This window comes from Acartia tonsa, chromosome 9 (genome assembly GCF_053477335.1).
Source record: "Acartia tonsa isolate MP-2025a chromosome 9, ASM5347733v1, whole genome shotgun sequence".
Classification (NCBI taxonomy): Eukaryota; Metazoa; Arthropoda; class Copepoda; order Calanoida; family Acartiidae; genus Acartia; species Acartia tonsa.
In genome coordinates, this window is record NC_137268.1 from 3898306 (window position 1) to 3952357 (window position 54052).

Below are 54052 nucleotides of genomic sequence, written 5' to 3' on the forward strand. Positions count from 1 at the left end.
TAACGGGACCTATGAGAAGCTGCCCTTTAAAGAAGAACCCGATCGGTTCAGTGGTTAGCGAGGTTTTTCGGTACAAACAGACACACACACACAAACATCTTTTTACTTTGTTATAAGGATATATCAAAAAAGAAAATGTATTACTAATGTAATTGATGTATTGCTGACAGTATTCTGCATCTTATAACATGTTAGTAGTGTTCCTATTTTTCTAAATAGAAAACTTGACCCTTTACCTATCCCCTTTTAAAGCAGCTGTTTCTAGATCCTAAAGAAAACTGCAGGGTCTAATTTTGCAAAAGATAAGCCCAAATGTTCTCAAAAGGACACCCAACCTTAAGGGACGTCCAAGCTTATTATTTTCAGGGGAGGTAAAATGAATGGTTTCAAAGGTTTGAGGAGGGAAAAGAAGAGTTTTCAAAGTTTAATGGGCGTAAACACCCCTTTACCCCCACACTTAAAACTAAAATTAAACAGTCATAGCAAATATTTCATTTTCTTGTAATAATAAAAATCAAGGGGTTTAAGGCTTTGCTGAAAAATAAGGAATTTTGCGATAAAAAACATTGTTCTTTTTTACCTTACTAAAATAGGAATATTACTTTTAGAAACACGGTACCAAAATAAGCCAGCAAATCGAAAGTGTCGCATTAAAAATGAAATAAAAATTCAACAAGGATGACAACATCTATAAAAACAAATCAGGCGGATAAAGCACTACACAACACTTAAAAATATAACAACATGTTTAAAAATTAATAAAAGCGAAGCTTTTCTATAATTAGGGTCGGTCCGTCCGTCCGTCCGTCTGTCCGTAACGGATAGCTTTTTTCGTTAATTTAGGCATGTTAGAATTGTCCTATCGATTTCAAATTTTGCATGGTGATTCCTTTAGCAGTTAGGTACGATTTAGAAAGCGTATCAACTCTATAATCATTACCAAAATGTCCGTAAGTCCATTTTAAACATGTTGATTTTTCTACTTTTTTAACATCAAATTTTTATGTGATCTAATTATCCGATTGATCTGATTTTTGGTATATTGATTCCTGGGACAACAAAGTATAATGTAATAAGCGAAGCAACTCTATAATCAAGTCCTAAAAATGTAAGTATGTCCATAAACATTATCCTGTATCAAGCAGTTTTTTAACAAATTTACTCACAATTTTGCTTTGACTCTTATACATTTATATTAGGATTATTCAGTTCTGAAACTATACAAGTGTTAACGTCGGTTTGTCCTACCGTTTCAGTGCTTCGCTTTTATGGATGTTGTCATCCTTGTTAAAGATTAAAGAGTTGCTTTCAAATTTTTTTTCTGGAAATATAAAGTTTCAAAACGATAGGACGATTTTAATATGCCTAAATATGAAAGCTTTGCGGGTCGCACCGTCCATAAACAAAACAAAACTAAACAAGGATGACAACATCCATAAAAGCGAAGCACTGAAACGGTAAGACAAACGGACATTTACACTTGAATATTGTCAGAACTGAATAATCATAATATAAATTCTTAATGGTCAAAGCGAAATTGTAAGTAAATTTGTTAAAAAACTGCTTGATTCAGGATAATGTTTATGGACACACTTACATTTTTAGGACTTAATTATAAAGTTGCTTCGCTTATTACATTATACTTTGTTGTCCCAGGAATCAATATACCAAAAATCAGATCAATCAGATGATTAGTTCACATAAAAATTTGTTGTTAAAAAAGTAAAAAAAAACAACATGTTTAAAATGGACTTACGGACATTTTTGATAATGATTATAGAGTTGCTACGCTTTCTAAATCGTACCTAACTACTAATGGAATCACCATGCAAAATTTGAAATCGATAGGACAATTCTAACATGCCTAAATTAATGAAAAAACCTATCCGTTACGGACGGACGTACGGACGGACGGACGGACGGACGGACCGACCCTAATTATAGAAAAGCTTCGCTTTTTTAAAAATGTGTACTTTCTACACATTTGCGTTGTTATGTGTACTGTACATAGAAAATAAAATGAAAATGTTAAACAATTTTAGAATAAAGGATAATGAAACATTAAAATTTCTTGAATCCCTGGACAGATAAGATTAAAACACACAGATCACAAGGACTCTGGCAGGAAATTGACAACTTATTCATACGTACTGTACTAAATCAATCTTTACGTGGACTAATTTAACCAAATTAGGTTTTTTTTAGGTTTTTTATAATTCATACAACCCCCTTAAGTTATTCATTACAATAGAATACAATTTTAAGATTTATTTACTGTGTAAATATGCATAAATATGACGTTTTTACTGACAATTAGGTTGATTTTTACTCAAAGCATTTTTCTTGTAGACAATAAAATGATTATAACTTTCGTTCTATTTAAGATAAATTGATGAAATAAAAAGTATTTTCAATTTTATTATGCTGAGAAGTCACTTATTGGTTTTAAGAAATAATAAACCCCTTTGAGTTGGGGAGGGGGGGGGGGGGCGTTGAGTATCGAAATAATGAAACTAATGTAAATTTCTTTTTATGGTTGGTTTTAATGATTCATATAGCAGCCAAACTGTTTTTAGGCAATACCCCTTTGTCTGTCTGTCCCTCTGTCTGTCTGTTTTTTTTGTCTGTCTGTCACTCCACTTGTCAGTCTATCTGTCTAACTGCCTCTTTTTCGGATTTCAATGAATCATCTAGCATAGCCTAATTCTAATTTGTTAATGCCTCAAAAACTGTCTGTCTGTCCGTCTGTCTGTCTATCCCTCCGTCTGTCTGATCATTCACAGGTTCTCTATTGGATTTTATTTAATGAATTGTCTATTATGGTCAAACTGTAATTTGATCATTCTTCTTGCCTGTCTGTCTGTCTCGTCTATCTGCTGAGTTTCTACCATTGGTCTAACAGACTTATTCACTTAATTAACCCCTTACGGTCGGGCCCCTTACCGCACCTTAATCAGTCGGGGGGGGGGGGGGTCACCCCTCTGCAACCAACCCCTAGCCCTCCGGGGCTTAAAAAAATCCTATAAATGAACCTAACCTTATTTTTCTCAGACACCATTTGACCAATAGGGATGATTTCTTAAACTTAAGCTTTTATGATTATAAACTAACTCCTAGATTATAAGTCACCCCCTGCCGCCAACCCCTAGCCCTCCAGGGCTCCAAAAACCCTAAAAATGAACCTACCTTTATTTTTCTCAGAAACCATTTGACCAATAGGGATGATTTCTTAAACTTAAACTTTTATGGTTATAAACTAACTTTTAGATTTTAAGTCGCCCCCCTGCCGCCAACCCCTAGCCCTCCGGAGCTCCAAAAAATCCTAAAAATGAACCTAACCTTAATTTTCTCAGAAAACATTTGACTAATAGGGATGATTTCTTAAACTTAAGCTTTTATGATTATAAACTAACTCCTAGATTATAAGTCACCCCCTTGAAAATAAAGGTTAGGTTCATTTTTATGGGTTTTTTTGATCCCCGGAGGACTAGGGGTTAGCAGCAGGGGGGTGACTTCTATACCAAAAGCTAGTTTATAACCATAAAGGCTTAAGTTTAAGAATTCATCTCTATTGGTCAAATGGTTTCTGAGAAAATTAAGGTTAGGTTCATTTTTAGGGTTTTTTTGAGCCCCGGAGGGCTAGGAGTATGCGGCAGGGGGGTGACTTCTAAACTAGAAGTTAGTTTATAACCATAAAAGCTTAAGTTTAAGAAATCATCCCTATTGGTCAAATGGTTTCTGAGAAAATTAAGGTTATGTTCATTTTTAGGGGGGTTTTGAGCCCAAGGGGGCTATGGGATGGGGGTAGGGGGTTGACTTTGAAACCATAAGATGTTCATACCCCTAAAAGCTTAAAGGACGCCTGCAAGAAATAACACGCTTTAACTGCTAAAAGACTGCCACAAGAAGACCCAATACCCCAAATTATAAGCCTTCAGCTTCAATAACAAAAAAGTTCTAGGCATTTCAAAATAGCATTTTATGTACAATAGAATTTTTGAAAGATTTCCAATGCTCATAAAAGAAAAAACAATATTAAATGTTGCCTAGACATAAAATTATAACCTTATCTTTGTCAGAAACTTAGATTGCCTGTAACTGATTACATTTTTACAATAAAAACACCACATTTCATAGTCAAAATCTATGAAAAAAATTCGATTTAAATTGCATTTTTAAACGAAAATCATAGCGGAAACAAAGGGGTAAACTAATACAAGCTTAGCTGTGATTGGTTGTTAATCTGATTCAGCCTTCTGATTGGCTACAGTACATTCGGTACAACGCAAGTAAAACTTAATTTTTTTTAATGATTTTGACTATAAAAATGGGTATTTTTATTGTAAAAATATAATTAGTTACTGGAAACCTAAATTTTTGACAAAAATAAGCTTATAATTTTGTTTCTAGGCCACGTAGTTTAATTTTAAAGTTTTCAACATGAGCATTGCAATTCTTTCAAAATTTCCATTGTACATAAAATGTCATTTTAAAATGCCTAGAACTTTTTTGTTATAGAAGCTGGAGGCTTCAAATTTGGGGTATTTGGTCTACTTGTGGCAGTCTTTCAGCAGTTAAAGCGTGGTATTTTTTGCAGGGTTCCTTTAAGTCCAAAAAATTTGCATGGTTCATCAAGTGGTTCCGGAGAACCCCCCCCCCCCCAGCATCAAAAAAGCTTCAGCTACGTCCCCCTTTTAAACGTAAGCTTTTCTTATATGTCAACATAACATATCTAAATTTCATAGAGATCCGCAGCCGTTTTCCCTGCTGACCGCCTGCTGCGGCCGCTGAAATTAATATTTGATATTTCTAATATAAAATTTACTTAAAGATAAACATTTTCTATAAAAAAATTGTTCTTCTAGCTTCAAGAATAAGAAAATTACAGCCGTTTAAAATTTTTAAGTAAAAAAGGTTGTTAAATAAAAAGGTGAACTAAGCAAAAATTGACTTTGACTTATAAAAGGTCGGAAATTTATTATCAAACAGGGGACTTGCACAAAAAAGATTTAGCCCTCTAGGTCTAATAGGAACTGAGATAATAGGGGGGGAGCGTTGAATGCCCACCCCATCACCAACCGATTAAGGTGCGGCAAGGGGCCCGACTGTTAAGGGTTAATAATACATATTTAATAATTCATATTAAAATCGATAATACTGTAAAAATGGTTGAATGCTTGTTTCAATAGAAAATTAGATTTAACTAATAATAATGTTGAATCTTGTACCAGGAGATAAACAAATAACCTTGTGTTGCAATAAAAAATAAAAAAAATATCCAATTTACTTATGAAAAAAAGTGTAATACTGTATCTATAATCTTTTTGTACATAAATGATAATGATATCAGGTTATATTCCATTAATTTATAACCACCTAAATTTTTTGACACTTACAACTTTTAACAGCTCCCTTTAACCAAAATCAAGGATAGTTTATTTAAGTATGTCACCAAAACTTCATTACATAAGTAATACATTTTTACAAACTTTAAAAAGAGGATTGGGAAATATCTCCCTCCCCAACATTAACTTTAATCACTATTGTAAACAATATTAAAAGTTATAAATATATATCAATCAAGATCTTTAGAGGTATTAACTGTGGTTTAATTACAAATGTATGAGAGCTCCTTCTTGTGTCAATCACTTTTATTTACTGATTAAAATTTGTACAGTACAGTTGTACAGAATATTGCAAGATTTTTTTTAGTTAAGTCTGGAAATTAATGATTAATTTATCTAAAAATAGATAGCATAGAATTATCTTAATCAGTGGCTTAATTTTATACACCCGCCTTAAACACCTCCCCCCCCCCCACTCTTTATTTTAAGGGGTGTAAATTTATTTCCTTTACACCCCCTTGGAATTTATAGAGGGGTGTATCTGAGGGTGTAGGCTCTTGTCAAGAGGGTGGACATGGGTGGACACCTAGGGAGGTGTATCCATCCCCCTTAATTTTACAAGGGTGGTGTAAACAACCCCTACACCAACCTTTTGCACGCCTTTGATCTTAACTATACTTTTAGTGTACACAAAGTTGTAAATTCAGTAACTATTCTACAAAAATTACCTTCCTAAATTGATATATGATTTTCAGGGTAATCTCCGGTGGACTAAACATTAAAATTTTATGGAAAAAAAGATATCTTTGGAACATGCATGACTTGAAATTATCCCCCCTTTGTACTCAATACGCATTTTTTATTCTAAGTGCGTCAATTTTGCGTTTAAAGATACCCTTAGTTTAAGCATTAATTTCTCCAAAAAATGATGAAAAAAGATAAAATTATTTTTGATAAAATGATAAAAGTATATGTAAAATGAAATAACCAGCAAAAAAAATTACAAAATTACGTTAAATAGAACGAAAATTAGAGCGTTTTGTATGCCTTATAAAATGCGTATTTCTCATGAAAATTGTAACGATTTAGTGTCTTGAGTAAAATATTTACAAACTTCCCGCTTTTATAAGAAGCTAGAGCCTTTGTGAGATAGGGCATAAGCAGCAATTAACCCACTAAAAAAATATTTTGACTCTGGCACATTGAACAAGAAAATATTTTCTACATTTGAGAAATAAAAGTAATTCAACGTTCAAGCATTAACTATATGCATATCTATAATTTTTTTTGAATTGCTATTGTTGATGTTGACAACCTTGTCCCCCCATCCCTTTTTTAAAAGAAATTTATTACCTGTTTATTCCTGAGTTTAATAAAATGCAAAAGCCTTTATAAAATGAACGTAAGAGCATTTAATGAAATTCTTTTTCATCTTAAACAAATACGTACATATTATATATACATTAAAAGAGGGAAAAAAACCTTTTTATCCAAGGAATATTTTTATATGAATAAGCATTAAGATATATAAGTTATCCGGAATTTTAATGTTAGGGGAAAATTTGAAATCTGCATCAAATTTTAAGGATTTTTTTTATAAAATTCGTTTTTTGTATAATTCTTTATCTAAAAGCGGAAATGCATTTTAAGTTAATTAATTTTGACTAATAGGATAGGTGGATTTTAAACTACCTGCGCTCTAATTGGTTGAATGATGTACGCCATCCAATCAGAGCGCAGATTTTTTAAATCCACCAATCACAGATGCCAAAATTATTTAACTTAAATTGCATTTCCGCTTTTAGATAAAGAATTATAGAAAAAACGAATTTTATAAAAAAATCCTCAAAATTTGGTGCAGATTTCAAAACTCCCCCTAACTTTAAAATTCCAGAAAACTTATATACCCTAATAAGCATATAAAATACTAAACATTAAAGCTTTCTGTTTATTTTGAAGAGTCATAGAATTGTCTACGAAAATGTGTTCAATCTCTTGTTATTTCTACAAATGTATCCTTTATCAGGTCAGCTGAATTTGAGTTGCCGATTGTGTACACAGTTTCCTCGGTGTTTCCTTATCCTATCTCAAAATTTACTACTAGCTCAAACAGCTCCAAACTTCCAACAAAATCAAAATTTTAAAAATTATAATTTTGTATGTATAAGCGATTTATACATTTTAGCTTTTTTTAGCTAGTAGTAAATATTGAGATAGGATGAGGAAACTATGTACACAATCGGCAACTCAAATTCAGTTGACCCTTTATTGTACTATCAGTAAATCCCTGAAAATTTATATAGTCCTCAACATTATTTATAAAAATCTCTTAAATGCTATTTAAACTTTCGAATTTGAATGTACTTTCTTTTTAAAAGCGAAGCTTTTCTATAATTAGGGTCGGTCCGTCCGTCCGTCCGTCCGTACGTCCGTCCGTCCGTCCGTACGTCCGTCCGAGATAGATAGCTTTTATTCGTTAATTTAGGCATGTTAGAATTGTTCTATCGATTTCAAACTTTGCATGATGATTCCTGTAGTAGTTGGGTACGATTTAGAAAGCGTAGCAACTCTATAATCATTACCAGAATGTCCGTACGTCCATTTTAAACATGTTGATTTTTCTACTTTTTTAACAACAAATTTTCAAGTGTTTTAATTATCCGTTTGATCTGATTTTTGGTATATTGATTCCTGGGACAACAAAGAACAATATTATAAGCGAAGCAACTCTATAATCAAGTCCAAAAATGTAAGTATGTCCATAAACATTATCCTGTTTTTAAGCAGTTTTTCAACAAATTTACCTACAATTTTGATTCGACATTTATACATTATGTTCCGATTTTTCAGTTCAGATACTATGTGTTAATGTCCGTTTGTCCTACCGTTTCAGTGCTTTGCTTTTATGGATGTTGTCATCCTTGTTCTACAACGATTATGATGAAAAAACTTAAGTGTGATCTTAATAGCAAAGTATTTCTACATCCTATTATATAAAGTAGTAAGCATTTTTTGTCTCTCCTGAAGGATCTCGCTAACCACTCAACCGATATTGTTCTCCTTCTGACTAAAAACCTTTACTACTTTTCATATATTATAGGATAATGATTAAACAGTTGATGTAAACCAAAAATCAACCAGTTTTGCAGTGTTTTTAGAAAAAGGAAATTTTATTACTAAATAGCATGACTCAAAACTCACGAAGATGAAAAAGCAAAGTGTATGTTTATCAAATCAAAATAAAAAATGATTTTAAGGTAAAATCTGTTTTGAGAGAAACAGATTAAAAACTTTTTAATAATTGAATATTGATAGTAATTTTACCTATATTTATACAGTAAGTATAAAAGTAAGATTTGCAACAAAAATTTGTTTCTTTGTATGAACGTTATTTATCTTTTAAGCTTATAAAGATTTTCAAGACAGTCAATTGTATTTTGATACCACCATCTTAGCAGGATTTTAAGACTTGAAAATTATTGTAATTACACTAAAATGTAGTTCTATATGACTAGTATTTAGCAGGGAGGGAGAGGACATTGGGCTGTTAATTACACCAGTTCCCAAAGTCTTTTAACTTTTTAAAGTTGGGTTAACAACGGGTTGATTTGTTGGTTCATTTAGTTGAGTGTCCAATCGTGTTAGTTACTAATTGTAATCTGCAGAAATGTTATTTTTTGTATCAACATTAAAGATGTAGACCATTATATCGGTCATTGGCTTATCCCTATAGATCCATGAGTTTTTTAGTCATATGAAAAGTATCAGAAAAATCTCCGCTATTTTTAAACCAGTACAGTGTTATCTCAGTGTGTAGAGTGAAAACAAGTATTTTTCATTATTTTGTTGGTGGTGATACATATATAAAATTAAGTTTATAGTTTTTATTGAAGAAAATACTCTATAACAAACGCCTGGCCGAATTAACCATAGTAAAATTAGATGAACTGAATTTTAGTTTCCGAAAGTGTGCGTAGCTTCCGCGTCCTATCTCAATATTTGCTACTAGCTAAAAAAGCTTCAAACTTAAAAAAAAAATCAAAATTTGAAAAATTTAAATTTTTGAATGTGTAATGTATAAATCGTTTATACATTAAATCGCTTTTCCATTTGACCGGAGTCGCTGAAAATAGGGTCTGCAATAATTGGGTTATCTGCTGTACACTTTAGGAAACTAGTGCTCGAATAGGGAATCCATTTTCAGCTGATCTAAAATTAATCAGAGGTGGATTTTTAAAATAATTATGGTTACTTAGTGGGGCAAATGTAGAAGAGGGGCAACATTATTTTTGTAAAAAATCCTCCAAAATCACACAAAAAATATTACGTTAATAACACTTTTATGATTTTATTTAATTTTTGTAGATTTTTTTTGCGATTTTGGAAGATTTTTCACAAACATATTTTTGCCTCACTAAGTGACACTATTTTTTTGTGAAGAATTTACCTTAGTTTAATTTTTCAGTAATAGGTATAGAACAAGTGGATATATTGACAGGGAAAATTTGTCGTCAATTTATGTTGCTAATATTGACCTCATTTATTGGTCAGTTCGTTTAGTTATTAGAAGGGGAGAGAGAAAAGGGGGTTGAGTGGGGATATCGTTATTCTAACCAGCTCTAAGTTTTATTTTATTACAGCATATTAAACTCTGGTGCAACATCCAAGTAATTATTTATCGATTGGTTTAGTCCTTTGTAAGGTTGGGTGTTAGTTTGAAGGTCGATGGAGCGAACTCAATTTTCTGAATAAATAAGTCTTTCAAGTTTCGCTACTGAGGGTTGCAATTGTCCTAGTTAATGTAAGGAAATAATCAAGAATTATCAGGATTTGTATAGTATTTTATGAATAATTCAGGATTAAGGTACAGCCAACAAGCGAAATAGATCTAAAATAATATTTGGGGGACAGATAAAAAAGTCGTCAATTTTGCTATGTTTTGCCCCCCAACGACAGCTAATAATCACGTTTAGGTTTCGTGTTTTTTTACGAATTAATTTAGTTGTTGGTATATGCTGGACATTATTATATATCTATCAAGGATTAAGGATAGGTATGACTAAAAGTGCCTAGTCGAACAAATACCTCACCTTTCCCCTTATTTTAAAATAAATAATGGTAGTTTTTCGTGTGTTTGTGATTTACTTTAGGTCAGTTTATATTGGTTACAGGGTAAGCCAGCAAGGTTGGGCTCTCCGCAGGAGTTTGACATAAAGAAAAAAACACCCTCTTATAATTTAAATTTCTTTGATTTCTTGGCACTTTTGGCATCAAACAACTCTAATGTAAAGAATAGGTGGAATCACAAAGAGTTAGACGTCTTAATTCTATAGAATTTCATTTTCTATGGCTAGTCTATGGAGGAGGGGGGGGGGGGCTAAAGGGCGTTTTTTCTCGGGTTCTAATAGTACGGAGTGGGGACAAAACACCTAATTAAAAAATACCTAATTTAAAAATGCCTAATTTTATAAATGTCTAATGTGACAAAACACCTAATTTATAAATACCTAATTTAAAAATGTCTAATTTAAAAATGCCTAATTTTAAAAATGCCTAATGTGACAAAACACCTAATTTTAAAAATGCCTAATTTTATAAATACCTAACTATAAATACCTAAGTTTAAAAATACCTAATTTTAAAATACCTAATTTAAAAAAACCTAATTTTAGCATATCTTAAAACTGTTGTTAAATGATGTTAAATTTATGATTAGTTTGTGGCACCTCCAGGTATAAGGTATAACTAACAAGCGAAATAAATATAAAATAATATTTGGGGGGCAAATGGAGAGGTCGTCAATTTTACGATGTGTTGCCCCCCAATGACAGCTGAAAAACATGTATAGGTTTCGTGATTTTTTTCCGAATTAATTTCATTGTTGGTATAAGCTGTGGCACCTCAAGTGAGAAATAAATTAATTAGTAAAATCAAAGGTTGAAGGACAAAGAAAACAAATGATTTTTTTTGGGGGGGTTTCTTCCCTAACCTAAGTAGCCGTAGCGTCGCTTTACAAACTCCTCAAGGGGATGGTCAGTCAGGGGTAATAGAGGTAAAGGTAAAAGTAGGTTGATTTTTTGGGGGGGTGGTAGTTGACAATCCCCCATTTTAATTCTAGTTTTATAAAGAATGATTGAAGAGATATAAAAAAATGGGGGGGAGGATTTTTTCAAAGGGCGATTTCTCATTGGAAGGTGTTGGTAACCTCCCCAAAAGCGTTATAATCATTCCCATGACCTATGGGAAGCTTCATTGTAAAGATGAATCATATTGTTTCATCGATTATTGAGCTCCTTCAGCAAGAGTCATTAGCCAATTGTATTAATGTTATCAAAATTTTAGGTATTTTAGTGAAAAAATTATATATTCCAGAATTAGGCATTTCTAAATTAGGCGTTTAGATAGTTTAGAATTAGGTATTTTTAAATTAGGCATTTTTAAAATTAGACATTTTTAAAATTAGGTATTTTTAGTTAGGCATTTTTAGTTAGGCGTTTTTAAATTAGACATTTATAAATTAGGTGTTTTTAAATTAGGTGTTTTTAACGTAGGTGTTTTTAACATTAGGTATTTTTAAACTTAGGTGTTTTTAGTTAGGCATTTTTAGTTAGGCATTTTTAAATTAGGTGTTTTGTCCCCACTCCTAATAGTACAGTGGTTATCGATATCTTTCGGTGTAAAACTAGACAGACGCACATCAAGTTACTTTTATAATATACTAGAGTTGGCTCGATATAACTATCTCCCTATTGGCTAGTTTTCTATATGCATATATATTTCTCAATAAATCTATTTTCCTCACCCGGCATTACTATTTAAATGGAAGTAAATATTTAATAATTTAAATGATCTTAAAAAGATCTTTTAAATTATATTTTTTTCTTTACATTGCCATCACCAAAGGGTTTATTATATGATTACAATTTTAGTTCAATATTTGAACACACAAAGTGTCGCCACAATCGAATTCTTTTAAAACAGAGTTTTCTTAAATTTATTATATCATAAATTTAAATTTTCTTTTTTATGATTAGAAATTAAATACTTCATTATAATGTAAATAGCAACATGAAATGAAAAAAATGAATTTGTTTTTAATAAAGTAAAATAATGGGTCTTATTGTTCTGGGCAATGAGAGTTTATTATGGATTATTGGAGCACAATGAGTTTTCAACGAATAGTCCTTGGAAAACTTGAGCTCGTTTATAGACATTTATTTCCTATATAGATCTGACATGGATCTTGAATCAATTAAGCAGGCCGTTTTGTACAGGTTAAAAATTGGAAGATTTCATTAAATAAAAGTTATCACAAATATACTTAGTAAATAAGGATACTCTACCTTAAAAGCGGCTTATGATAAGGATAATTGCTCGCTAGGAGTAAAAAAGAAAGCTCCGAGTTTTTGATCATATGTTTTACAGGGTAGGAATTTATCTATACTCAAGTTGTGTTCATACGTTACAGTCAATGTTCCACAGTAGCAAACTTTAATTGTTTGTTTTGAATAAAGTTATAGAAAGTTTTTTTTATGCTGATAAAATTATATGTCCATTACTTTGATCGCATATGTAAACGAACAAAATTTATCTGAAAGTGATTTTCTTTTAATATCATCCTTAAATAAAAAATAACAGGATGTTTGTCTGTGTATACAGAAGTATCTCTCTAACCGCTAAATCGTTGTGATAATTCTTTACATTGAAGCTTCTCATAGGCATTGGGAAGGTTTGAACTATTTTGGGTGAGGGTACCGCCATCCTACCAAGATAAATTGGCCCTCAAAGGATAATTACTCCCCTTCCCCCCTCCCAAACAAAACGTTACTTTTTCTTTTCAAAACTAAACTTTAGAGTGCCCCCCTCCCTTCTCTCCTTCCTTAGATGCCTCTATATACATAAGTAATCATATGAAAATGAAATCCTTGGGGACATACAACACACTACATTTTGTTTTATCAACAGAGCAAAAATATGTTTGGGACTCTAATAAAGCATTTAACCAAACCTCGTTACTGAACAAAAATTAGCAGTTTTCGTTCACTTTGTTCATAATCAAAAGTTCTTAATAAAACATGAACTCTTTATCAATAACTAGCGGATTCGCCCAAAGCGTCTAGGGGCTTTGCCCCAATAGGTATAATTACATCTTTTATTACCTGTAGATGCACCCACTCCACCACTATTTTAAATATTTTTTTTAAAAAATGGTGGAGGGATTTTTTTTGTTTTTTGGGTTGTTGGGGGTGTCCCACCCCCCAAGAAAATAGCCTAAAACCACCACAGGACCAGTAGGTATATTCCCTCAAGAGTAGAATCCGATCGGTTCAGTGGTTGGCGAGATCTTAAGGGACAGACGGACAGACAGACAGACAGACAGACGGACAGACGGACAGACATCATTCTACTTTGTATTTAAAGGCCCGAATAGATCTTAAGGGTTAGTTTCTGAAATTAAGTTAGAAAATTAACATTATACAGGCTGAATAAGTAATTATTTGTAATTTAGCTATTTTAAGATAAATCATTTTTTGATCTGTTGTGTTTTAACTCGGTCCCGAGTTTATTGAATACACACTCATGGCGTTTTAAAATTAATCAGCTTTTCTATAATCACCTTTGAACAACAGCCTGTTAGATCAGAAAATTTACTGTGTTTGTGTGTATGAAAATATTATTGAAACCGCATAACTCTATAGAGAGCGAAATAGTCTACTCAACTTTAACTTAGTGCGTGATCTGTACTTAGGCATGAATTGAAAATTATATTCTAATGATTTTAACAGTAATTAGGCGAATTAGTGATTTTTTTTGTGATTTGAATCAATTAAACGTGGATATTTTAACTGAAAAAAGTGTTTCGCCTTTTTCTATAGGTATTATATATCTTTTTAAAAACCGTTATGTCACTTCTTTCTTAATTATTTATGCTTTTCATTTTGATCTGTATAATTGTTATTTTTACAATTTTGTTTTTGTATCGAAGTTACAATATACATAATAAGAAACTTTAATTAATTTTTAGAAAACAGTTATTTTTTTCAATTTCTCAGCTGTTATTTACGATAATTTTCTCAAAGTTTGACATGATTTTTACATTTCTTTGTTAGATAAGCCGTTTACTTTTTATTTATATTTAGTTGATATCTATTGTGTTTTTGTTGCACTTATGAATGTAATCATCCTTGTTAGAGGTGAAGCTTTTCTATAATTAGGGTCAGTCCGTCCGTCCGTACGTCTGAGATGGATAGCTTTTTTCGTTAATTTAGGCATGTTAGAATTTTCTATCGATTTCAAACTTTGCATGGTGATTCCTTAAGTAGTTAGGTACGATTTAGAAAGCGTAGCAACTCTATAATCATTACCAGAATGTCCATACGTCCATTTAAAACATGTTGATTATCTCCTTTTTTAACAACAAATTTTTATGTGATACAATTATCCGATTGATCTGATTTTTGGTATATTGATTTCTGAGACAACAAAGTACAATATTATAAGCGAAGCAACTCTATAATCAAGTCCTAAAAATGTAAGTATGTCCACAAACATTATCCTGTATTAGGCAGTTTTTCAACAAATTTACTTACAAAGTTTGCTTCGACTCTTATATTTTTATATTCTGATTATTCAGTTCTTACACTATAAAAGTGTTCATGTCCGTTTGTCATACCGTTTCAGTGCTTCGCTTTTATGGATGTTGTCATCCTTGTTTAGTTATATCTGATAATTCGTATTTGTATTTTCAATGAATATATAATATCCTATTATATATAGTAGTAAGCGTTTTTTTGTCAGTCCCAATATATAGAACTCGCTAACTGCTGAACCGATATTGTTCTCCTTTACAGTGAAGCTTTTTATAGATCCTGGGAAGGTTTTAAACTACTTTTAGGGAGGGTATCTTCACCCCCTCCCCCCCAAAAAAAATATTTTTTACCTACTCTTTTGAAACTCAAATTTAAAATTGGATGAGGTCGACTTTTCTTCCTCCTTCCTTAAGTTCCCTAGAGGCTTCTAGGGGCGTAGCCGCTTGTACAATATAAGGAGGGGATGGGATAAATGAGGTGGATGAGGGGTATTGTAAATTTAGCCCAATGCATGTTTCACTCTATTAGAGAACAAGAAAATAAGATCCAAGTATTAATAAATCCATTGTATTTAAAGAAGTAAAAATGTACCATTTATTAAGTGGTCGCACGGCTGGTAGTAAACTAAGCTTGGTCAATAATATCAAAAGAATAAATAATAATACTCTTAGCCATGAGATTATTCTGCGAGGAAGCTCTACCGCTACTCCAGATAAGGTAATTTCTTGTTAGTAGTGCAGCTTATAATAAAATAAAAGGATCTGTGTGTATGTATGTATGTACCGAAGGATCTCACTAACCGCAGAGCCGATATAGTTCACCTTTACAATGAGATTCCCAAAGATCCTGGGAAATACAAAAGAAGTACCGATAGCGGCGCCCCTGTACAATCTTCGGTCAAGGGTGCCGAAACTTTTTCTTTTTATAATTACAATTTAAATGAAGATTGCTCCCCCCTCCACCTCAAGGGTCTCCAGAGGCCTCTAGAGGCGTAGCCGCTGGTTTTTAATAATGTAGTATGCACGGCTGTTACAAGCTACCCTACAGACATTGACTAAGAATTTTTAAAAAGTTTATTGAATAAATTTTTATTGTAAATCAATTTAAAACAAAATGCATATATTAATACATATATTAATCCAGGTAGAAAAGAAGGGATGGTTTGACCGTCTGTTTGGAGTAGAATCAAATATTGCTGCGCCTTCTACAAACAGGAAATTTTTGGTACTAAAATTTAAAGAATAAATACACGTAGCTGATATTCAATGATTAATATTGATATACGTTTGGAAGATCACATGGGTCTCCAAAGAAAATTAAATAGCAAGGATGACAACATCCATAAAACAAGCACTGAAACGGTAGGACAAACGGACATTAACACTTGTATAGTGTCAGAACTGAATAATAATAATATAAATGTATAGGAGTCAAAGCAAAATTGTAAGTAAATTTGTTGAAAAACTGCTTAATTCAGGATATTGTTTATAGACATACTTACATTTTTAGGACTTGATTATAAAGTTGCTTCGCTTATTACATTATACTTTGTTGTCCCAGGAATCAATATACCAAAAATCAGATCGGATGATTAGATCACATAAAAATTTGTTGTCAAAAAAGTAAAAAATCAACATGTTTAAAATGGACGTACGGACATTTTTGTGATGATTATAGAGTTGCTACGCTATCTAAATCGTAGCCAACTATTAAAGGAATCACCATGCAAAATTTGAAATCGATAGGACAATTCTAACATGCCTAAATTAACGAAAAGAGCTATCCATTACGGACGGACGTACGGACGGACGTACGGACGGACCGACCCTAATTATAGAAAAGCTTCGCTTTTAATAATAACTTTGAGAACGATAAAAAAATTACCATGAAATAAATTTTTTATTCTCCCTAATGATAATTAAACCTGTTATAATCCCAAACCTTATTTAAAAGAAATAGGTATCAGGACGTCATCTGTATATAACTTTTTTATTATAACCCTCCCAAATTAAACCTTTGGATGGTTTTAGGATATTTTTCTGTCCTCTTCCAACCTTTATGAATACAGAGCTCCTATAGAGCTAGGGGGCTTAACTGCTAATAATTTACATAGCAATGCATGATTTTATTTTTATAATTTTTATGAGAATGCCATAAATCGAATGCCTCCAGATGGACGATGTTTGTTCCAGCTATCCTTACACACATCAGGTAAACTTATTCCATAGTTTAGGAATCACCAAGCAAACTTTGAGATCGAAATGACATTAACAAATTAATAAATCTATAATTATTGATGTATAACCAGACAACTACCTCTATCCCCGTTTTGGGGACCTTTTAGGTCTGCTAGCAACTTGCTTTCTGCTCTTTAATAGAGACTTGCCTGTGTTAATATTCCCGACACTATTGGTTGATTTTCAAAGTCCCACTTGAAAGTCGGCACAAGGTCTTTGGGGTGGGGACATTTAACCCCTTCCCCCTCTAATGTTTTACTCTAATATTAACATATCTAAAGTTCCACGTAGGGTTATCCAGTAAGGTCGTTTTGACGGGCTATCTATGCAGAAAAGCTTCGTTTCTGTTAATACATACTAACATTCTTTTATAAGCGAAGCTTTTCCCTAATCAAAACTTTGCATGGTGATAACTGTAGTAGTTAGGTGCGATTTGAAAAGCGTAGCAACTCATGTTATCTTTACCAGAATGTCCGTACGTCCCTTTTTAACGTGTTGATTTTTAATTTTTAAATACAATATTTTATAATCATCCGATTGTACTTATTTTTGAAATACTGATTCCTAGGACAAACATGAACAATGTTATAAGCGAAGCATCTCTATAATCAAGCCATAAAATGTAAGTATGTCCTTAAACATTATCCTGCTTGTAAGCAGTTTCCCTAAAAATTGACTTACAATTTTGTTTCGAATTTTATAGATTTATATAATGATTATTTAGTTCTCAAACTCTACAAGTGTTAATGTTCGTTTGTCCTACTGTTTCAGAGCTTCGCTTTTATGGATGTTGTCATCCTTGTTCTGTTTATAGCTAACGATATTTTTATTCAGTAAAGGATTTTGATTATGTAAAAATGGCTGATGATTTCTTAGAATAAGTATTTGTTATCCCAAGAATATAGGGACAGGATTGTAGACAAATTAAAGTGTAATAATTAAGGAAACATGAGCTGTATGAAACTTTGCCCACCGGGCGGGAACCCTGTACAGATTTTGTATTTTGGGTCTTTTAAATCAGCTACTAGCGTCGGAAATATAAAAACACATAATTCCATAAAAAAGAACAGAAACTAGCAAATTGCTATTTTTTTTCTTTTGTAGGTACTCGCCTGTGTATATATTTTCCTGGGACTAGGACTAGTGTATGTGATTCAGACAAGCAATTTTAAATGCAAATTTCCCACTAAACTCTTTCCTTATATCTCCTCTTCTTACCTACTTCCCTTCAGCTACATAAAAAAAAAAGAAGTTTTACGCCAATTCTACGCCAACAAAACAACAAAGCTTTGGCAATTTCAAACGGAATCAATTGACTGAATCACAGCCCCTGATATTTCCGAGGCTATTTTCAAAGACCCAATACAAAATGGAGACTGGGTCCCTGCCTCCTCTATTCTTAATTAACTTTAAGCTTTAAAGGAATTTAAAAGACAATTATTATACTAGTCACCTAAGATTTATAATACTGTTTTCTTATTCGTTGACCTGACAACTTTCGTAACTTTTGATTGGCTGGTTCATTAAGTTGAGTATCCACACCCCTGATTGCAATCTAAAGAAGGGGCAATTTTGTGTAGAATCATTGGGGATGTCATTGTACAACAAGTTATCGGCTATTCTCTTATCCCTTTAGATGCCTGTATTAGTATAGTCCTTATTATTGGTTTCATGTTATTGTTTCTAATAATCCTTGTTATATAATAGATAAGTAAAATAATATTTTTCTTAATTATAAGTCAGTCCTGTATAAAAAGTACTAGCGGCTTCGCCCCTAGCCTCTAGGGGCTTTGCCCCAAGAGGTTTGATCAAACCAATTTTTCGTATTTTAGATTGAAAGGAAAATTTTAAAAAAAATTGGGGGGGGGGGGAGTCAACCCCACTATTTTAATTTTAGTTTTAAAAAGAAAAAATTTATATTTTTTTGGGAGGGTTTTTTTAATGGGGGGGGGGGATGTTGGGGGTGTCCTACCCCCCCAAGAAGATAGTTATAAACCTTCCTGGGACCGATGAGAAGCTACCCTGTAAAGGAGTATTTTAGATAAGTATTATTTTGTATTATAGATAAGTTTTGTAAGATTTTGTGATGACAGGCCAATTCAGGTTCTGATTTTGTATATTATCAATATTTTTAAATTTATATCTTTATTTTAAAAGGTTTATTTAAAGAAGATACAACTTTTAAAATTTTTATATCCCAACGTATTATAGACAGCTTTCAGCGGATATCATAAAAAATATAAGATTGTAACTAGTTTTGTTAGCCTCAAGGGCCGAAGTCTTTGGTAACAAAACTGGCATTAAATTATGATTTATATTTCAATACTTGAGGAAAATTGTCTGTAATACGATGTTATACATGATTTTTTAATCCACTAGATATAAATCGAAACCATGTTGTAAAATAACTATTTTTTTTCTGTTAATTTAAACGTTTAGTGTCATTTTATCTGTGTATTTTCTTTCATTCTCGGCCTATTGGTTATGTTGTCACTGTGTTTCTTAATTATAGTGATTAAATATTTTAGCTTGGGATCTCCTTATGGATGGTCGGCTATATCAGCAGCTTTGGCCAGGGACCATGGGTAAGTAAATATAGTGATTTACACACATTACCTGCCAATTAAAGGTTACACTTTTTAATAACCTCTAACTAAAGAGTGAGCAAAAAATGCGTACTTTTTAAAAATTGAAATTGCGCGGCTTGTGTTAATAGTAGAAAAATGTTACGCATACCGTTAGAATCGCTATGAACTGTATTTTTTGGAAATATAAGAACGGTTCCTGTGCTACAAATAATCTAGGAGCCAGATGGAAAAATGTCCCAAAATTTACTTGCAAGTTAAGTTTTAAGTCAGTTGGGACATTTTAACACGTAGCTCCCTAACTATACGTAGCACAGAATCCGTTCTTATATTTCCAAAAAATTCAGTTCATAGCGGTTCTAACGAAAGGAGTAACATTTTTCTACTATTAACACAAGCCGCGCAATTTAAAATTAAAAAAATGTAGGCATCTCTTTTTGCAAAATATCTTCTCTAATTTTTAGTTATATTTTAAAATTTACTCGCAAGTCAAGTTTTACATCAGTTGGGACATTTTAACACGTAGCTCCGTAACTATAAGTAGCAGAGGAATCTTATATTTCCAAAAAATAGACTTCTTAGCGGTTCTAACGATATGCATAACATTTTTCTACTGTTAACACAAGCCGCGCAATTTCAATTTTAAAAAAAGTACGCATTTTTTTGCTCACCCTTTAAAAAAAGAGATCCAATGCCTTTATCTGAAAAAATACCTTATCAGAGGCATATATGAGTGAAGGGGAGGGGGGGAAATTGACCCTCCAGTTTCAATTTTAGTTGAAAAAGATAATAAAAAAATTTGAAGGGGGGAGTAGGGTAATTTTTTTAAGTTTTAATATCTCCTATGAGGATAGTGGTACTCTCCCTCATAAAGTTATAAATCTCACCTGGACATATGAGAAGCTTCACTGTAAAAGAGAACCATATCGTTGAGAAGTTTTACAAACACACACAAACAGAAATCCTGTTACTTTTATATAAGGGTTATATTTGGTATTTGAATTGAAAACAAATATAGTTAACCTACCCTTAATTTATATATGGAATTATTTTCAGTATGGTTGTTTCAGCAGCTACTGACTGGTCTCTGGAAACAGCTACCTATCCAATGTCAGGTATAAATATGTTGGCAAAATTAAACTCTGGATAAAAGCTTCTCCAAAATTTAACATTTTTGTAATTCGTAAAAAATGGGGAGGGGGTAATTTTTTGTTTGTATTTTTTCTTTTTGGGAAGGTTGGGTGTATCCCCCTCCAAACGAAATGAAACCACTGAAGGACTACTGAATAGTAGAGTCCAATCGGTTCAGCGGTTACCGAGATCTTAAACTTCAGAAGGTCAGACTGACAGACACACGTCATTCTTCTTTGTGTTATAGATAATCAACAAAGTTTTATAACAAAAATAGTTTAGAATTGATAGAAAAAATTATGAATTGATATTTATTAAAGATTTTCGTATAACATTATTTTTTCGGGAATAGTCCCTTTCGTGACATCGCACCTTAAGGGGCGATTTGTCTTATTTTTAAAATGGCTTTTTATAGGTTATTTAAGGTTAGGTTAGATAAGGTTGGGTTAGGTGATTGCCCCATAGGGTTGGCTAATTGGCCCCGCAGGGTTAGAGCCCCCTAGAATTAGGAGAAAACCTACTGTGAAAATACGAAGAATCGCCCCTTAAGATGCGATGTCACGAAAGGGACTATACCCATTTTTGCTACTTTTAGTTATAATGGCTGTTGGTGGTATTTCAGCAGCTTTAGTTGGAAAATGGACTCTCAAGGTCAGAAATTAAAAGTAAAATAAAGTAATAGGATCTGTGTTTGTCTGTCTATGTGTGTACCGAAGGATCTCGCTAACCCATACGGTTACCCTTTACAGGGTAGCTTCTTTTAGGTCCTGGGAAGGTTTATTACTATTTTTGGGGGAGGTTTGCACCACTCTCCCCAAAAAAATTAGAAAGTAAAACAGACAAAATAAAAAAAAATTGAAGTAAAGGTTTTCCCTAATATTTGGTAATAAAGGTTATAAATATAATAGAGGTTCAATCAGAATTTTATTACAAGTTTTTAAATCATCAACTTTATAGAGTCAAATTATAATTCTAAACACCTTTTCTATATATATTATAGAATAAGCTAGATAGAATAATATGTACTTTTGAAGCAAAAATTAATTTTTTCTAAGTACAGTAATGCAAAATACACAACAGAGCATACACTTTGGAATTCAAATGGTGCCCAGTTTGGTTTATATTGCAATATTGTATAATACCAACACATCCCTTAATCCCAGGCTCCTCTGTGGAGAGTGACATTCATTACGGTGACTTAATCTGGGACACCTGCCATACTCAAAATCGACGAGGGTGAAGTAATAACGAGGAGCTCTCATGAGGCAGCGTGTCAAGTCATACTTGAACATGGAGCTTAAGCTGGCCCTTACGGCTATACAAAAGTGTCTCAACATACTCCAGGAGTCTTGGGTTCAAACCCTAACAAACTATGGCTAATCAAACAAATAGATATGCAATGAAAATGAAGCTACTGAAATTATTTTTTTCTTCAGGTTGGAGTGCGTAAAGCTATGCTGTCAGGTGGAGCCCTATTTGGTTCTGGTCTTGCCATTGCTGGCGCTGGTGCACATATTCATAATGCAGGTTTATAAAATATTTTGTTTATTTTAATTTTACAGGACAATTCCAGAGAAATTATTGATTAATGATTTTTCTCGTATTCATTTGAATCCGGTGGATAGGAACCGGTTCTCATGAATACGAAAAAACTATGTCTAGCATCGTATTATATCCAGTTTTCTACGAATATAGAAGTGTACATTATCCATACTCCTATATTAAGCCATGACTAGTCACTCACAATGAAAACAAATCATCAAGAAACTGTGGATAATCAATCAATCAACTGAAAATGATTGCACAATCTTAATGAACAAATGTTTTTCTTTAAGGATTACTGTATGCTGGTGCCATGATTTCTGGACTTGGTTATGGTTGTGCTTATACGCCTCCAATTCAGGTAAAAATATACCTGGTACAAGTTGGAGCAAACACAAATAAGTCATAAGGGATATTGTGACTGGAAACTTTTTTTTGTCAACTTGAGTTGCTAATATAGACCTCAGATATTGGCCCATATCCTCCTTCATATTTAGGGGATGGGATCTGGTAAAGTAATAATTAGGGAGTATTGTGATATCATCCAAATGGTAGAATAATTTTATCAACTCACAAATCCATGTATTTTATATCCACTGTTATTATATTCAAGATAATTATAAGCAACATAATTATGATTTATTGTTCTTTATTTTTTCTGAAATTAGACCAAAAACGGTGAAAAAATGTATTTGTAATGTTTTTGATTGCTTTTGCTCCAGTTGTTCAATTAGATTGAATTTTGCATCATATCTATAATATTTTCTTTGATTCTCTACTACTTTTATCTGAGCTGGATCTTTAAATCATTTTAATGGTGATTTGGCGCACCCCGATCTGGTTTACCACTAAAATGATTTTAAGATCCAGCTCTGTATTGTAAACAAATATTCTGACTTACCATACATTGAAAATCATCCAAATTAATTTCGAGAAAATCAATGAAAGTAGTTATCAATAAGGAATAATATTTATGCTGAAGGTAAAAATATGTTGCAAAACGGGTCTTTGAGTACATATACAAGATTATAATTGTCAGTTTTAATCTAAAGTAATAATATATTTTAAAGAGACTTTAACGGCAATTTAATAGCAAAAACCTCGCCTTATTATCCGCTTCTATTTGCAAAATAAAGTAATATAAAGAAAAAATATAGTTAAAATAGAATGAACTTTAAAAGTAATACAGAGCTGGACCTTTAAATCATTTCAATGGTGCGCACCCCGATTTAGCGCACCATTGAAATGATATAAAGATCCAGCTCAGAAGTAAATGATTTATTTACAGTGACAACCGATGTATTTTATTTGATTCTAACATTATATTTATATCTTTTGTCCCTGTAACTTTTTATCTTTTTCATAAAGATAGAAATGAAAACTTTGACTTTCTTATATGTCGTCCTATATTCACTTTTTATCAAAAGACTCTTCTATTGTAATCTTCATGATAGATTGTATTTTTTAGGCTTTGATCAATTGGTTTCCGGATAAACGTGGCCTTGCTAGTGGCTTAGGTAAATTTTATTTGCAGGCGCTTGTAGGCAGAAGTTTACAGAAGGGGAGTTTATCAAACTAATTAGTTAAATTAAGGGGGAGGAACCAACTTTCTTATGGTTCCATCCCTCTTGATAGGGTTCTTCACCTCCTTGAAAAACTCCCTTAATAGAGTCAAGAGTTGTATCAGTTAAAAACATCACTGAAAATCAAGCTTCAATTTTTTTAAATTGCATATTAGCCTGAATACACCAAGCTCCCCTAAAAAAAGATTATATTAACATATAAGCTTATATCGTAATGCTCATTGCTAACACTCTTATTTGCCAAACAGTCAAAGTGAGTTACATAGCAGATGTCAAGTGATCATTAAATAGAAAAAGGGAGGGGAAATATAAATAAGTATACGATGCATATTAGAAAATCACAAAACCTTTCATAGCATGACCCACAGACAGACGGACCAAGTGAATCTCTGAAAAGAAGGGGATCTTTCTAAAATAAAATCAGCAGTCTATATTAAGTAACAGCTGAGAAAATCACATTTCCCCTATAGCATTGTGGACTGACGGACATACATACAAATTTAACTACAAAATGTTTATTTTATTTTAGTTATTGGTGGATTTGGATCCGGAGCGTTGTTCTTTACCCCAGCCATTAATATGCTGGCAGACAAATTCTCGCAGATGCCTACTTATCTGGGAAACACGTAAGTATATCTTGTAGCAAAGCTACTCTATAGGTCATAGCTTTTATTATTCGCAGCTTAACCTAACATGCTAGCTGATAAATTCTTTAAATTGTCAAATTATTTTATAAACATGTTTTGAAATTCTCTTGTAGCAAAGCTACTCTACAATTCATAGGTTTTGTTATTAGCTGGGTAACCTAAGCTAATAGTATGGTGGTTGGAAAAATTCTCAAAAATGCTTATTTGCAGCGAATAGGAGTTTTGTCAGAAGGGGTAAAGACCCTGTTAGAAGGCGTATAGAGAAGTACAGGGGAATGGATAAACCCTCCCTTCCCCCTCTGCTCGCTTATGATTACCATGATCTATCTATATTATAAGTTATCCGAGGTGTATTTAAAAATTAGCAACAAAATTAACTTTTTCCCATTGTCAAAGTAACAAAGTATCTGATTTAATAATACTTCTTTTGTTTGATTTTTTCAGAGCTGATGTTATTATGCAGGAAAACTAACCTAGAAAATATTTTGTAATGCTTATATAAAAAAAATGACAACGTCCATAAAAGTAAATCTTAACAAATTAAGCAATCGAACATTAAACAAATAAAAGTAGAATAACAACGCATTTAAAAAATATTTAGAAGCTCAAAAAAGCCAAAACAGTATTATACATGGTAGACATAGTACCGAAAGATTTGATTTTTACACCTAGATTATTTTGGCTCTTACAGATCCCGGAAAAGTTCCTTTTCTGGTCTAGGGAGTTTAGGAGAGGGTACCTCCAAATTCACAAAAAATATAACTCCTATAAAAGAAAAAGTAATACTCCACTTCCCCCTTACCAATGTTAAAATATTGAAATTCATTTACACCAATGTTTTGTTAAATTCAAACTTACTCTCCAAATAATTACAATTTTTTTTTATACATTTTGATGATTAATAATACTGGTTGGTTTAGTAGGAAGGTAGACAATTTGTTGAGCTTGGAGGCCAATTACAGGTACTATAATCCTTATGTAAGAGTAAATGTAACAGTTTGTCTGTAATGAAGGATCTTGCAACATAAAGCTTCTCATAGATCCTGGAAAGTCTTATAACTATTGTTCAAGAGGGTACCAGCAACCCCTAAAAAGAAATCGCCCATAATAAAAATGACTCCTAGCCAAAAAAATCATTTTCTTTAAAAAACTAGTCTTAAAAATGACTCACCCCCCCCCCCACCACCTAGAGCGCCTTATAGGCTTCTAGGGGCGTAGCTGCTAGTCATCATTTAGTCCAAAAATTTAGAATTTATATTTTTGAAGTCAACATTAATTTCGTCTTTAAGTCAACATTAATTTCGTCTTTAAGCATATGACCATTTTTGTTTTTGACATGTGTACAAATGTACAAAGTCTAGAATTATTAATTGAAAATTAAAATTTTTCCAGGAAGTTGTATACGCTACTGCCGCAGATCTGGCCAAACTGCCTTATCAGGTATTTTGAATCTTAATAATTCTTTTTGGTACTTACACTCGTAGAGTCTAGCAAGCACAGACACCCCCAAGCTCCCCTATTTTTGAACTCAATTGAAGGTAATGGAAGTAAGGGATGAATTTTATTATGCCTAATCTGCCGGTATACCTTGTACCAAAAAAATTAATAAGATCGGGATTTTTATGCTCATTGAGGTATTTTGAGGGAAACCACGAATTTATTTTATGCAAAATACAATACAATACCAAATAGAACAAACATAAAAGTATATTCTTCAATATCAGCCATCAATAATATTTTATGATTATCATTTTTAACCTGCCCTAAAAACGTATGTATTATAATCGTATTCCACCTTTCAGTTGGAACAAAACCAAAAAGGGTATTAGATAAATTTTGTATTAATAAACCGAAATAGTAAGAACCTTGCTATCAAAATAATAGAAATTAAGGATAGATGTAGACTCTTGCACAATAAAGTCATTAAAATTTTTAAATAAACAAACTTATATTTAAGAATCTATTGAAAAATAAATTTAGGATTTGGCTGAAGGTTTCTATGTGGTTGGTTCGGGTAATACTGGAATAGCTACAAGTCTGGCTGTTATGGGTGAGCATTTCTTTTCTATACTAAATAAATCATTTTCAAAAGCAATGCTTTTCTATAATTAGAGTCGATCCGTCCGACCGTACGTCCGTCCGTAACGGATAGCTTTTTTCGTTAATTTAGGCATTTTAGAATTATCGATTTCAATTTGCATGGTGATTCCTGTAGTAGTTATGATTTTGAAAGCAACTCTGTGTAGCAACTCTATAATCATTACCAGAATGTCCGTTCTTCCCTTTCAAACAACAAATTTTTATGTCATCTAATTATCCGATTAATCTGATTTTTGGTTTACTGATTCCTGGGAAATACAAAGTACAATATCAAAAGTGAAACAACTCTGTAATCAAGTCCTAAAATTGAAAAGAAATTCTAAGAGGATAATACCTACTAATTTTTTTTTTAGGTGCTATTTATTCAACTGCCATAATATCCTCATCCTTGATGATCAGAAGACCTGCGGACGGGTATCTGCCTGCAGGGTTTACACCTCCAGCCAGCGCAGGTATATACCAGAAAAAAAACAATGATAATGATAATACACAAAAAAAAACTATAAAAACTTTTGGACACCAAACTTAATAAACAAATCAATCAAATTTCAATAAATGTCCTTAGAGTAATTAAACCAACAAATAGGAAATCGTTATTTTAAAACTTTGTTGACTAGTGTAATAAACAGACCATTGTCCCCTACTTTCCTGGTTATATACACAGTTACAGGAATAGATCAATAGCTGGATATGATATATAGAATATAGATGGATATATAGATGCATAAATAAGTGGATAGATGGTTCAAATATGCAAAAAGATAGAATGTTTATTGGATGTACAGAATATTTAAATGTAATAGAATATATAGACAAACGCTAAAAAATAAGTGAAATTAATTTAAAAGTAAATAATCATTGATATTCTTCAGGTGTATATTAGACAACAATCTGAAGTTATGCATTATTTTGTCAAATTTGCAGTTGTTAACAAATTTTGCCAAAAACACAGTGACTATATTTTAGATAGTTGTAAAAGTGACATGTACCTGTAATAGCCAATATAAACAGAATCAATATTCTATTACTTGGAAGTTGCACCAGATTTTCATTTACTTTAAAAAGTAATACTTGCAGCTGACTAAAATAATGGTACCCCAATCCCCTCCCCACCTACTAGATTAATGAACTAACAAATGCATGAGCTCCACATTGGCAACAAAAACTTCATGAAAAATTTTTCCTGTCAATATATCTAGATATTATATATCTATTATATACAATGTGTAATTGAACAAAATTAACTTTCATAATTTTATAGGTTCTGGTCTGAATGTGCCAGTTGACAACCTGCTGAAAACTCCTCAATTCTGGCTCCTATTCTCTACTGCTTCTTTGTTAGCTACAGGTATTTTTGATTTTCATAAATTGATTTTGTTAAGGAAATGCTAGTTGTCTGTAGGACAATACCTCTCTAATGACATATCCCTTTAATATTTATCTATTGCATCGTATTATAGACCGCTTTCCGCGGATATTGAAATGAAAAATTATATTATCAAATCTAACTTTGTTAGACCCGAGTTGCTGAAGGCCCGGACTTAAAAAAAATCTTGTATTATCTTTATGATTTTACTTCAATATTGTCTATAATACGATGCTATAGGTGATTTTTCGTTATGGCGGTTCTATTGCAGTGGTTATTAATCTGTTGCGAAGCAATTTCATTCAATAATTGTTCATTGTTATTCTAAATAGATTGTTTAAAAACACAAACAAATTTTTAGGTGGTATGGGTTTGATGTCCGTTGCCAAGCCTATGATCCAGAATGTGTTTACAGGTAAATCTCAGGGATCTTAAGGGATAAAACAATGGCCGATAAATAGATGTACATCCCAAATGATAATACACAAAATATCCATTCCTTTAAATTACAATTAGTGATCAAAACTTCAAACTTTAAACCTTCTATAAAAAATCTTCCAGTTTGTATATAAATATAGCACTTATTTAATTTTTTAACTATCAATATGCCAAGAATTAAGCTTTGTCAGATGGTTTTAAAACATATGGATATTCAGCTAATATTAAGTGTGGAAACATTAAACTATTATAACAAATCCTTATACTAAAGTAACAGGATGTTTGTCTGTGTATCTGTGTGTATGTACCGAAGGATCTCGCTAACCGCTGAACCGATCGGGTTCTCCTTTACAGGGCAGCTTCTCATAGGTCCCGGGAAGGTTTATAACTATTTTCTTGGGGGGTGGGACACGTCCAACCCCCCCCCAAAAAAAAAAATTTGCCCCCCCCCCAAATTTTTTTTAACTTTTTCTTTAAAATCTAAAATAAGAAATTGGGTTATTAAATTGACTCTCTCCTCCTCAAGTGCCCCTAGAGACCTCTAGGGGCGTAGCCGCTAGTTATGTATATAATATCAAGACATGAATTTAGAGATTATGTAAAGAACCAACCTTCCCTACATCTTGATAAAAAAGCTGGAAGTATTCTTAAATTACCTTATTGCAGGTTCAATGCCAGATTTAGTGACCCCAACTTTTGCTTCCGCCTATTTGATGGCGTTGGCAGCTGGAAATCTAGGTGGAAGGTGAAACAATTTTTGTATATGAAAAATTTTGATTCTATGAACATAAAACCAGAGTGGTGAAGTACGAGTTGGCTAAATAGACTTAAACCTGCCCAGAGCGAATACTTATAATACCTAAAAATTGTTAAACGATCGGTACATCCCTTCACAAGATAATATTGGACATGCATACAAACAATCGACAATTCATTTTGACTTTTGATTTTGATATTGTTTTTTTTTTGGGGGGGGGGGGTGTTGGAAGGTATATTTTTTTCTGTGGCCGATAAGTATAATCTTTCCCTGGAACAACAAGAAGCTTCACTGTAAAAGAGAACCTATCGGTTTAGGGTTTAGAAAGTTCCTTTTCTTCACACAGCACATACAACCATCCTGTTACTTTTATATAAAAATATTAAAAGGATGAATAAGTAATTTTTATTAATTAAATTTTAGGATTGTTTGGGCAACAGTATCAGATAAGGTTGGACGCTTCAACACATTCCAGGTTATTCAGTATTTTTAATTTAGGCATTTTAGAATTCTCCTATATATTTAAACTTTGAATGGTGATTCCTGTAATGATTAGGTACGATTTAGAAAGCGTAGCAGCTAGATAATTGTTTCCAAACAAGTCCGTACGTCCATTTAATCTTTTAAACTTTTGAAAACATTTTAAAAATATAAAACTAACCTACTGATTTGTTTTTTAGTACAATTATTTATGGAACAATATTTTAAGAAAGGCATCTCTACAATCAAGTTTAAATATGTAAGTGTGTCCTTAAACTGAAACCTGCATTTGCGCAACTTTGCTACAATTTTATATATGAGTTTGAATAAATATTCTGCTTATTGACACTCTACAAGTGTTTATATCCGTTTGTTATACCGTTTAATTTCAGAGCTTACCTTTTATGGATGTAGCATCCTTGTTAGATTATAATTTTTAAAAGTTTGTATGTGAATCAAGAGTTAATCATTTTCCGATACCCAGGCTTATACCAATCTGATCTAACAAATGAACAACGTGTAATTCATATATTAGAGTAATTTTCAAAATATTGGGTTTTACTGGAAGGGATATTGTATTGGACTGTATATTGTACTGATACTCAATGTTTTATATAAACACGTTCATTTGGTAGATTTCTTAGATTAATTTTGATTGGTTGGTACAAAAAAACGGTGTTTAAACTTTTGCACAAAAAATTCTAATTTGCAAACATTGTTTTTTACGATTTTGTCCTTTATTAAAATTCTATCTTTAGGGCTTCACATTTTTAGCAGCTCCAATTTTTGCTGTTTCTCCATTCCTAATTAACAGCTGTGTCATGGATCCACAAGGTAATCCTTATACAAAAGTGGATCTACTTCAGTTCACGGTAAAATATTGCTGGTAACGAATATTGCCAAAAATCTATGAATTTTAAAGGCTGCTAGCTGCCAAACGGCTGAACGTACAGATCATGCCCGCACACTGTTTTAAGCGGCATAGGAAGGCCTACAAATAATATGGAATAGCCATAAATCAATAATGCATAATTATCTCGCAGTGCAGAGAAATGCGCGAAAAAGGCCTATTTTACGCGTTTTTTCTTCAGTGAAGCTTTCCCTGTGCATCATTGAATCTTTGCTATTCCAGATTATTTGAAGGCCTTCTTATACCGCTTAAAATGGTGTGCGGGTATGATCTGTACGTTCAGCCGTTTGGCAGCTAGCAGCCTTTAAAATTCATAGATTTTTGGCAATATTCGTTACCAGCAATATTATACCGTGAACTGCAGTAGATCCAAAAAAGTAATTGGATGTTAGTATGGTATATGGTTAGTAAAGGATCTGATATGGTTCTCCTATACAGTGAAGCTTCTTATACGTCCAGGGAACTATTTTGTGGTAGGGTATCGTCACCCTCTCAAGAGAATTTTCCCCTAAAAAGGCCTTTAGGTAATTATCCGCTAGAAGATAGGTAAATCTCAATAGATGAATGGATTAGATGGAGAAGTTGATATACAGATATTGAATATTTTATAAGATGCATGTAAAGGTTTTTGTAGCTATAAGAAAATGTAGTACTCTAGGGGCCTCTAGGGGCACGTAAAATGTTTTTCTCTTGAATTTATGTTACCAAAAAATATTTTTTCACTGCTAAATGGAGTTAGTTAGTTTTGTTTTGTGTTTTCTCTTGGAAAGTTGGTGGTACCCTATCCCAAAATAACTTCAAACCTTTCCAGTTAGCGAGATCCTTCGGTACAGGTAGACAGACAAATATCCTGTTACTATATTATAGCTACACTAGCAGCTTCGTCCTAGCCTCTAGGGGCTTCGCCCTATGAAGTAATGGGAAGTCAACCCTCCTAAATAGAAATAGCTTAAACCCACCAGAGGACCAGTATGTATATTCCCAAAAGGGTAGAGCCCAATTTGTTCAGCAGTTACTGAGATTTTACAAAAAATGAAAATAATTATTTTTTGGGGGGGTTGTTCTTTTTAGTTTTTTAGGTGGTTCGGGATGTCCCACCCCCCAAGAAAATAGTTTAAAATCACCACAGGACCAATAGGTATATACCCTGAAAAGTAGAATCCGATCCGTTTAGTGGTTACCGAGATCTTAAGGAATGGACAGACAGACATCAAGCTACTTTGTATTATAGATAATTAAAGATATAAAGCTGACTAAAACGGAATAATTTCTATTGTAAGGACCGATGGCCCCTTACTACCTGGCTGCCTTCTGTGGAAGTACAGTGCTAGCTGTGTCGGTCATGGGCGGAGTTTTCTCAGTTCTACCTGCCTATGAAGCTGATCTTTATGGTTCTAAGGTGACAATTTTTTGTTAACTTTGGTTTAATGAGTATAAAATACGTGGATATTACGATTCCCCCATCCATTAAAGATTTATCCTATCCTCTCTCCTGACCATAAAGGAACGTGCTGACCAATAGTTCAGGAATGTATTAGCAACTAGATTGACGACAACATTCCCCTGTCGCAAAATCGAATAATTCTATATCCATAAATGGTTTATTTCTAAGTTGTAAGTTTATGTTAAAAAAGGCTTATTTAAAAAAATAGCTTCTAATGTCTTAACCATTTTAAAGTAAACCTATATTTAGTCTTTCAATAAGACCATATACACTAAACAGTCTATCTCAACTTTTGATTCATTAATTCTAAAATTAAATAATAATTGAAATACTGAAATAGCTGCAGAAGAAATCAAGTATAGATGTGATTTTAATAAGTTCTGTATTTAGTACATTGGAGCTATTCATGGCAGATTTCTGATTTTCGCGGCTGTAGCCACCGTTCTCGGCCCTAGCCTTCTGCTAAATTTGAGGAGAGGAGCTGAATCTACAGCTATGCAAGGTAATGGGTATATAAATACTTGGATCTTACGTCCGATTTTCTTGTTCTTTAAGGAAGTGAAACTCGCAGCAGGATAAAATAATAATTCCCCGTTTCAACTATCTTTATTCTTTACCCCATCACCTATCCGCCTACTGGAAAAACGAAAATGAAATTTAAATTATATACCCCCCTACTAAACAAAGATTTTGGGGCAATTTTCCACACTTCATGAAGATAATTTTATGGGGTTATTGGGGAAACTACTAAAGCTTAAAAGAAAAAATCTGTAAATGTTGAAGAAACTTAATTAATTAGGAATTTATATTACACGTATTACAGTTTGTTATTGATAATTTTAACTTTTTATTTACAAACTAAATTAATTTTAAATACATCCTACTAACAAATAAAATGTTAATTTTCAGAACTGTTATCAAAAGTGGACCCTACAAAATTTACAAACACATTTGGAGTTGACGTCTCAAATGCACAGGTTACATTTTAAAAATTTGCATCTACTCCAGAGTCCAGAGGCGTGCTTAAGGGGTGTGTATCCACCCCCTGCACATCTACACAACTCATGACAATGGTTCCCCCCCCTATCCACTGATTATTGATACAACCCTTCATAGGAGGTATGACTATGCAATATGAGGAGAGCTTCGCATGTTTATTTACCACTCAAATATCACTTTTTACTTTTGAGAATGTTGATTAAAACTAGGGGTTATATCCACCCACTAAATCTTAAACAACACTCTTCCTCTTGTTGTCTATAAAACACACCCTCTTAGATTTTGGTCCAAGCTGGGTGTTGAAGTTTATGGGTTCCCTATTGCAAAATCCTATGCACGCCACTGATCTACTCTATAAATAAAGTTTATCTGTATGTATGTCTAATCTATTAAATGTATGATACATTTTGAGTGATTTTCATTTGTCTGAGTTTGTGAACACAATGTGATTTGTAAACTTGCGGAAGTGGATAAAAGGCATACCCCCCCCTAAAAAAAATCTACCCCGCGGGTATAACATTTACATGGTAGGGGTTTTAATCAACACTCTATTATATTGTTGGAGGGGGATTTAAACCTACATTTTATATGTGAAATGTCAAATATAAAGGGTATTAACCTTTGGGCTTAGCCACAAAATAAGTTTTGGTGGGGTTTCGGAGAGGTACACCACCCCCCCTAACACACTTTCTGTGTACCTGTCTCTCTGTTTCAGAGCTTGGTGGAAGCCAAAACCCTGACAATCTCCAAGCTGATGACCATAATGCCACCAGGAACAATGGATCCTAGCCCATTCCTATACAACAGGAGTGTTGCTCACTTAATTAACACTAGCGGCTAATCCCCTAGAGGCCTCTAGGGACACTTGAGAATTGGAGAGTTTAATTCGATAACCAATTTTTTTATATTTTAGATTTAAAAGGAAAAGTAAAATTTATTGCGGGAGAATTTTATGAGAGCGACCATTAGGTACAGACAAACAGACACACAGCCTGTTACTTTTTTAATGAATGATTTTAATATCGTCTTTTGCTTATATATTATTATATTTAAATTTATAAGAAAGAATATATACCATATGAACGAAGCTACAGTAACAGTTCTAATAACCATCAAGAAACTTAAAATTATTAAAAAATCAACAAAAATTCGATGCACAATATATCTTTCACTAAATTGGACTAAATTTGGACGTCCTTACATCTTCAAGTTATTATAAAGTCGCTTCGCTCATAATCCAAATCATAGAGTTTGGATAATCTACACTTGCTTTATTGTTATATAGGAATCCTCGCTAAAATACCAAAAATTGCTAAAAACAAGCACGATATTCGTGTACATAACACAAACAGACGGAACAAACCTAAATAAAGAATAGTTATTTCTCGTATCGTATTATAAACAGCTTTCCGTGGATATAGAATGTACAATTATAGGATTAAAACCAGTTTTTTTAACCCCAATGTGCCGAAGGTACGGTCTAAAAAAACTGGTTTTAGTCTTATGATTGTACATTTTTATAGTCGTAGAAAGCTGAACATAATACGATGCTTAACATAGTTTTTTCGTATGGATGATAACCGGTTCTAATCCACCGGATATTAATCGGCTTCGAATGAATACGAGAAAAGAATTGCCTGCAATAAGTGACCAACACCTAACACCAGTACAATGTACACCATGGCCGGTCTCGTGACAGCAGCTTCTGTCCTTCACTTCATGGTGAAACCAGTGGACCCAAAATTCTTTGAGAAACCAGAACAGGAGAAGAAGAAAGAATAAAGTTGAGATTATTAAAAAAAAAATAAAATAATATATTATTACTAAAGTTACTAAAGAAGTTAAATGATAGTTATTTATCGCATCGTATTATAGGCAGCTTTCCGCGGATATTAAAATGAAAATTTTAATATTAAAGCAATTTTTGTTTGCCCCGAGAGATCGAAGGCCTTGGCTAACAAAACTGCTATTAAAATTATTTTTTTGATATTTTAATTACCGTGGAAAATTGTCTGTAATACAATGGAAAAATAAGAAATGAGATAATTTATTCTGACATATGCAACAAGAGAAGTCAAATTTTAAATAAAATCTTTTTTATTACACATATATATGTTTTCATGCAATTAAGTGTAAAAAAAAGTTTCAAATATTTGCTACCATATAGTAAACTTAGGAAGAAAAAAAATAGTTATTTCTCGCATCGTATTATAAACGGTTTTCCGCGGATATAGAAAGTACAATTATGAGATTAAAACTAGTTTTTTTAGCCCCGAGGTGCCGAAGCACCGGCTAAAAAACTGGTTTTAATCTTATGATTGTACATTTCTATATTCGTAGAAAGATGGATATAATACGATGCTAGACATAGTTTTTTAGTATGGATGAGAACCGGTTCCTATCCACCGGATTCGAATGAATACGAGAAAATACATTTTGAAAACTTCCAATGGAAGTCTTCTATAGACACTGCAATTTTTTAACTTATTAATCAAAATAGAATCAGAATTTATATTGTAAATTTTTTTTACAAATAAATGAAATTTTTTATTATCATGATAAAGCTTTTTTTACATGTCAAAAGCTTTTTTACTAGTTATGAATAGACAAACTGTCGTTTTAGAGGAAAAGTGCTTATTCGATGAAATATTTATAATTTTTTTATCTTTTTTTCTGGTTTTTAAAAGCGAAGCTTTTCTATAATTAGGGTTGGTCCGTACGTCCATACGTCCCTCCGTCCGTACGTCACAGTTAGCTCTTTTCATTAATTTAAACAGGTTAGAATTGTCCTATCAATTCCAAACTTTGCATGATGATTCCTGTAGTAGTTAGGTACAATCTATAAAGCGTAGCAACTCTATAATCAATACCAGAATGTCTGTACGTCCATTTTAAACATGTTAATTTTTAACTTTTTCGACAACAAATTTTTGTATGGTAAAATTATCCGATTCTTCTGATTTTTTGAAAACTGATTCCTATTCCAACAAGGTACAATGTTATAAGCGAAGCATCTCTATCAACAAGTCCCAAAATGTAAGTATGTCCTTAAACAGTACCATCTATTTATGCGGTTTTGCAACAAATTTACTTACTATTTTGCTTCGACTCTTATACTTTCATATTCTGATTATTCAGTTTTGACAATATACAAGTGTTCATGATCGTTTGTCCTTCCACTTCAGAGCTTCGCTTTTATGGATGTTGTCATCCTTGTTAGTATTACGAATATTTAATAATCTAAAAGTATTTGTGTAATACACAATGAAAAATATGTATTATATATTTTGTAATAAAATTTTTAATTTATATCAACTTAATATTTTAAAGTAAAGTTGTTCTATAAAGTTTAAGGATAAAACAGTTTATATGTATTCTATTTCAAAAATTTAACAATTCATGTATAGGTATATATACGTATAACCCAGACAACTGCCTGGTTCCAATGTTGGGGACCTTTATTGTTTGCGAGCAAATTGCTCTCTTCTCTTTTGAAGCGAATTAGCTTTGCTACTATTTCTGACGCTATTGGCTAATATTCTAAGACTCAATTGCAAGTCGGCACAGGGCCCAAGTTGTTGGGACATACAGTTATTCAACCCCTTTATTTGACCATTTATTTCGACGCGATGTAAGGAAACAATAGATACAACACACATATCGTAGTTATAAGGCAGGGACGCTAGAAAATCAAAACATTGCCTAGAAAGCAATGAAAATATTTTCTTGAAAAAATACAGTTTAATTGAACAATATAATTGTTTTGGCAAGGTTAATAGCAAACATGTTGTTCTACTGTTTATGGCTATCAAAGCGAATAAAAACAAGTAACACAATGAAATTTTTTATTGTTTGAAAACAAACTGCAAATAAATTTATGTTAATAAATATATATATACTAGCGGCTTCGCCCCTAGCCTCTAGGGGCTTTGCCCCAAGAGGTGAAAAAAAATATGGCGAAAATCGTAAAGGACCATGGAAATATCCTTCAAAAAAAAAAAAAAAAAAAAAAAAAAATTAGGGGGGGGATTTTTTGGTTTTTGGGGGGGTTGGGGGTGTCCCAACCCACAAGAAAATAGCTTAAAACCACCACAGGACCAATAGGTAGATACCCTGAAGAGTAGAATCCGATCGGTTCAGTGGTTACCGAGATCTTAAGGGACAGACAGACAGACGGACAGACGGACAGACGGACAGACAGACATCGTTCTACTTTGTATTATAGATAGATGTATAATCCAGACAACCTTCTTTTCCAAGTGGCAGAGACCCTTTTCGCTGCAATCAAATTGTTTTTTTTTGTATTTATGTAGGGACTCAGCAATATTTATATGTCAGACGCTATATGCTGATTTTAAATACCCAATACAAAATTGGGACAGGGTCCCTAACATAAGGGTTGAGTGAGTTACATGCCCCCTTCTATTCTTTTACTTTAATTTTATAACATCCAAAAAAGTTCTCTTTATATTTAGAAATCATAAAAATTTTGTGATATGTTTTTACATTAATGGACATTTTATTGCCAAGAGTTGTAAATAATCACAGAACCTTCAGAAATTTCACAAATTATAGAATAGTTATTTCTCGCATCGCAAGATTAAAACCAGTTATATAGCCGAGGTGCCGAAGGCACCGGCTAAAAAACTGATTTTAATCTTATGAATGTACATTTTTATATTCGTAGAAAACTGGATATAATACGATGCTGGACATATGTTTTTCATATCGATGAGAACCAGTTCTAAACCATCAGATAATATATATTCCTGTTTTGATAGCCAGGTCTTCGGCCCATCGGTGCTACAAAAAATTGGATTTTAACCATTAATATAAAATTCGATGTATTTAAAAATCCAAAGATCTTAATGGCTAAATTAAATAATTTAGGTTACATTTATTGATTTGATTTTTTTTATTTAAGAAGTATTTATTAATTTTTCTTATGCCTTGATATATTTGTGTCTTTGAAAAGCAAAGCTTATGTAAGTTCGCCGTCCGTACGTCTAGGTTACCACTTTTTGTTAATTAAATAAGTTAAAATTGTTCTATCAATTTCAAACTTTGGATAGTGATTCCTATACAAGTTAGGTACGAAAGCTTATCAACTCTAAAATCGTTACCAGAAAGTCCGTATGTCCATTTAAAACATGCTGATTTTAAAACCCCCAAAAAATTTATGAAATAATTATCCTTTCATAATTTCTGACAACGAAGACTAGTAAGTCGTATGGACAAACAGCAGAACACTCTATGAATGTAGAAAAGTTTTATAGAAATAAAATTATAGTTATTACCTTTATGGTTTAAAGATAATTAATTCTTATTATTCATAATAAATTACTTTTGAAAACTATTCGTTCCATTTGATTGTTGGACATTTAGTCAAACGGAAAGTCCCAAGATGATAATATCTAATTGGAAGAGTAAAATCATTAGTACATTTTAGCTCAGATAATATAAATGAAAGGAAAAGATGAGGGGAAAGAGGGCAATTGAATAATAATAAACAAGGATGACAACATCTAGAAGTAGCGAAGCACAATGTAATCGGTATTCTATCTGAAATAGTAACCGAGAAAATAAGATTATCCCCATAGCTATAGCGTTACGGAGGCATTGACGGACGGAGAGAAAATGTGAATTCAAGATAAATGTGAAAATAAGAAATGAAAACCTCTAGTTACCTCATTTTTTCTTCTGTTTTCTTATTAGTAGCTCTAGCTATTAGCTACTCTAGAATTTGAAATGTCCGTCTGTTAGAGACAAAGTGGGGGAAACGTGATTTTCTCGGCTCCTATTAAAGATAGACAGCTGAAATTTTTAGTGAAGATTCCTATTACATATGTGCATCTAATCTATAAATTGTTTTGTCCATCTGTTTGTTAATTGGGGTGCTAGATCGATTTCGAGCTTTTTTTGTTTTCGTAATTTTCTCGACTGCTTTTCAACACAGATGACTGAGCTTTTTAGGGATTAAATAAATTTACATCCTACATATTTTTACTAAGTTTCATTAAGATTTGTACATTGGTTGGGGTGCTAGATCGATTCCTAGTTTTTCAAGTTTTCATCATTATCTAAACTCCTGTTCAAGATAAACGGCTGGAATTTTTAGGGATTAATCAAGTCAACTTTCTACTCATTTCTATAAAGTTTTTTAAAAGATATGATAATTGGTTGGGATGCTAGTTCGATTCCTAGTTTTTCACGTTTTCATGATTTTTTTGACTACTGTTCAAGATAATAAGCTGGAATTTCTTAGGGATAAATTAAGTCAAGATTTTTCGTTTTTCTTTTTAGCTTAATGCCTCAAAAGACATTATATATTTTTAAAAGGTTTCGTAATTTATTCCATTTATGTCTTTTTAACATACTCAAAAGATTTTTTTTCCATATGTCTATCAATAAATTTTGAGCTTCGCTATTTATGCATGTTATCATCCTTGTTTTTAGTATATCACTAAAAGTATCATCTAATTGTTGGGGAAGCAGTTGAACACCAGCATCCAGTGCTAAGTCTAGAGCTAGGTCATCATAGTTGAACACCAGCATCCAGTGCTAGGTCTAGAGCTAGGTCATCATAGTTGAACACCAGCATCCAGTGCTAGGTCTAGAGCTAGGTCATCATAGTTGAACACCAGCATCCAGTGCTAGGTCTAGAGCTAGGTCATCATAGTTGAACAACAGCATCCAGTGCTAGGTCTAGATCTAGGTCATCATAGTAAAAATCTGTGAGCGGAAAAATTAAAAGATCAAAACCAGTTTTGTTAGCCTTGAGGGGCCAAAGGTTCGGACAAAACTGGTACTTTAATAGTCGTGAAAAATTCAGTTGTCTAAGGAGGGAGACAAAATATTTTCAGTAATCTTCATTTTTCTTACCCCGGCCACCCACATAGTTTTTTGAATTTATCCTCCAAGAAGGGTAAACAAGGATGACAACATCCATAAGTAGCGAAGCTCAAAAATTATGAATAAATTTAATTTTTAAAAAGAATATTGGTGTAAACAGTAACACATTGTGGTTTTTAGCACTATGGGATAGATAGTCTTTAAGTAAAAATTATTTTTGAAGCAAGTCCTAAATACGTATTACTAGAGCACTCGCCCAATTTGGAATATTAGATAAGCTGAAACTCAAATAATGAAATAGCCTAAAACCATCATATGGTCATGTAAAGCTTGCCTAAAACAGAGAACTGAATTGGCTCAGTAATTTTTGAGATCTTAAGCTTCAACAAAAAAAACCTTACTACTATAATAGATACTTATTTTAGATCAAGAATGAGGGGGTTAAGCTTTAAATACATTTCAAAGTTAATTCAGATTCTTGTAAAAATGTGGGGTAATTCAGTAAGGAACCTGAAAACGTTGTTTTATATAGTTGCTACTGCAATATTTTTGTATCAATCTATGCTTGCAATTTTAAGGTAATTTGAAAATAAATTTTAAGCTATCCATCTTTAACAAGTAGATGATATGACACCTGATAAAAAAAACTTTATTGCCTACAAATTTCAGGCGAACTAATATTTAATAAAAAATATTATGTTATATTTTACAACAATCAAAAATACTGTCAACACAATTGAGAAGATCATCTTTATTCTTTTTTATTTAGTTGTCTTTATGTTTTGGGGATATATACTACTTTAAAATATTCAGTTTTAATTTTCATGATTTAGATTTATTGAATCACCCACTGTTGTTGAGATATCTGAAAAATCTGCTAAAGGAATACCAAAACCCAGGTAACTTATTGCCCTTTTACCTAGTAGGTGCTAGGACTTCAAGTGATTGTCTAAAGACCTTAGCTCCTTTAAACACAATGGAAAAAAAATAATATCAAGTAAAGTAACACTCAAAGCATAACCAGCCCTTTGATAGGGTTACAAATGTCTGGAAGTGCTAATTGTGCATCATAATAAGTTGTCTATTATGGGCAAGGGCCTTTTCTCTATTCATACTATTAGTGTCACATACCAGAAAAAGCATAGAATTTACACTTTTCACGTCTTTAAGGTGAAAGATATAAACATAACACCTTCCCCAACCATTTAATGGCTAAGAAAATTAAAAGTTTGGATTTGGAGGCTAAGGATTTCCTTGAATTTATGAATGTCTTTGCAATATTGATAAAAAATGATAATCTTAAAGGATATTCTTGTGTGAAACTGACACAGGATTTAACTATGATCAAGCAAAACAATTTGGTTATAAGTACTATGCTTCGTTCTTGTGTGGTATGCGGCAGCTCTGGACCATGCAGAAACCAAGACATTATAGTGATGCTACGCACCCAGTTAAATCCTGTTATTCTACAATTATGAAGCCACCTGAAAAGATGTCAGATAACGGTACTGATTTTATCCCTCAGTTGTCCTGCAAATGGAGGGAGGGGTGTTAACCCTCCCTCTCCCATCTTAAGCACCGGAACCTTCCCCTTCAACCACCAAGTTATCAGCACCACCTCAACCCTGAGGATAAAGGATCTAAACCTGCCCCCACACAGACTGTTGTTGTCACAAGTAATCATCAAACCTTCCCTCTTTAGTACCCAGACCTACCACTCAACCCCTCTATGCTTATCTACCTATTGTGCTGCTCCATGGGCTATCCTGCCTGCCCCAGACAGGGATAGCCATCTACCTAACCATTGCAATTATCTATGTTTTACTGTATGATTTATCTTTAACCATCTTTATTCCTAATCCATATGTATTTATATTATGGTTAACTGTATCCTTAATCCCCCCCCACCCTTTCCAGGGATGGGGAATCATGATTGCCCAAACTGACTATTGTATATGTATTATAATGCTTTTATGTTATGATCATTTATTCCTATCCATGTAGTTATTGTTTGTTGTATATAACTTTAGTATCCTTCACACCTTCAATAAAGTGACAACTGAAATAGATGTTGATTCTTGTCTAGTGAATGCTAGAGAAGCATAGCTTCTCTATAGTAAGGTGTCCACGTCTGTTCACACTGCCGTAGTCTTTATTCGAACTCTGGTGTCTGCCATTTACCCTAGGCGGATACCACAACTTTGGTGACAGCTGTGTGAGATTACGGCGAACCACAAGTGTAGAGCAGACGCGTATCTGAGGCTAAGGTACTCCCAGCAGTGAATCTGGCAAAACTGACGCAAGCAACCTGAATTACCCACCCTGGACAGCAAAGTTTAACTCTGCATCCGGCAGTTGTGGAAGCGAGACAGCGAAATTTGACGAATAACCGCGAGCAGCGCTGATATCTAACGGAGAATTGAGCGCCAAAAGGGCTGAAACAGGCCTGCGGACCGGCTGAAACAAGCCAAATAAGTGTAAACGGCTGGAAATAGGCCAATTTTACTGCAAGAGATAGCAGGATCCGAACCAGTGGCGCTAGCAGGACGGGACATTCCCTGCCGCCATCAGCTGGATTTGGATAAGCGGCGCTAGCAGGACGGGACATTCCCTGCCGCCGATAGGCTGAAACACGCCACATAGCTGCAAGCGGCGCTAGCAGGACGGGACATTCCCTGCCGCCGATAGGCTGAAACACGCCACATAGCTGCAAGCTGCGAGCCAACATACGAGTGTAGTGCACCAGAACAGAGAAAAACTACGTCAACTCCAAGTATCCTGAGAAGCTACAACGCAGCCACCCATCTAGAAAAACAGATATTATGTTACATTGCAGGGATTACCACCCTGATGTGATGGCCAAACAATAGATTTATGAGCAAAGCTTGGCAAACAAATTGTTGTGTTGTGATAAATCTAAGACTAGAACAGGCTTGGATTATTGTGTATTGTGATAACAGCTAAAAATAGAACAGAGTTGGTAAACAAATCTGTTATGCAATTGTGATAAGGACAAAAATAGAATCTAGATGTAATATAATAAAGATCCTGATATACAATCAAAACATCTCAAGCCCACAGCACAATAACAATACACCCCTTATTCCAAGGGAAGGGGAGAAGCCCCTCTCCATTGAAGGCAAATACAATCAGGGTGAATATAATAGATAAACCTAGGATTAAGAAGAAAAGGCACTATTATACCAGCACCCAGTTACCTCCCTCCCTCACAGGGGAAACGGACGGAGTTACCCCCGTCCCCTCACGCGCTTCCCCCTTCCTACCCACACAAGACTAAGTCCGTCTGTAGTGTGGGGCTAGCGATCGGACACACAGAGCGCCATTCATGGGTAGCGCAACAGAGTGCGGAAAATATCATAAATCCAACGGACGAAGCGGACCAATGAGAGAGCGAGTTGAGGGGTGAGAGCGCGTTTTCCCCGTGTGCGCGGATTTGACGGTGCGGACGCGCGTTGCAAGGACAGGAGATTTCACACACACACACACACACACACACCCACACAGGAGAGGGGCCATTCTATAGCATACATCAGAGATATTTTTTTAGGAGAAAAACTTGTAAGCTCCTCCCTCCCTGTCTACAGTGTGATAAGGAAAACTAAACCAGTTCCTTAAACCCGCTCAGACCCTCAACATCTTCCTATCCTGCCAACCCTACTTCAAAGCTGAATGGTTAGTGAAACAAATATATGTATATATAAATACCCAAGTGATAAATGAGGTTGTTTTTTTGTTGTATCATGGGTACAAGTAAGTGAATACTAACCTCACCAAACAACACTGGAAACTGATATGGTAACTGAACGAAAGTACGCCCACCCTGTGGACATAGCCTGACTTGCTGCCCCACACTGGGCAGTGGTGGTGTGTACCTGGACCATCGACCTTCATAGTTGTGAACTATATACAGAGGAAGCGTGATTTTTTTTGAAGCAAGGAGGAAAAGCTAGCTAGCTCTGGGGATATTCCTATACATGTATATATATATATATGGGCGTGTAGCCATGTATATATATAGGTAACCTACCTATCCATATATCCACTAGCGGATACGCTCCTAGAGACATCTGTGATACCTAACATATTCCCTGTTACCTTTAAGCTAAGATCCGCTGGTTACCACAGAAATCAAGAGCTATACTGGAAAGGAGAACAACTCAGGCTCAACAGTTAAACAAGACGCTGGCACCAACAAACCAACCCCCTACTACTTATCATGGGGGCGCGCCAGCCACAGAAACTCTTGAGCCAGGAGGACCGAGCCTACGGCTACATGGACTACCACCCTAATTACACAGCTATAGTATTTATACTAGGGGTGAGCCGGCTCGAACCTCCTTGCGGTGCGGCTACTCTACTCTGCTCCTATATCTACAAGATACTGCTTCTGTTATTACTTTGGCCTACTGTGTTGAGTACAGTGAACATCAAACACATGCCAGGTCACAGACCCCTGGTCCCTGAGATGCCCTTGTCTGGAAGGGTGACTGAATGTCCGCTGCACAGCTCCTGTTCAGTTGGTGCTCAACGTACGAGAAATAGCAATACTGGACTGGGGGTTGCTGAACCTGTAGGTGTCCTCCTGGGGGTGTTGAACGATGCAACTGAGCCTAATGAGAAGGTGACAAGCTTCAGAGACTTAGTGGCCAGCCCCAAGATGGACACTACTACCAGAACTGAGATTTCAAAGGGGCCCAGCCCTAGGGCCAGTACCACCTGTTTCTGGGGTGGAAAGGTCCTCCCTGGCACTGGCCTCACCAATCTGGAGGATGGGGAGCTGTCCCAGGGGAATAGGCTCTTCACCCAGATGCCCGACGCGTACCTGGGGGTGGGGGAGCCGCCACCCAAGCCTCCCTGGGAGCCCCCAGGCATGGAACGACTGGGGACCGGCCTAAGGATGGGGACTGGTGACCTGCTGCAGTGGAAGACTTTACCCAGCACGGAGGGAGCAGGGTTGACCAGCAGCAGTGAGGCTGTTCCCCCACACTCCAAGACCAGATGCCGCTACTCTGTTGAACCACTGCACATGTCCCAGCCAAGTTCCCCCATGCTGCTGAAGATGGAGGCCCACCAGGATGCAGAGCTCCAACTAGGAAAGTCAATAAGAAGGCCACCCCTTGCCAAAACCAGAACCACCGCAGGGGCTCCCCACCAGCAGCTGACGGAGCCTGGCAGGGACGCAATACTAGCTGGCAACTCTGGCCCAACTCAGGTGGCTACCAACAGTCTGCTGACAGTCCGGAATACAGTTCAGGCTACCAGCAGTATGGCATCTTCTGGGCCTTGCTGGTCCACCTGTGGGTACCTGTCCACACACTGGCCACAGGTACCCCCCAGAGATCATAGCCCCCTTTCCGACTGGCACCATCAACAGCCTTTGCTACCAACCACCTGGCATACCCGGAGGCAGGATCCCTCATGTGGAGAAGCACCTGCAGAAGCTAAGGCCGAGGCTGGCCTCGCCACCCAGGGGAGGAGAGCTGCTGTTGGATGGAAGGAACCTGTGTGTATGGGGAGGAGGCTGAATGTAACCAAGGAGCCACCACAAGCAGCCCAGCACCGCCTGACCCCTAGTAGGGGAGACCCTGTTTGTCAGCTGGTGCCCCAACTGGAGGAGGAGAGACCTGGCAGGTTGATACACCCTGGGGAAGCCGGCCTGATGGGACCCAGCTGGACGAAGGGGCGCTGCCGCTTCAACGGCCACACAGCCGCCAAGTGTAGAACCGGTTGGGACCGGGCAATGAAGAAACACCAGGCCGCCCAACAACCTGCAGGCAACCAGTCTGCCACCCAGGTCCACCTGGAGGGAGATGCCCAGCCGTCACCCCAACTAGCTGCCGCCGCTGGGGCCGCGGCTACCCAGGAGTCTGTGTCTCAGATTGGGACCATGGTGGCCAGGATCAACGTGCTGGGAGGAGCGGCTGAACCCAACCGGGTTGGCCTGGACCTCAGCCGCAACCACAGGGGACCGGTGTCCGTAACCCCTGTCACCCCCAGCAAGAGCCGAGGGGCGCTACCCAGCGCCACCGGGACGGTGTACGGGGAGGCCCTGGCGGCCGCCGAGTGGGAGAGGCAAGAGGCGCTAGCCAGCGAGTCTGAGTCGATGTATGGGACGCCAACCGGCGTCGCCACCTGGAAGGAACGAGAGGTGCTTCCCTGCACCACCAAGCTGATGTCTGGGGCGACAACCGTCGCCGCCACCTGTGAAGACTGGGGGGTGCTATCCAGCGCCCCACGCTGGTGCCTGGGGCGACAACCGTCGCCGCCACCGAGAGACCTGGACCCCTGTGAAGACTGGGGGGTGCTATCCAGCGCCCCCACACTGGTGCCTGGGGCGACAACCGTCGCCGCCACCGAGATACCTGGACCCCGGAATGAACCCGCAGCCCCAGAGGAAGGGGTGACACCCGTCACCCCCAGCCAGCCAGAGCCCCCAGCCAGCAGGGAGAGTCCAGCTGTCCCTCACCCTCAACTGCATCCAGCTGTCTACCTCCCTCAACCAAGCCAGGGTAATTGTATTGCACTGGTGTACCAGGACGTTTGGGCTGGGCCAAACTTGCCTGCGCCCCCTGCATCTGCCCCAGGAGCCAGGGTATCAGCCATTACCAGCCAAACTGAAGAAGCTTTGACCGCTGCCTGGGGAGTAACACAACTAGATGCGCCAAGTGCCGAGCCTAACCATAGAAGTAGAGGATCCCCAACAATTATGTCTACCCAAGATGGAGACAATGTGCCTGGACCCCTTCAGGCTAGGGGAGGAAATCCGGAGCCTTGTGCCTCCAGTCCACTAGCAGCAGTGTCCGTGGATGGGCCTGTCTCCCAGCCAACTAGAGCGGAGCCACCCTTGCAGATCCAAGACAGCCTCCGGCATCAAGGGTGGACTGTTACCTTTCCCTACCCCGCAGGTCGGATTGCCATGCACCACCCTGCCAATGTCCAGAATGAGCCTGAAGGAGGCAACGCTCCTACAGTATGGCAACCACCACCTGCCCGCGTTGACAGAGACCCTGGAAGCCAAATGAACCTGACCAGCCCCGAGGGCGAAGAAACTGCGCCTGCATCCAGTAGCCAGCCTGCCAGCAGCAAGGTGACCAACACGATGGAGACCACCAGCCCAGTGGAGAAACCTGCAGAGGTGTCTACCAGGCGGCTGTTGGTCCAAGCCCCCTCATGTGCTGTGCCACCCCTGGAGGTTGCCAGGGTGGCCTCAGAGGTACACATCCAACGGCCAGAAGATCCAACAGGACCAGCTACTCCAGCAGATATAGCCGATTCCGTTAGACCTGGGGAGGGCTGGAGTCCACCACCGTCCAGCAACTGGTATCCTGGCGGACCCATTCCACAAGGACAACAAACTGAAGGCCGCAACCACTGTCGGAAGTCTGGCGGTGCAGACAACCCCTCCAGCCTTCCGAGGGGAGAGTTGTGGTATGCGGCAGCTCTGGACCATGCAGAAACCAAGACATTATAGTGATGCTACGCACCCAGTTAAATCCTGTTATTCTACAATTATGAAGCCACCTGAAAAGATGTCAGATAACGGTACTGATTTTATCCCTCAGTTGTCCTGCAAATGGAGGGAGGGGTGTTAACCCTCCCTCTCCCATCTTAAGCACCGGAACCTTCCCCTTCAACCACCAAGTTATCAGCACCACCTCAACCCTGAGGATAAAGGATCTAAACCTGCCCCCACACAGACTGTTGTTGTCACAAGTAATCATCAAACCTTCCCTCTTTAGTACCCAGACCTACCACTCAACCCCTCTATGCTTATCTACCTATTGTGCTGCTCCATGGGCTATCCTGCCTGCCCCAGACAGGGATAGCCATCTACCTAACCATTGCAATTATCTATGTTTTACTGTATGATTTATCTTTAACCATCTTTATTCCTAATCCATATGTATTTATATTATGGTTAACTGTATCCTTAATCCCCCCCCACCCTTTCCAGGGATGGGGAATCATGATTGCCCAAACTGACTATTGTATATGTATTATAATGCTTTTATGTTATGATCATTTATTCCTATCCATGTAGTTATTGTTTGTTGTATATAACTTTAGTATCCTTCACACCTTCAATAAAGTGACAACTGAAATAGATGTTGATTCTTGTCTAGTGAATGCTAGAGAAGCATAGCTTCTCTATAGTAAGGTGTCCACGTCTGTTCACACTGCCGTAGTCTTTATTCGAACTCTGGTGTCTGCCATTTACCCTAGGCGGATACCACACTTGTAAGGGGAAATAATGAACCAACCAAATTCTTTTACTTGGGTTGGAAATACAAGTCTTACTTGGGCAAGTGTGCAAAATCTGCTCTTTGAAGATGCTATTAAAGATTTTATTGTTAAAGAGGATGCAGAAAACCTTTTATCCACACCAATAGGAATGTTTCCACTTAGATGTTTTGAAATTCAGCATTTTGGCAAGGTCATATACATAAAAGCAAATAGACCGATGGTTCTTTATTTCTCTGATCCATACCGTCAACCTTCATTTCATCTTGTTAAGAGTGCAATGTTAAAAGATCCTGTTATGCTTGGATTGGGTAAATTCTCAGGTGAATCTTCTTATTATGAGATTCAACTTTCTGTAACAGAACAAAGGCAAGACCTTGGAACTTGTACTGTTTATAACAACGTAAATGAATATCTGGCATGCACAAATCATAATTTGATTAAATATATGAAAGATAATTTGGGTTGTATTCCTCCATGGATGATCTTTAATGATAAAAATCCAGTTGACATATGTGAATCATTAGTTCAACTTGATGAAAGAAAAGCTGAAAAAGTTCAAACAAAGCTCAGAGAAATAATGAAGGGTGTTAAATTTCTACATGATACTGGCTTTCAATCTGATCAGTGTATGTCATCATGTAATAAACTGTCAATTGAAACACATCTTACAACTTTTTCTGCTGGAAACTGGTCTGGATATCATATTCATCTACTGTTCAATGATAGAGCAAAAATCAATAAAGAGATAAATGCTTACAACATATTTAATTTATGTGTTGAGGTTGGAAGTTCTTTGGGACTCTGGTTAGGGCTATCAGCAACGACACTATTGGAGTTAAGCTTTTTCTCAATAAGAGAAGTAATGGAAAAGTTTAAACATATACAACAAGGAAGTTAGCTGCAAAAAGTTTGTTTTTAATTCCCCTAAATCAAACCAAAGCAAGTAAAAGTTTATATTATTTTTCAACCTTAACAATTTCCAATTACTTATATTTTTTTTTATGTTAAAATAGTTTTTGGTAAACAGAACTTATGTACACTTAGTTCAAAATATTATTGTAAATTTTTGTATGTCAAATAGAATGATTATTTTGTAATCAAAATCTTAAAAACTTTTTGAAGAAAAAATGGTTTGATGAGGGCTAAGCAGATATAGAGCCCATGTATGACAAAAAAAAAATTTTATAGAAAAGGGGTTAGGTTTATGGTTATTATTATTTGAAAATTCATTCTAGGTCCTATATTATTGATATATAGTTTGTAACATAAATTTAAACTTTAACTCTGAACTCATGCAGTATTTTCATCAATCAAAAAAATTTTATGAAAGCAAATTAGAATTTTCTTAAAAATGTTTTCTGTGAAACATACATTTAATAAATCAGAATACAATGGATAAAACTTAATTCAACTCTAATACAATTAAACTATAATTGTGTCATTTATTGTCTTTACTTGCATGGAAGTATGTACATAAACATAATTAATGTAAAAAGTATTATTCAACAATTGTATATAGTTAACCATAAATGTTATAAAGTTATCCATGTATATTTTCAATGTTGGTACTTAATGCGTTTTCATACATCAATCATTCTTTTACATTTTTCACTACTTCAAGTCCCCAAACTGTTGTTGAAATATCTGAATCCACAATTGGAAAGATCACAATGCCTAGGTAGGTATTTATGATTTTAAATAATGGAAATTTAAATTTTAAGTATATATTCAAAAGGGGTAGTTGCAAGAAATGCATTTAAACTTGAATTTAGGGACCTGCATATTTTTTCCTGTTCAATGGTTTAAACTAATTTTAAAGAATTTCAATTTTCTACCATATAGTTTTCAAAATATCAATATGCTTGCTTCTAAGACTAAACAGCCAGACAAACCAGAATTAAATATAAAACTTGATTCAGACCCACCAATTCCAATTTTGATGCAAATGTCTTTCACAAGCACTAGAAAGCTAATATTCTAACTTCTTTAGTTGTTACAATAATTTTTTTAGGGGGAATCAATTTCCTTTCATTAACCCCCCCCCCCTATTTTCTCTATATTTTCACAATAAGAAGGGAATGTTTCTGTGCTTGACTAGGATCTTCGAGGGAAACCACCAAATTCTAATATCAACATGAATTTGTTTATTTTTAGGCATGTTGTTTGGATTATCCGCAATTTGCTTGTTTGAACTGCTTCCAATAGTTCTGAAAAACATTCTGTTGGATAGATTTTTTGTACATCACTTTTATTTTAAGATTTAGGTGTAAGGAAAAAGTATAAAGCTACAGTTTTAAGAAAAAGAATAACAACATCCATGAATACTATTACTGAGTTGAAATTATGGTTAAACTTACTTTTGGGCAATAATTGAATATCAGCTATTCTCTGACATCTCTTAAAATTCAGAATTATCACTTTTTTCTGAGACATATCGAAAAAACAGAGCATACAACTATTTATTTAATTATTTCGCTTTTCTTGGTACGGCCTTCATATACAGCTCTAAAAAGATGCATTAATTAATATGCAGCAAAAATGGATTTAAGATAATTTGTTTTTCTTCTATGAAGGCCGTACCAACAAAAGCGAAATAATAAAATAAATAGGTGTATACTCTGTTTTTTCGATATGTCTAAAAAATGTCAAAAAAATTATTTTCAATTATTACAACCAATAGTAGCTGAGCTCTTTGAAATTATAAGCTAAACACAAGGGCATTGGTTAAGAAAAGGAAAAGAAAAAGGAGAGAGAAATAGCATAAAAGAAGAAATATGACTTACAGACTTGTGACAAGGGATTATTTTACTACAACTTTTGCAAATTTTTTACAAGTCAAAGAAGTTTAAATTTATTGCAAAATGTTTTGGAAGGGTATGGCAGTAAAAGGAATTGTATCAGTTGATGTCATGTTTGTATAGAAGAAAATGGCTTGAAATCTTTTTAAAGGCTGTTTTTCAAAATTTACTTTAAAATCATTCTTAATTCAACTTGAATTATATACATCTTGTTTTTGTAAATTGATATATCAAAATCTAAAATCTCACAAATTAAAATAATAACTTGTAGTAAGCACTTACTAATAGCCCCAAATGGTTTAATAATGTAGGGAAAATTATTAAAATTATTAATTGATTCTATATGTAAATGCATATTTAATACATCAAGTAATATTAATTATACATTTAATGATATATCATTTGTTCAAGATTTTAAAAAAGAGCAAACATAATAGGACATGTGTAGTACACAAACCTGAATAAAGGGATAAATAAATTTCAATCTTTTAAATAATTTTCAGTTTTTATTTCAACTTTTTTTTAAAATGTATGTATATCTTATTTAAAATATCTATTATTATATTTATTGTTATCATATTTCTCATAATTAAAAACAAAAAGATTTAAAATGTCGAAAAAAAACTTATTATTGTAAAATAAGTTTCATTGAAAGATAAAAAATATTTTTTGTAATTATACCTATGGCTATATATATTACTATTTTTAATCAATAATAAGTATTCCATTGATTTATATCTACAAATATAAAACATATGAAATCATATTAATTTTATATGGATAATTAATCAGTAAGTCAAACAGATTAATGGCATAATTGTAAATAGTAAATTTATTAAATATGCCATAAAAATGTTTGTCTTTCTGATTAATTATCTAGAAATAATTTGAGTTTCACATTCCAATGTGTTAATTTTTTTAGTAATTTATTGAGCATTTTATTTTTATATTTTTACTGTTTATTTTAAAAATAAAATATTCTTGAACAAATAATCTATAAAATTATAGATACTATTTTCTTTTATTCCATCTTAAACCAGATAAATTCTTTTAAATAAATTTCAAAACTCATATATTTTTTTGAGAATTACACTAAAACAAGGATGACAACATTCATAAAAGCGAAGCACTGAAACGGTAGGACAAACGGACATTAATACTTGTATAGTGTCAGAATATAAAAGTATAAGAGTCAAAGCAAAATTGTAAGTAAATTTGATGAAAAACTGCTTGATACTGGATAATGTTTATGGACATACTTACATTTTTAGGACTTGGTTATAGAGTTGCTTCGCTTACAATATTGTACTTTGTTGTCCCAGGAATCAATATACCAAAAATCAGGTCAAACGGATAATTAAATCGCATAAAAATTTGTTGTTAAAAAAGTAGAAAAATCAACATGTTGGTAATGATTATAGAGTTGCTACGGTTTCTAAATCGTACCTAACTACTACAGGAATCACAATGCAAAGTTTTGAATCGATAGGACAATTATAACCTATTTAAATTGACGAAAAGAGCTATCTGTATGTGATGTACGGACGGACAGTCGGACGGACCAACCCTAATAATAGAAGATCTTCGCTTTTAAATATGTATGTTTATATTAAATAAATCAACTGTAAAAATACACAGTTCAATTTATTCTTAACAAGTATAGTAATATTCACAACTAACAAATAAAGTATATAATAGTTATACTTTGTATTATAGACAGCTTTCCGCGAATTTTAATATTTAATTTTTAGTGTGGCTAAGATCATTGATAAAATTGATAAATTGATTTACAAACCCAATCAAGATAAACAAAATTACCCCTTCTGTAGATTTAAATAATTGATTTGAAAGTTTGAACAGTTTGAACTATACTTTGAAAACATCCAATTCAAATTTAAACTGTTTTTAACCTATTTTTAAAATGTATATCAACAAGGATGACAACATAGTAGCGAAGCACAAAAATTGTGGATGGGAATACGTAGAAGTAGATTCAAAGTGTATTTTTTAAAATCAAGAATAGATTTGTTGGAGAAAATAAACACGAAACCTTGTTTTACTTTGTATGATGAAGACGGTTAAAGTAAATTACATACTAGATGCACATAACAATGGAAAAAATATGTTGAAACTGTTAATGCAAAAAAGTTTTAAAATTGGACCAAAAATACCAAAGATATGGGGAAATATGTCAAACATATAAAAATAGCCAAAAACCTGCTAAAAGTCAGTTTGGCCGCCATTGTTTCTTTTCTTAAAACGCCAGAAATTCAATTTTAATATCTTTAACTGAAATTTTTTTGAAAATTGGACCATAAACACCAAAGATATGGGTAAAAATGTGAAAAATATGAAAAATAGCCCAAAACCTGCAAAAAGGCAGTCTGACTGTCATTGTTGTTTTCTTCAAACGACAGGAAACTTAATTTTGATATCTTTAACTAAAAAAAATTTGAAAATCGGACCATAAACACCAAAGATATGGGGAAAATGAGAAAAATATTAAAATAGCCAAAAACCTGCAAAAAGGCAGTCTGACCGTCATTGTTGTTTTCTTCAAATGACGGGAAATTTAATTTTGATATCTTCAACTGAAAATTTTTTGAAAATCGGACCATAAACACCAAAGATATGGGGAAAATTTGGAAAATATAAAAAATAGCCTAAAACCTGCTAAAAAGCAGTCCGATCGCCGTTGATGTTTTATAGTTAATTTTGCTCCTTAATGATGGAAATGTTGTCAAAAATTTCAGCTCTCTATCTTTTATAGGAGCCGAGAAAATCACGTTTCCCCCAATTCATTAATTACGGACGGACGGACGGACAGACGGACGGACAGACGGACAGACGGACGGACATTGTGAATTATAGAGTAGCTTCATTACTAAAAATATACTATGACACCAGTAGAATCAGACTGCAGAACTTAAATTTGAATTAGATAAGATAAGATAAGATTTATTTTCCTCAAAGGTACAACATA

At 34.4% G+C, this 54052-nt stretch overlaps 2 protein-coding genes across 2 annotated transcripts; both read left to right on the forward strand.

Moving 5' to 3' along the window:
• Positions 1-15516: 15516 nt before the first annotated feature.
• On the forward strand, positions 15517-25411 carry LOC145328041 (putative MFS-type transporter YhjX). Its single transcript, XM_080171590.1, has 11 exons — positions 15517-15652; positions 16079-16146; positions 17105-17146; positions 19701-19757; positions 20814-20872; positions 21484-21539; positions 22325-22415; positions 22724-22791; positions 23899-23947; positions 24543-24639; positions 25105-25411. The coding sequence occupies exons 1-11, from the start codon at positions 15521-15523 to the stop codon at positions 25130-25132; spliced, it is 747 nt and encodes a 248-aa protein (XP_080027716.1). The 5' UTR covers positions 15517-15520; the 3' UTR covers positions 25133-25411.
• A 164-nt stretch (positions 25412-25575) lies between these two features.
• On the forward strand, positions 25576-36454 carry LOC145328040 (uncharacterized). Its single transcript, XM_080171589.1, has 14 exons — positions 25576-25622; positions 26053-26100; positions 26641-26710; positions 27114-27212; positions 28022-28108; positions 28488-28541; positions 29231-29309; positions 29745-29796; positions 30560-30635; positions 31992-32110; positions 32546-32657; positions 33065-33132; positions 33870-33958; positions 34819-36454. The coding sequence occupies exons 3-14, from the start codon at positions 26707-26709 to the stop codon at positions 34934-34936; spliced, it is 957 nt and encodes a 318-aa protein (XP_080027715.1). The 5' UTR covers positions 25576-25622; positions 26053-26100; positions 26641-26706; the 3' UTR covers positions 34937-36454.
• Positions 36455-54052: the final 17598 nt, after the last annotated feature.

Bases quoted from the DNA above. Each gene is read 5' to 3' on its own strand.
- LOC145328041 (XM_080171590.1), top strand. From the start codon at position 15,521: ATGTACCATTTATTAAGTGGTCGCACGGCTGGTAGTAAACTAAGCTTG. The intron at 21,540-22,324 runs GTCAGAAATTAA...TTTTTTCTTCAG, and splicing joins TTGGAAAATGGACTCTCAAG to GTTGGAGTGCGTAAAGCTAT. The intron at 24,640-25,104 runs GTAAGTATATCT...TGATTTTTTCAG, and splicing joins CCTACTTATCTGGGAAACAC to AGCTGATGTTATTATGCAGG.
- LOC145328040 (XM_080171589.1), top strand. The intron at 29,310-29,744 runs GTGAAACAATTT...ATTAAATTTTAG, and splicing joins GCTGGAAATCTAGGTGGAAG to GATTGTTTGGGCAACAGTAT. The intron at 33,959-34,818 runs CAGGAGTGTTGC...AACACCTAACAC, and splicing joins CCTAGCCCATTCCTATACAA to CAGTACAATGTACACCATGG.